Source organism: Rhinoderma darwinii, chromosome 3 (genome assembly GCF_050947455.1).
Source record: "Rhinoderma darwinii isolate aRhiDar2 chromosome 3, aRhiDar2.hap1, whole genome shotgun sequence".
Taxonomy (NCBI): domain Eukaryota; kingdom Metazoa; phylum Chordata; class Amphibia; order Anura; family Rhinodermatidae; genus Rhinoderma; species Rhinoderma darwinii.
The window spans coordinates 140395465-140467553 of record NC_134689.1 but is presented as its reverse complement, the minus strand read 5'-3'; the positions used below and the strand labels follow the sequence as shown (position 1 = coordinate 140467553).

The following is a 72089-nucleotide window of genomic DNA, read 5'->3' as shown; positions in this document are numbered from 1 at the left end:
GGACATCATATCCAAGGGGAGGACTATCTCAGAAACAGTGGAAAAAAGTAAAATAAGGTAATTACTAAGTTTTATTAATTTACATAAGGAACTTATTGAAGTATGATCTTCAAGATGGGAATACCCCTTTAAGATTTAAAAATGATACTGTATCTGTGCACTAAACTTTTGTATTTTGGTGCTGTGGCAAAAAAGCCAGGAGATTTGCTGTGGTGCGCATGCCGCATAGCTCTCCACCATTCTCACAGTACACAGCCTAAGGCCTCATGCACACGACCGTAAAAACTCCCGTTATTACGGGTCGTAATCACGACCCGTAATAACGGGCTCATAGACTTCTATTGGCGACGGGTGCCTTCCCGTTTTCTCACGGGAAGGTGCCCGTGCCGTTGAAAAAGATAGAACATGTCCTATTTCAGGCCGTAATAACGGCACGGACAGTCCATAGAAGTCTATGGAGCTCTCGTAATGACGGGTGGCTACATGTGTGCACCCGTCATTACGGCAGCGTTGCTAAGCGACGTCAGTAAATAGTCACTGTCCAGGGAGCTGAAAGAGTTAACTGATCGGCAGTAACTCTTTCAGCACCCTGGACAGTGACTACCGATCAGTATAAACCTGTAAAAAAATAAAATAAAAGACGTTCATACTTACCGAGAACTTCCTGCTTCCTCCAGTCCGGTCTCCTGCCCTGCCCGACGTCCTGGATGACGGTTTCAGGCCATGTGACCGCTGCAGCCAATCACAGGTCAATCACAGGCTGCAGCGGTCACATGGACTGCCGCGTCATCCAGGGATGTCGGGCTGGATGTGAAGAGAGGGACGCGTCACCAAGACAACGGCCGGGTAAGTATGAATTTCTTTAACTTTTATTACAGAAAGGGCTGTCCCTTCGATCTATCCTGCACTGATAGAGAGAAGGGGCTGCCGATTAGTGCAGTGCTATTTTGCCGCCAAAAACGGGCCCGTAAATACGGGTGGAATACGGGTGACACCGGACCCATATTTACGGGCACGGGTTCGTAAATACTGGTGCAAAACGGGTCGAATACGTGTGACACCGGACCCGTATTTACGCCAGTATTTACGGGTGGGAAAAAATACGGTCGTGTGCATGAGGCCTAACTAAGTATAGGTTTATATGTAATGGGTCAGTTTAATATAATAACTTAGGGTAGTGGAGGTAGGTGTGTGTCAAGACACGGGGTGTGGACCCACTGGGCCGTACCGCGTAGCGGGATAGCAGCTGGCCAAATAGGTATAGGCAATGTCTATAGATCTGGAAAGGGTACCTGAGGCAACGTAGACAGTAGCAGTGGTTTCAGGCTGAGACAGGTGCCAGAACGAGCTTGATCTCTGAGGAGAGAGGAGTGTTTTGGGTGTGGTGCACTGTGCTTGGAGCAACTACCGTCCCGGGGACTCTGCCTTTTTCACCTGCCCAGGTTTATTACACCTGCCTGGGATAGCAGAGTGCCCCGAGGGGGGGCTCCATCTGGAGATAGAGTCCCGGTCCTCCACCCTCCGGAGAAGGCCGGTGGGGGGTGGAGGGACATCCCAGCCGGCTGGGAAAGTGGAGCCAGCCCTGGGGGAGAGAAGGACATCTCGAGGCAGTAACAGCGTGGCCTTGTTTTCTCCCAGGGTTGGGGCATCGCAACATGCCGTGAGGAGAGGAGGAGAAGGACAACTGGGAATGGATCAACAAGGCTGCAGGGACCCATCCGAGTGGGGGTCACTGAGGCCAGGAGAAGACGCCACCACGTTTGGCTCCCGCCTGGTGGCCCACATGGAGGAGTACAAAGATCTGGGGAGGTCCCTGCAGCGAATCCGCCGCGACCTGACCGTGGCCCGGCAGAGGGCAGCCAAGTCATCAGGCAGCAGGTGGGCGAAGTTCACTGCACAGGTCCGTGCCCTGTTAAGGGAAGTGAAGGAGGTGGAGAAGCGGAGGGGAACGATAATGGCCGGAGGGGGAGTCTTCGCCGAAAAGCTAAAAAATTAAGACAGATTCCAGGCGATGGCTGACGCAAGCCAGAGAGGGGGGAAGCAGCAGGAAGAGGCAGCTGAGACCAGCATGGAGACCAGCATGGAGGTCACCGTGGGAGAAACCCCTGACACGCCGGTGCCGGTCCCTGACAGTGAGTCGGACTCTGAGGCACCGCGCAAGTCAGGGGAGCTCACGGTAAGGGAGGAGATCTCTCCCAATATGGCACGCCTGCCAGAGTCCAGTTCCGGGTCGGAGGGAGAGCATCCCCCTGGGATACTAACACAGATCCGGGATCAGGAGTCCCCCGTGTCTCTGGAGAACTTCAGCTTCAGCTTCGGCCTGGATCAGCCCCCGGAGGAGGAAGCACGAAGTGCGGCAGCAGAGAAGCGGAGAAGGAAGTAGCTGAGACAGAAGCAGAGGGAGGAGAGACGGCTAAAACAAGAGGTGAGGCTCGTATATGTTCATGGGTCTCCCCTGCACTCCGGGTCAGAAGAGATTCTGGCCCAGAGTGCAGGTCCCGCAAGCCACCCAGCCCCGGCTTCTGCAGTGGAGTTGGGGCGGGAAAGCGGGAAGATTAAAGCGAGGACGGGCAAAATGGCGCCGGACGCTACTCACAGTGAAGTGCAGCAGGGGGCGTGGTCCCAGACCCGGCTGATGGCGAGCCCCGGAGACCGGTGGGCGGTGTGAGCCGTGCATCGGAGGAGGGGACGGACCAGAAGTCGACTGCAACGCGGTCCCGTGGGTCGGGTGCCTGTAACGTGGCCGGTCCTGTCACACAGGGACCGGCCGGCGTGATAGGTCTGCAGGCACCCGATGCCTCGTCAGAGCCTCTGCAAGGGGCGGAGCCAGCCACTCCGGAGCGGAGGAGGGGAGTGGCCTGGCAAGAATAAGTACAGAACGGCCGCTGCAAAGCAGCCCTGCAAAAGAAAAAGCAAATGAAGTCACTGAAGGCAATAAAGTTAATAAAGAAAGTAAAAATATAGATAAGAATAAAAATATTTCTGCAAGTAAAGAAATGTATTTTCCTGCCCTGGCAAGCGATATGGACACCGATGATGCAGAGGGTCGCATGGAGGTGCCACTTATGTCATCTGGCGGCCCCTCCATAGCTGCACCTGATGATGCAGAGGTGGGGGTTGGGGTCAGGGCAGGGAAAGCAACGGAAAAGCAAAAGCAAAACTAAGCAGGACTTATGCTGGTGTACTGGGGGGGGGGGGACCACCGGCCCACCCATCCTCGTCCTCTGGCCCTTTGGAAGGTCACTTGCAACAGCGCCTCCTGCAGGCCTTAAGAGAGGGGAAGCAGTCCCTAAATGTAGGGGGTGTGCAGAGGGACCTATCTTTCTGGATAGATAGGTACGGGTTGGAGGCCTTCCGAGAGAAAAGAGGGGATCAGTGGTCACTCCCGACAACCGGGCAGGCTGTGGTCAGGAGGAATGTGGTCCATCTCCGGTGGCGTGGCAATGAGATCTATCCCCCCAGAAAAACGGTGGTGGGGTTGCTGCTGGGGATGGGCTTCAGGGCACGTGACATCTTTGCCCTGATACACCCTCATGGCTCAGCTGAGTTTGACATCAGCTTTGTTCAACTAGGAGGCCTGGAGGTCTTCTGGGGGAATTATGAGCTGTGAAGGACGAGCCCGGCTGGCGGGATTTTGCTGTACAAGCGATATCCCACCAGAATGGTCTCAAGAAGGTGACCGTTCTCACCCGTAACGAGTCACTTTCTTGTGTTGACATCATGACCTGGTTAAGTCGGTTTGGAGAGGTAGCGGAGATGCCCAGGAAAAATCTGAATGACTTTGGCATCTGGTCGGGGGCCTGGACGTTTATGGTGAAACGTAAGCGTTTGGGGCAAACTGTGTCCCACATGCCATCCTCTGCTTTCCTTGGGAGGGATCGCATCCTGGTCTTCTACCAGGGACAGCCGAGGCTGTGTCACCGGTGTGGCGACCCCTCACACTTAAGTGCGGCCTGCACGGTGCAGAAATGCGCTCACTGTGGGGGGGTAGGTCATCTAGCTGCATCGTGTGACCAGAATAGGTATCACCTGTGTGGTGACTTAGGTCACCCATTCAGTAGGTGTCCTCGCTCCGTGGTCAATGCTGTCGCCAAGCCTGCAGGAGAAGAGAGTTGGGTGGCTCCTGTGGGTGAGGAGGCATGCAGAGATGGCGGGGCAAAAGGGCAAGTGAAGACATCAAGGAAAGGGCTCCAGCCTTCCTACCATCGAAGGCTGGAGAAGAGGCAAAAGGAGAGGGAGCTGAGGGAAGCCCAGGTAACTGGGGGGACCTCTGGCCTGAACCCAGAGCCTGCCCTGGAGACGGATGCCCTTGGGGACGCTGAACTGGATGAGGAGGTCAGGAGGATCCAGAGGGAGCAAGTGGCTGAGGACTCTCAATCCTCCCAATATGAAAGTGTTGGTGAGGAAGAGAGGGTACAGCCTAAAAAAAACATCTGGCACACAGGATAAGATCTTGAGGGGGCCAAAGTCATCTGGCCATGCCCCAGCCACGGAAGGTAAAATCTGCACCCCTCTGGTGCTCTCCCCCAACCACTACCAAGCCCTCATGGATCTTCCAGCTCCTCAGCAAAGTGAGGAGGAGGGTGAGGTAGGGGTCTCAGGGGGTGCTGGGCCCCTTCCCCCGAGAGGTACAAAGGCCTCTGGGGCAGGAGTCAACCTAGGACAAGGGGACGAGGATGGGAGTGTGAGTGAGGGGGGGGAGGTCTGCCAGGAGGAGATGGACTCCACTACCTCCAAAAAAAGAACTAAAGAGAAAGGGTCTGGAGGGTCCTCTTCAGATCATGACAGGGGAGGGAAGAAGAAAGCCGTCTAATTTTATCATCCAGGATGGCGGTACCCGCACCGTTGACGCTGGCTTCCATTAATGTCGCCAGCATTAAGTCAGATATGGCTAAATTTGCAGCCTTTGATTTTCTCAGCCGAGTTGAAGCTGACGTTTTGATTTTGCAAGAGACCAGACTGTCACTTTTGGCAGATGTCGTAAAAGCCATGAGGGATTGGCGACGTGGACCCTCCTACTGGTCTCTTGCGGCTGAGCCATATAGCGGTGTGGCGGTTCTTTTCACCGCACCTGTAAAATGCCAACGGATGATAGAATTAGAAATGGGGAGGTGCCTGATTTTAGATGTTCTCATGAAGGGGTAAGAATTAAGGCTAATTAACATCTATGGTCCCCAAACAAAGTGGGACCGAAAAAGTATCTTTATGAGGATTAAGCCTTTCCTTTTTTCTAGTCGACAGGTCATCTTTGGAGGGGATTTTAACACTGTCGTTAGACCCCGTGATAGAGGAACTTCCAAAGATAGACTGGGCTATGATAGCGTGGCCTTAAATAGCATAGCTAGTGAGGCTTGCCTGGTGGATATCCACATTAGGCATACCCCAGGTCACCCCGGGTTCACCTATCAAAGAGGTAGTTGTAGGTCTAGGATAGACAGGTTTTTTTTGAAGGAGGAAGCCATCTCTTCACAAGTGTCCGTTGTTGAGGTGGAATTCTAAGACCACTGTATGATTTTGTTTTCTCTGGACATTGCAGAATCCCTCCGGATGGGACGAGGTATATGGAGGCTGAATTCCACTCTCCTGGAAGAAGCAGAGATAAGACAGGCCTTTGAGGATTTTCTTCAGGACCAGGTACCTTTGTCGGATCTAGGTGGCACTAAGTCAGAGTGGTGGGAGTTGTTCAAATATCGCGTGGCAGGATTTTTCCACCGGCTTTCAGGCCTCAGGTCCATGAGCAGGTACCGCCTGTATCAGGAACTGAGGAGGAAACTCGAACGTCTGGTCTCGGCCGGAGGTAGCCAGGTGGAGATCTCCGGGGTGAAAGCGTTGCTCAAGAGGTGTCAGTATGATAGGCACGCATCTTTGGTTCTTGAGAGGGATTTCGGGAGGTACCGCTCGCCTGACCCCTACAGGAACTGTAAGATGTCAGTGAGTCATAAAATAGTGACTGGACTAATAGACAGTACAGGGTCCCTGAGGAGATCCAAGTCAGGGATTCTGGAGATCGTTAGATCCTTCTACTCTCACCTTTTGGGTAAGCAGGATCCAGACCGAGAGGAGATGTCGGCTTTCCTGGCTGAAACTGTTCACGAGCCAGGAGAGGATTCCTCTCTTAATGTTTTGATAGATCCAATCAAATAAGAGGAAGTAATGCTGGCGATTGACGGGCTAGGTCTGAAAAAAATCGGCAGGATGGCTTAACATCCGAATTCTATAAGACCTTTAAAGGAACCCTAGTTCCCCTCTTGACATCGGTGTTTAATGAGTGTCTATCCTCGGGCACTCTGCCGAGGTCAATGAGGAGGTCAGCTTTGATTGTTCTATCAAAGGGTAAGGATTCGACTCGTATTGAGAATTGGCGTCCCATAGCGCTCCTCAATATGGACAGAAAGGTTCTCGCCAAGGTGCTGTTTAATCGGTTGGTGAAATTTGCACCCCGGCTCCTTTCACCTGTCCAGCATTGTTCCGTTCCAGGCCGCAGCACATTTAGTGCTGTCCTCAGTGTCAGAGAGGCAGTGGAGCGGGGAAATTCTGGCCAGTGGAAGGGGTACGTCCTGTCCTTGGACCAGGCCAAAGCATTTGACCGGGTGACTCATGAGTATCTATGGTCGGTCCTTCTGAGGTATGGCCTGCCGGGTGGGTTTGTAAATTGGCTCCAGACCTTATACGCTGGGGCAGAGACTTTTGCACTGGTTAACGGTTGAGTTGGAACCCCCTTTGAGGTTGGGTCTGGTGTCCGCAAGGGCTGTCCTCTGAGTCCCTTGCTATATGTGTTCGCGATTGACCCTTTTCTTAGAAGGGTTGACCGTGGACCGGTGGCGGGGATCGGGATCGGCTTGGAAGGGCCAGAAGCCACTCAGAGGGTGGTTGCATACGCGGATGACGTCTCCATCTTCGTCTCCTCGCAAGGGGAGGCGGAGTGGGTGATGTCAGAAGTGGAATGTTACTCGCGGGCATCTGGGTCCAAGATTAACCGTGACAAGTGTGAGAGTCTCTGGCTGGGAGGAGGAGATCCTAGTTTTGGTCTCCTGGACACCCTTCCTGAGCCTCAGGGGTCTGCAAAGATCTTAGGAGTGGAATTTGGCCCGGGTGATTATCCCAAGAAAAACTGGGATGGCAGGCTAAACTTAGTTGCCCAGAAGGTCGGCCAATGGAAGAGTTGGTCCTTAACCCTTAGAGAAAGGGTTAATTTGGCCAAAGCTTACCTTATGCCCATGTTGCTCTACCTTGGCAGTGTGTGCATCTTGCCAGAACCTCTCTGGGCTCGGGTCTATAGCCTGTTCTTCCAACTGTTGTGGGGGAGCAGGCTTAACCTAATTAAGAGAGAAGTCACGTATCTACCAAGGAGACTAGGAGGGTTAGGTATGGTTAACCCAGTGGTGTTCCTAGTGAACACTTTTATTAAGATTAATCTAGCAAACCTCGGACAAGAGAGGGCTCCTTGGTGGATTCTCTCCTGCAGGGAGTGGTTTCAGCCCTTCTTCCAGGAATGGGAGAGAGGAGGCCAAGTGAAAGACCTGTGTACACCCCACGGGCATCTCCCGGCTTATGCCGCCCTGGTTTTGAAGATGGTGCACCGGTGGGGTCTGGAGGTGTGGGAGATCGGGACCATGCCGAGAAAATTTCTCGACAGAAGGGTTCTGATGACCCATTTCCAGAAGCCCCTGGCACTCAAAGACTGCCCAAGTAGTGACCTCGGGGAGGGAGTAAAACTTTTAAATTCAGTGAGAATTCCCCAGAAGTTTTGGGATCTGGCTTGGTGCTGCTTCCACGGGAGACTGTACGTAAGGGGCAATTTGAAGTACAGAAACACTGATGACAGAGGATGTCCTCGGGAGAAGTGTAGCAATACACTGGAGAGTATGGAGCATTTCCTGCTTCATTGCCCCTTTAATGCAGAGGTATATAAAAGGGTGGGTCCCTCCATCGGCTGGCCCGGCTTAGCCAACCTCTCCTATGCCGGGTGGGCTTATGGGATGTTCAGAGACCTAGGTGGTAGAGACCGTAACACTTCCTTTTTAGTTAGCATAGTGGTTAGGCACTTTACTTGGAATGCACGGTGTTTAGTATCTACGCAGAGCAAAATCCTCCGGGTTGATGAGGTCGTAGGGAATATCATCGGTGACCTGGTGAAGGTGCGTTCTTTGGAGGTCGATAGACTGGTAGCACCCCAAGCCTCTCGCTTATGAAGGGGCTTTTCATTTAGGGTGCCTTAGGGTATCGGCCTTCAGGGGGGGGCGGGGGCTCATCCGGCTCGTCTGGGGGGTGTTTGCGCTCGTTTCGGCACATAAAATGAAGCGATAGGGAGAATAATAGGGAAAGGAGGGTAAGTTTAGGGCTAGATTAAACATAGGGTAAGAGAAGGGACAGCAATAGGGGGAAGCGATAGGGAAAGTGTCGGCGTGGGGGGACCCTGGCCTTGGGGGGGTCGGGTGGGTCTATTTACTCCTTCCTTCTGGTGGTAGGCTGGATTAGTGCACTTCAGGTTTTTGTTTTTTGATACGTAAAGGCAGTATAAAGGCTTACAGGAACCGAACTTGGTGCTTTCGGGTTGTGGTGTTGTTGTTTCGTTGCTATGAATATATGAGGGGTAGTGAAAGGGGTTTAGATAGGTTGGGTGGGGGAATTGGGGGGAGTGGGGAGGGGTGTGGTTAAAGTTTATTTTCCTGCTCAGGCCCGGACTATGCAGAACATGAGAGGATATGGGGCGAGGGTCTGAGTGGGAGGTTTAGGGTGAGGTGGTGGAGGCCAACGCCAGGACTAAGCGGACATGAGAGGACATGGGGCGGGGTGTTGGCCTGGTGTGGTGATGCCAGGGGGTTTGACACATTTCCGGCTGATTGTTTCGAATGAGTAAATGGATGAGGAAATTGGCCAAGACCAGGGATGGGAAAAAAATACAGTAATGTATTTTGTGTATATATTGTATATATTGTTGTGATTTATGTTATGTATTAGTTATGTTGTTATGTTTTTCTATTTTTCTAATTAAACAAAGAGTTTCAGGCTGAGATCAGGTTCTGGCAGTAGGCAGGCACCAGGCGGGGTGCAACATAGCAGATGCAGCAGAGAGCACAACACAACTCCAAAACTTTAAGGCACAGGGGCACGGTAGCACGGGATACGGGATACGGGGTACTGGAAGCAGGAACGGAACACTGGGAACTGGGAAACATTAAGGGACCATTTGCAAAGACAGACTAGGGTAACACAACAATGCTCAGGCAATGAATGGAAGGGCATAACCCTTTTAATAGTCCAGAGGCATTCTGGGCTAATTTACAGATATTCTGCATGTGCGCGTACTGGCCCTTTAAGCACCCTGCGAGAGCTAGTACTTTGATGTGGAAGTGAGTGCCGGCGTCTCTTAGGAGGGAGATGCCGCCCGGCACTCACTCGTCCATGGCCGCGGCCATCAGGGGGTAAGTCAGGACGACGGTCTGCGGCCATAGATGTTACAGTATGCTTATGTAATTCTATACATAGTGTGGCAATCTAGTTAAACATTGTGGACAGGGAGCCAAAGAAGTTTGGAAAGTTTCTATGATTTTAATATGTTATTTCGATTTGACATTAATAATATATAGTATTCGAAATTGTATAATTTTTTTTACTGGTTATTAGAGAAGGAAAAATTTTCTATGGTGCTCTGCACCATGCCATCGTGACTCCCCCCGCATATATATCTTTGTCAGCCTAGTAGGGAACCTGTTGTTGAAAATTTAAATCCCCCCCTACTCAGAAGGTGTTCTGTGTTAACTGGCACAAGGACGTTAACAGTAGGTATTTTAGGTACTGTAAGTTGTAAGGTGTGGTACCTCCAGGAATCGGCCTTTAGACGTTTGATCAGATTAAGATCTGGGGAATTTAGAGGCCAAGCCAAGACTCAAATCAATCCTGCACAACTGTTGCAGTGTAGCAGGGCGCATTATCCTACTGAATGTTTATGTAGATGGTATGTGTCAAAGTACCATCCACATGAATTCCAGGACCCAAGGTTTGCCAGGAAAACATTGCCCAGAAACTCACACTACCTCCGCCGACGTACAAACCTCCAATAGTGCATCCTGGTGCCATCACTTCCCTAGATACGTAACATATATACACCTAGCTGTCCAAATGATGTTGAATAAAACATGATTCATAAGACCAGACGACCTTATTCCATTGCATCATGGTCCAGTTCTGATGCTCATGTGCCCATTGTAGGTGCTTTTGACAGTGGGCAGGAGCAGAGGCATGATTTTAAAGAAGCACTCCACTTTATATTTTTCATTGAAACACCAATGTACAAATGGAGGGTGCAATAAAAATATAGTAGGGGATGCTTATTAACCCCTTAGTGACCACTAATACGCCTTTTTACGTGATTCACTAATGGGCTTTAGGCTAGGCTGACGCCTTTTCACGTCAGCCTAGTCTAAGTCCTGCACGGGTCTCCCGTGCAGGCAGGAGCCGGGGCTCTGTTGTCTGATGACAGCTGAGCTCCTGCTCCAACGCCTGCGATCGAAGTTTACTTAGATCGCGGGCATTTAACCCGTTAAATGCCGCCGTCAATAGCGACCGCGGCATTTAACTTTGTTTACAGAGGGAGTGCGCTCCCTCTGTCACCCATCGGCGGCCCGCGAATGCAATCGCGGGTCTCCGATGGGGTGTCATGGCAGCCGGGGGACTGATAAAAGCCCCCAGGTCTGCCCTGGACATATGCCTGTTAGGACGCGCCGGAGGCACGTCCTAACAGATTGCCTGTCAGATTTACACTGACAGGCAATAATGCTCTGGTATACGAAGTATACCAGAGCATTATAGCAGCGATCGGATGATCGCACAGTAAAGTCCCCTAGTGGGACTAATAAAATCAGTCATCAAAGTGAAATAAAGATCATTAATAAAAAGTACAGTAAAAAAATAAATAAAACCATTTTTTTCCATAAAAAGTGGTTTTATTTAGTAAAAGTGTAAAAAAAAAAAAAAAGTACACATATGTGGTATTGCCGCGACCGTAATGACTCCATTAATAAAGTTAATATGTAATTTAAACCGCAAAGTGAACACCGTAAAAAAAAAAACCAAAAAACTATGGCGAAATTGCAATTTTTTTCCATTGCCCCCCAAAAAAGTCATAATAAAAATGAATCAATAAGTCCCATGTACCCCAAAACAGTACCATTCAAAACTACGTCTTGTCCCGCAGAAAACAAGCCCAAAAAATCACTACATTGATGGAAAAATAAAAAAATTACGGCTCTTGGAAAGCGACGATGCAAAAACAAATAATTTTAGTTCAAAAGTGTTTTTATTGTGCAAAAGTCGTAAAACATAAAAAAACCTCCACATATGTGGTATTGCCGTAATCGTACCGACCCATAGAATAAAGGAAACATGTTATTTACGCCGCGCAGTGAACGGCGTCAATTTAAAAACGCATAGAACAATGGCGGAATTTCAGTTTTTTTTTATAATCCCCCCCAAAAAGGTTAATAAAAGTTAATATAAAAATTATATGTACCCAAAAATGGTGCTATTAAAAAGCACAACTAATCCCGCAAAAAACAAGTCCTCATACAGCTATGTAGACGAAAAAATAAAAACGTTATAGCTCTTTGAATGCGACTATAGAAAAACGAATAAAATAGCTTGGTCATTAAGGCCTAAAATGGGCTGGTCACTAAGGGGTTAAAGCATATGGCCTCCAATGTAAAATTTTTGACAGGGCCACTCAACTATATATCACATGTCACTCATCCTACGGGTCTCTTAATATAGGGCAGAAGGACCTTTTGGGCACCCTCAGGCTCCAGGGCCTGGGTGTGACCACAACCTCTGCCGCCCTGTTGTTACTCCCCTGGACAGGAGTTGGCATGCTCAAGCTGTAATGCACTGTGTGTTCTGACTCCTTTCTATCATATTTACAATGGAGAAATGGCACTCGCACTGATGGTGCTCGGATAGGGTTCAACTCCGTATTCAATGAATAAACAAAAACCCGGCACTCAAATTTGCAATATGAGAATTTTATGATTCGCTTACTCTGTATTGACAATCCACAAATATAACGTTTCGGTCAATACATTACCTTTTTCAAACATTCAGATTGTGTATCTTAAGTCAGGAAAATCTTGCACTATTTGCCTGAGATGCCTGTTGCTAGTTAGAGGGAGTGCCACCAGCTATCAAAGCCATCATTAGACCATCTAGCTTTCGCTCCCTACGTGCTTCAATGAGACTTGTGCACCCATGACCCTTAGCCGATTCATGGTCATCCTTCCTCGGACCTCTTTTGGTAGGTACTAACCATTGCATATAGGGAGCACCCGACAAAACCTGCCATTTTGAGATGATTTGACCCAGTCGTCTAGCAATCAGAATATGTTCTGCTGGGAAACATTGGGTCCTGCCATTCAGGTGGATGTTACTTTGACATTTACCACCTATCTAAACATTGTTGCAGAACGAGAACACCCTTCATGGCAGCAATATTTTCTAATAGCAGTGATCTCTTTCAGCAGGATAATGCACCCTGCAAGACGGCAAAAATTGTTCAGGAATGGTTTGAGGAACATGACAAAGAGTTCAAGGTGCTGGCTTGGTCTCAGGATTGTGAGGGTCCCAAAGGTCGGACCTTCACCGATCATCAAGTTATGGCATATCCTAGTGATATGCCATCACTTTATAAGAAGAGAAAACCCCTTTATTAAGTGATGCTCCTAGTTCATATATATCCTCCTGGGTCTTCAGCTATGAGCTATTATGAGTTTACTGAAGCAAGAATCTTCATGTGGTCACATAACATCAACTGTGATTCTTATTAATAGTCCTCAAATAATCTTTGTATCAGTGACAGCAACTTCATTTACTTAAAGAGGCTCTGTCACCAGATTTTCAACCCCTATCTGCTATTGCAGCAGATCGGCGCTGCAATGTAGATCACAGTAACGTTTTTATTTTTAAAAAACGAGCATTTTTGGCCAAGTTATGACCATTTTCGTATTTATGCAAATGAGGCTTGCAAAAGTACAACTGGGCGTGTTGAAAAGTAAAAGTACAACTGGGCGTGTATTATGTGCGTACATCGGGGCGTGTTTACTACTTTTACTAGCTGGGCGTTGTGTATAGAAGTATCATCCACTTCTCTTCACAACACCCAGCTTCTGGCAGTGCAGATCTGTGACGTCACTCACAGGTCCTGCATCGTGTCGGCACCAGAGGCTACAGATGATTCTGCAGCAGCATCGGCGTTTGCAGGTAAGTCGATGTAGCTACTTACCTGCAAACGCTGATGCTGCTGCAGAATCAACTGTAGCCTCTGGTGCCGACACGATGCAGGACCTGTGAGTGACGTCACAGATCTGCACTGCCAGAAGCTGGGCGTTCTGAAGAGAAGTGGATGATACTTCTCATCAGAATGCCCAGCTAGTAAAAGTAGTAAACACGCCCCGATGTACGCACATAATACACGCCCCGATGTACGCACATAATACACGCCCAGTTGTACTTTTACTTTTCAACACGCCCAGTTGTACTTTTGCAAGCCTCATTTGCATAAATATGAAAATGGTCATAACTTGGCCAAAAATGCTCGTTTTTTAAAAATAAAAACGTTACTGTAATCTACATTGCAGCGCCTATCTGCTGCAATAGCAGATAGGGGTTGCAAAATCTGGTGACAGAGCCTCTTTAAGCATGACAAGCACTTTATATTCTATGATCAGCAGGAGCTCCTACAGTGCATTCGGAAAGTCTTTAGACACTTTCACTTTTTTCACATTTTGTTATGTTGAGGCCTTATGCTAAAATAAAAATCAAGTTTTTTCCACATCATTCTCCATGATGACAAAGTGAAAATAGAATTTTAGAAATTTTTGCGAATTTATTAAAAATTAAAAACTCAAATTTTGCAAGGATATAAGTATTTATACCCTTTGCTATGACACTTGAAATTTAGATCTGGGGGGCCTCCCATTTCTCTAGATCATCTTTGAAATGTTTCTATTCCTTGATTGGAGTCCACCTGTGGTAAATTCATTTGATTGGACATGATTTAGAAAGACACACCTCTGTCTTTAAAGGGAATGTGTCGCTAGAAATTTGTATTTTTTATTTTTTTAGTTAAGCAGTTAGTATATAAATGATTACACATTGTTATAATTTTTTTAATTTTTTCACAAGTCAGGAAATATTATAAATTAGACTCTAATTTATAACATTTCCATGTGCTGGTCACTAGAGGGAGTAATTCCCAAAATTGCAGCATTGGCATGTGGTAAAGCAACCTCATTGCTTTATGCTGCAAAATTGGAGAAGACACACTCGCTCTAGTGTGCTCAAACAATGCCCCCTCCCAGGGGCGTAACTAGGAAAGACTGGACCCCATAGCAAACTTTTGACTGGGGCCCCCCTCCCCTGGGTGTCACACAACCCCCCCCCCTTGTAGATAGTGCCTTTTTTACAGCCCCCCCTGTAGATAACGGCATACAGCCCCCTCTGTAGATATCTACAAAGGGGGCTGTATGGCGTTATCTACAGGGGGGGCTGTATGGCGTTATCTACAGGGGGGCTGTATGGCGCTATCTACAGAGGGGGCTGTATGGCGCTACCTACAGAGGGGGCTGTATGGCGCTATCTACAGAGGGGGCTGTATGGCGCTATCTACAGAGGGGGCTGTATGGCGCTATCTACAGAGGGGGCTGTATGGCGCTATCTACAGAGGGGGCTGTATGGCGCTATCTACAGAGGGGGCTGTATGGCGCTATCTACAGGGGGCTGTATGGCGTTATCTACAGAGGGGGCTGTATGGCGCCATCTACAGGGGGGCTGTATGGCGTTATCTACAGGGGGGCTGTATGGCGCTATCCACAGGGAGGACTGTATGGCGTTATCTACAGGGGGGACTGTATGGCGTTACCTACAGGGGGGACTGTATGGCGTTATCTACAGGGGGACTGTATGGCGTTATCTATAAGGGGGACTGTATGGTGTTATCTACAGGGGGACTGTATGGCTTTATCTACAGGGGGTCTGTATGGCTTTATCTACAGGGGGTCTGTATGGCTTTCCCTACAGGGGGGTCTGTAGGGAACGCCATACAGCCCCCCTGTAGGGAACGCCATACAGCCCCCCCTGTAGGGAACGCCTTACAGCCCCCCTGTAGGGAATGCCATACAGTCCCCCTGTAAGGAACGCCATACAGCCCCCCCATAGGGAACGCCATACAGCGCCCCCTGTAGGGAACGCTATACAGCCCCCCCTGTAGGGAACGCCATACAGCGTCCCCAACCCCCCAAAAAAATGCGACCTACAGTGTGAAAAGACAAAAGACATGTATCCCCTATCCACAGGATAAGGGATACATGTGTGATCGCTGGCAGCGATAGGGAGAACGGGGGACTGAAAGTCCCCCAAGTTCTCCATGACTAACCTCGGACTTCCGGCGTCTGCGCAGCTCAATAAAAATGAAAGGAGCGCTGGTCACGCATACGCACAAGCGCGACCGGCGCTCCATTCATTTCTACGGAGATGCCGACACAGACCCCGGAAGTCCGAGGTTTGTGATGGAGAACTTCAGGGGTCTTTCAGTCCCCCGTTCTCCCTATCAATGCCAGCGATCACACATGTACAGTGGCGTAGCTATAGGGGTCGCAGCGGACGCAATTGCGACCGGGCCCCTAAGCCAGTGGGGCCCTCAGACCCCCCTCGCCACGCTCAGACTGACCGTATAATTATTTTTTACATTACACCTTCCTTACACAGCGCATGTGCAGCAGCGTGTGCATCGAGAATCCTCCCGTCTCCTCCCCTCTTGTGCTCTGAGGCACTGGATTGGAGGAGACACTCGCTGACGCAGGCCGAGTAAGCAAGGAGCTGGTTCTGCATTATCACAGATTATTTCCACCAACACCTACGTGAGTACAGGACAGGCCTCTCATGCACTGACATTGTTTGTTTTTTTTTCACTTTCTTTACATAACGTTTGCTGTTTCTCTCTTTGCATTCTATCCTACAATTATCTCCTGGTTCTGTCACTCGTATATAAGGGACAGAACAGGAGTATTCAGCTGTAAAAGCAGCGCAGACAGGACACTGATAACAGGTTACTGAGTGTCGTAATTCACCACAGGACAGCTCCAGCCAAGTTACGGAGAAAACACTGATAAGGGGGCTAGAGGTTACTGTGGGTCATGATTTCACATTACTGGAGGTCTGGAGCTGTGCTGTAATGTGAAGCCCTGCTATGCCAGTGTCCATTGGAAACTATAGATTATAAAGAGGCTGCACCTAAAGGTTTATTAGACAATATATAGTAACAGGCATTTTCTTAAAGGTTTTTTTGCTTTCCAGTTTCCTAAATTATCAGCTATTCTTAGAATAGATAATAATTTTCTGATCGCTGGGACTCCCACCGATCATGAGAACAGGGTTGTCCCGAACCCCCCATTCCTCCTCACTGTGAGCAGCACATTGAGTGGAGCGGCGGTGGAGCATGCCGCTCCATTCAGCGTCTATGGGAAAGACAGATACAGCTGAGTACAGCGCTTGTCTGCTTCCATCGTGGTCATAGACAGTGAATAGAGGCGCATGCTCAACCGCTGCTCCATTCAAGCTCCTCCACACTGCAGGGGTGCAGTGAGGAGGATCTAGGGGTTCGGGACCCCTGTTCTCACGATCGGTGTGGCCCCCAGCGATCAGAAAATTATCACCTATCCTGTGGAAAGGATAATTCCTGTGAAGTGATCATTTATTATTCTGGGAAAACTTGTGGTGGGGGCAATATTACTTTGTATGACACAAAAGGGGCACTAGTACTGTCTGAGAAACAAAGGGGGCACTATTACTGTGTGGGGAACAAATACAGTCACTATTACTGTATAGGGGCACTAAGAGTGCAATTGGGGGTAGCAGCATAAGGCTGGATTCACACGAGCATGTGCTTTTTGCGCATGCAAAAAACGCGCCGTTTTGCCTGCGCAAAAGGCACTTAGCAGCTCCATGTGTCAGCCCCGTATGATGCGCGGCTGCGTGGTTTTCGCATTTGGATGTTTGTAAACAGAAATGCACGTGGTGCTTTTCTGTTTTCATTCATCCTTTTCACAGCTGTTGCGCGAATCACACTTGTCCCACGGAAGTGCTTCCGTGGGGCATGCGTGGTTTTCACACACCCATTGACTTCAATGGGTGCGTGATGCGCGAAAAACGCTCAAAGAACGGACATGCCGTGACTTTTACGCAGCGGACTAACGCTGCGTAAAAATCACGCACATGTCTGCACTGCCCCATAGACTAATATAGGTCCCTGCGACGCTCGTGAAAATCACGCGCGTTGCACGGACGTATATCCCGTTCGTCTGAATAAGCCCTAATGTGCAGTTTGTGTGCAGAGACAAGTCGTAGCAGGAAGAAGTCATCATGGGGGTCTGGATCTGAATAGAGAAGAAAAGGGAAAGCGGACAACTACAATAGGAGCAGACGTCACCTGTGAGTCACTGGATATAACTGTTATAGTGTTTTAACTTTTCACTGTGTAGAATGGGTATATGCCCATTATTTGGTGAATACATTATTTAGGTATACTATCATACATTGAGCTGCAAAGCTCTATCGTAGCCTGCCTTGTTATAAAAGTATACTTTTGTATATTTTTGTTTTGAGGGGGGAAAAACATATGAGTTGGAACTTGCGCCAAGACTCTAACAACATCTTTGGCTGCTAGTGCTGCATCGATTGGTTACTTTAGAGATACAGCAATGCAGCTGAAAGTTAAAAATGGGTTGCAATCGGCATCTGTAAAGAGAATATGCGTGCGGGGGGGGGGGCCCAAGCTGAACTTTTGCACCTGGGCCCATGAGCCTTTAGCTACGCCCCTGCACATGTATCCCCTATCCTGTGGATATCTGATACATGTCTTTTGTTTAATGGCAGAGCGGGGAGATACCTCCCTGCTCTGCCGTACTGTTCAGTGGCGTCCCGCTGTAGCAGCCATAGCGGCTGCTAGCGGAGCCTCCGGCCATGGTTGTGCCGTATTCCATCTCTGTATGTGTCGTTAATCGACACATACAGAGATGAAAAATAAATGTCAGCCCCCACACAGAAGTAAAAGTCAGAAAAATGAAAATAAAATGTATTTTAATAACATACTAAAATCAAAAATATATAAAAAAAATATTTTTCGTGACACCTTCCCTTTAAAAGGTTTTACAGCTGACAATGCATATCAGAGCAAAAACCAAGCCATGAGGAGGAAAGAACTGCCTGTAGAGCTCAGAGACAGGATTGTGTGGAGGCACGGATCTGCAGAAGGGTATAAAAAAAAGTTTGTTTTTCAGCAGCTTTGACAGGGAGGCCAGTCAGGGTTGAGGCAACGATGAATGGAGCAAAGTACAGAGATATTCTTAAAGTGTACCTAAATGTTCGACAAACTTCTGAAATGTCATAGTGACATGTCAGAAGTTTGGATTGGTGGGGGTCCGAGCACGGAGACCCCCACCAATCGCTAGAAGGAAGCAGCTGAAGTGCTCGTGCGAGCGCTCAGCTGCTTCGTTTCTGTTTGGCTTTTTCCAGAAAGCCGATGTATCGGAGTATGGGCTCATAGACTTTGTATTGAGTACGTACACGGAAACATTTATTTCCGGAAAAGTCTGAACAGACACGAAGCAGCTGAGCCCTCACACGAGCACATCAGCTGCTTCGTTCTAGCGATTGGTGGGGGTCTCAGTGCTCGGACCCCCACCAATCCAAACTTTTGACATGTCACTATGAGATGTCAGAAGTTTATCGAACGGTTAGCTACACTTTAATGAAAACCTGATCTAGAGTGCTCTGGAACTCAAACTAGGCTGAAGGTTCAACTTCCAACAAGACAACACAGCCAAGACAATACAGGAGTGGCTTAGGGATAAACTCTGTGAATCTCCTTGAGTGACCCAGCCAGAGCGATGACTTTAACCCAATCGAACATCTCTGGAGAGACCTGAAAATGTCTGTCCACCGACGGTCCCCATCCAACCTGTCAGAGCTTGAGAGAATCTGCAGAGAAGAATGGCAGAAAATTCCCAAATCCAGGTGTGCAAACCTTGTGGCATCATAACCAAGAAGACTGGAGGCTGTTATCACTGCCAAAGGTGCTTCAACTAAGTACTGAGTAAAGGGTCTGAATACTTATGTCACTGCAATATTTTAGTTTTTCCTCTTCAATAAATTAGCAAAGATTACTAACATTCGAATTTCCCTTTGTCATTATGGGGTGTTGAGTGCAGAATAATGGGGACATTTTTATTTTGTTTTAGCACAAGGCCTTAACATAACAAAATGTGAAAAAATGGAAAGGGTCTGAAGACTTTCTGAATAAATTGTATGTGCATAATTTCTGGTGCATTTACTCCAGAGACTAATGGCCATGGCAAAGCAAACAAACTCAGATATCTGCATACATTTAATGTTATTATTATTTTGAATTACATTACTGCTATATACGTACTATACTTATAAATGTGAGGTTCTTAGTGCACATACGGATATAATTATAGATAGGTTCCTACCTTTTGTCACTAAAACCACTGATCACGCTGTTAGGCCCCATGCACACAAACGTAAAAAAGCTCTTAATTACGGGCCGTAATTACGGGCCGTACCTCCCCGTATGCTTCTGGTGCAGATCCCTTCTGTAGCCATAATAAGGACTGTGTCTCCCCCAAAGCCATAAACTGTATAATCTGGGGAAAGTACTGTGTCAGCATCACCCCTCACAAGCATATCCCTGCAAGTCAGCTAACAAGGGTTCCTCCTCACATGGACTCTCCACTATACTTGTAATGAGAGACTGCATTGCTGTGAATTATTGCTGCACTTTATGGAAGTTCTCCTCAGTAAAGAGACTTTTGGTTAGCAGAGGACTGTGTCTGATTTTGCTTTCCATTTTTGACAATTGACTTGCTGCGTGTCCTAAGAGAGGTGCCCAGGGTAGGACCCCACTGCCGTGACCGTGACATCACTAATAAACCAGCCATTATGGGGACTACTACCCCCATCAGGTCATCTCATAACATCTGCATCCTCTGGGATACCACATAAAGACTGAGGGAAAACTCATGACTCAAGACCACACCCTCTACACCCTCCGATACAGGGGAAACTTATAAGGACTTAACATTCAATGAATTAATAAGAAAATATTGCAATGCTAAGAAAATATTGTGAATGTAATTTGTTTTGTGCAAACTCAAGAGAAAATATTATAGCTGATGTAGTAAAAGCCCAGTCTAAAAGCTGTATATAAACTCACTCATAATGTATGGAAAGGGCAGTCTGCCATCACTTGCGGAGTGACATAATTATGACACTTCTGTGAAACCTCCTCTTGAGAAAATAAATATGAATGAATCTGGAGCAAATGTTTGACTTTGAATTATCCACAACACCTGTATACTGCCTCAAGCCATCTGGTACTGGTAGTACTACTTCAGCATGTTCATGTGTTCAGCTTCCAGCCCGTGCACAATGAAATATTCTGTAAAAAAAAAAATACCATACTCACCTCCCCTGGTCTCCCATATCGACACGTTCCTGCCAGCCCCTGGAGATGATGTCACTTTGTTCTGTGTGATCGCTCTCTAGGAAATTCGGACCGAATTTGATTAGTTTAGAATAGATTCGCTCATCTCTATTTGTGTTGTTTACTACACCCTGTCAAAGCTCATATTACTCCAAGACACTTTTAGTTTACAATAATAACACTTACATTTGCCCGGAGCAGATCTAGCAGATCAGAAATTTCCCAAAACTTGTGAAAAAAGTGGCAACCACATTTTAAAGTCACTGAGCTCTTCATTATGACACATACAACTACCAATGTTCGTCTATGGTAATTACATGGCTGTGTGCTAGATTTTATGCATCTGTTTGCATGGGTGGGGCTAAAACACCTGAACTAAGTAATTAGGAAGGGTTTCCACATACTTTTGCCCATGTAATATATGTAGGCTGACGTGCCTTTGGACACAGGCTATCATGAAAAACCATGACAGCCTGTTTCTGCTGATGGGAGGAGGGGTAAGCCGCAGGGAATTTATATTACAAGCTCTGTTATTCTAAGGATTTTCTTATGAAGGCAAAAATTGCAATAATGATAGTATATTTGACAATTGTTGTTTATGCAACTCCGCAAGAAATAAGTGCTAAACACAAGGCACGAACAGGTGAAGTTGCGATGACGTCAAAAGATTCCATCTGTCACAAGGGGCGTGGGAAAACTGTAGAGACAAGATCTGTGTCCTCCCTAGATTCCTCTACAATTTTGGTCAATACTATTGTCATCCCTGAATTTTAAGTGCACCATGTATAATATCTCCTGAAATAAAGTGTTTATTAAAACAGCTTGAATCTGCATAAAACATCAGACGAAGGCTGGGTTCACACTGTGCATTTTTGTTGCATTTTTAACATGCCTTTTATTTGTTTTAGTTGATAAACTCCCATTAATAAACATGGGAGTTTATCTTTGGAAAAAAACAAAAAACGCAAGTTAATAATGTAACAAAAATGCATAGTGTGAACCCAGCCTAACAAGTGATTAATTAAACATCAGACATCAGACTCACATGTCCCTCCCTACCTTGTCTATGCTTTTCCCTTTTTAACTCAAAGCTGATATATGGCAATCGGTTGATTATCGTGGGTCTGGCTTTTCTAACTTTCATTAATCAACTTTTATCAATGGGAGAAGCTACATCTATCAAAACATTCCCCCTGCTGCGGCCACTGCCAGAGAAATTTAGCATTGCATGACAGTCAAATGAATGGCTGTCCATGTAATGCATGGAAGAGCCGGGTCTGCCAGAGCAGAATGAACAGGGGTTGTCTTTAAGAGAAATAGACATTTATCCCTCATCATTTGTCAGATCTTTTTTTGTATGTACATTTTTAGATAATGTATTTAATAACTTCACCCTCCCTTCATTCTCAGTGACCAGCTTCACTTGAGCAGGATCCCGCTCGTTTAACCCCTTAGATGCCACGGTCCATAGTGACCGCTGCATCTAACTGATAGAAACAGGGGGGCAGCCCCTCTGACGTCCCATCTTCCACTTGCGACACAATTGCGGGGTGCCAATGGTTGTCATGGCAGCCTGGGGACCTAATGCAGGCTCCCAGGTCTGCCATCTTTGTGCTCCTATTAAGTCCTGCCAGAGGCAAAGCTTAGAAGGAGCCTGTAAAAATCACGATATACTGCAATACATTAGTACATATTTATAAATTAGTTAAAGTAAATAAAATTCCTTCCAAAAGCAATGTAAAAAATAAAATAAAAATTAACATAACTGGTATCGCTGCATCCAAGTCTGAACTATTACAATGTAACATATAACATTATTTAACCCACACCGTGAACGCAGCAGAAAAAACAACTATTGAAAGCCATAATTGCTGTTTTTTGGTTAACTTATCCCTCACAAAAAATGGAATAAAAACGAATCAAAAAGTCTTATGTACCCCAAAATGGTAAAAAAAAAAAATCCCCCACACTGCTCAATTGATGAGAAAATAAAAAAGTTATGATTCTCAGTATATGGCAACACAAAACTAATTTTATTTTTAACAATTAGTTTACTTGTAAAAGCAGTAAAACGTAAAAAATATATAAATCTGGTATTGCCGTAATTGTATTAACGCGCAGAATAAAATAATTTTTATAACACAGTGAACGTCAGAAAAACCAAATACAATAAAACAATGGCAAACCACTATTTTTTTCACCTTCTACCCCACAAAGAATTTTTTTCACAGTTTCTTAGTACATTATATATATAATAAATGGTACTGTTAAAACTATAACTTGTCTCACAAAAAAACATGCTTTTATACGGCTATATGGAAAAATATAAAAGTTATTGCTTTTGGAAGGTGGGTAAGAAAAAACGAAAATAAAAAAAAAAAAAAAAATGGCTGTGAATGGAAGGGGTTAAAGGAGTTGTCCGGAATTAGAAAAACATGGCTGCCTTCTTTTAAAATCAGTTCCACACCTGTCCATGGGTTTTGTCTGGTAATGCAGCTCAGCTTCATTGAGTTGAATGATGCTGAGTTGTAATACTACACACAACATGTGTTTTTCTAATCTGTTTATTTATTTATTTTAAATCCTGGATCGCTTTAAAAAAATGTCAAGGATTTGTCCCCATATCTTTTCAACGTACTCTTCCTGTTCTTTAGTCAACTTTATTATACTTTTACTATTCAAGTTACTAAGTAAATAAATCAGAACTTCATAAATTATTTATAATTTTCAAAGTCTGAAGATGACTTCCCCCTTGTTTATATGTTTAAATGCCTTTTTCTTGACGTTTATTAGCTTTTTAACAATATAAGTAAGCCATATGGCTTTTCAATTTTTATCTTTTATACACTATATGGACAAAAGTAGTGGTACACTCCTCTTAATCATTAAATTCAGGTGTTTCATTCGGTCATATTGACACAGGTGTATACAATCAAGCACCTAGCCATGCAGTCTGCATTTACAAACATTTGTGAAAGAATGGTTCGATCTAAGGAGCTCACTGAATTAGGCCTCATACACGAACGTATTTTTGTCCTCCCGTAAATACTGGCGTAAATACACGTATTCGACCCGTATTGCACCAGTATTTACGGACCCGTGCCCATAAATACCAGTATTCCACCCGTATTTACGGGCACGTTTTCGCTGCAAAATTGCACTGCACTAATCGGCAGCCCTTCTCTCTATCAGTGCAGGATAGAGAGAAGGGGCAGCCCTTTCCGAGGTAAAAGTAAAATAAATTGATACTTACCCGGCCGTTGTCTTGGTGACGCGTCCCTCTCTTGACGTCCAGCCCAACCTCCCTGGATGACGCGGCAGTCCATGTGACCGCTGCAGCCTGTGAGTGGCCCGTGATTTGCTGCAGCGGTCACATGGGCAGAAACGTCATCCCAGGAGGCCAGACTGGAGGAAGAAGCAGGGAGTTCTGGGTACGTATGAACGTCTTTTTTTTTTACAGGTTGATCTATATTCTGATCGGTAGTTTCTGTCCAGGGTGCTGAAACAGTTACTGCCGATCGTTTAACTCTTTCAGCACCCTGGACAGTGACTATCCCTTGACTATCCCTTGACGTCGCCTAGCAACGCTCCCGTAATTACGGGTGCACACACGTAGTCACCCGTAATTACGGGAGCCCCATAGACTTCTATGGGCCTGCCCGTGCCATAATTACGGCCTGAAATAGGACATGTTCTATATTTTTCAACGGCACGGGCACCTTCCCGTAAGCATACGGGGAGGTACCCGTGGCCAATAGAAGTCTATGGACCCGTAAAAACGTGCCGTAATTACGGCCCGTAATTACGGGCGTTTTTACGTTCGTGTGCATGGGGCCTTAGAGAGTGGTACTGTAATAGGATGACACCATTGCAACAAGTCAGTTGGTGAAATTTCTTCTCTTTTACATATTGTATGATTAACTCTGAGTGGTATTGTTGCAAAGTTAAAGTGTTTAGGAACCACAGCAACTCAGCCACGAAGTAGCAGACCACGTAAAGTTAGAGTGGGCTCGCCAAGTGCTGAGGCGCATAGTGCACAAAAGTTGCCAACTATATGCTGACTCAATAACTAAAGAATTCTAAACCTCCTCTGGCATTAAAATTTAGGAGCATCATGGCATGGTTTTCCATGACCGAGCAGCTGCATGAAAGCCTTACATCACCAAGCACAATGCCAAGTGTTAGATGGAGTGGTATAAAGCATGAAGCCACTGGACTATGGAGCAGCGGAAATGTGTTCTGTGGAGTGATGAATCACTCTTCTCTATCTGGCAGTCTGATAGATGAGTCTGGTTTTGACAAATGCCAGGAGAACGTTACCTGCCTGACTGCATTATGCCAAGTGTAAAGTTTGGTGGAGGAGGGATAATGCTATGTGGTTGGTTTTCAGGGGTTTGTCGAGGCCCCTTAGTTCCAATGATTGGAAATCTAAGTGCTTTAATATACCAAGACACTTAGTGGGAACAATTTGGAGAAGGCCCTTTTCTGTTCCAGTATGACTCTGCCCCAGTGCACAAAGCAAGGTCCACAAATAGTTGGGTGATTTTGGTGGGGAAGAACTTGACTGGTCCTGATCTCAATCCCATTGAACATCTTTGGGATGAACTAGAATAGAGATTGTGAGCCAGGCCCTCTCCTCCAACATCAGTGTCTGACCTCATAAATGCTCTTCTGGATAATTGGGCAAAAATTCCCAGAGACACATTCCAAAACCATGTAGAAAGTCTTCCCAGAAAAGTGAAAGCTGTTTTATATTCAAAGGGAGGACCAACTCCATATTAATGCCGATAGATTTAGAATGGGATATCATAAAAGCTCCTGTTGGTGTAATGTGTGGGTGTGTTAATACTTATGTCCATATAGTGTATTTATTGCCTTTTGTAAATGGGAATAATCTACAATATCAAACACAACCCATGCATATGAGTAGCTCTGTTTCTCAAGCAAAAAAGACACATTTTTTTCTCAACTCTTAACACTCTGCATGCATTTTTCATGGTAGGTACTCTTTAACTTTTGAGTCTATTACTGTTTTTAATCAATCTTTTGTATATGGGAAAAATACACAATAAAAATAAAATAACAGTAAGCAGCAAAAAATAAAAACGTTTTAATATATTCCTATACCTTTATTATCATTCTAGGTGAGTAACATGTTTGCAATTGTTTTTAAAACAGTAAAACACAATTCTTTTTAGATTCACTTACAAGGACCAAATCTGACAGATATTTATTTATAGTGCTGATAATTAATAGCGGACTATTACTTCTGGTATTTCTTATAGGCATTTTCCTTAGAATATATAGTCCAATATTGTGACCATTTAGAGCAAATATTGCTTCTGTTTCATTTTATGGATTAACACGATACAGATAAATGGCATTTATTTTCAAAATGTAAAAGTCAAAATAATTTTATGTATATAAAAATCACATTTAACAAACAACATGAATAAAAACAGATTTACTATATATTAATGACATCATTTTCCAATTTATTTATGGCACAAATAGAATTTTAATTGTAAGTAAAATAACCATAAATCACATTTACTTATAAATTAAATACATCTTAGTGAATCTTATTGAATTTGTTAGTAATAAGAGCCCCTCTTCAGTATGTAGGGTCTTCTGGCTTTGCTTACAATGGCCTGTCTTTTAAAAATATAAGGGGTTTTCCTCTTTACAATGTCTTCATTTTCAGTGTTCGAACTGCTGGGTTCAAGGTAATCCCGTTGAAGCAGCTGAAACAAACAAACAAACAAAAAAAGTTGCACAGTTCTAATAACAGACAAATAATAAGAAAATCTAGCTTGTCTGTTGTATTACATTGCTAGTGATGTAAATGTCACAAAGTATAATGTCTCGTTCAAAGAATCTTATAAATGGTGAGGTAGTGAGTTCTTTTATCCTATATTTAGATAGCACTATGTCTTTATTGACAGTAGTATTTTTTTATCCCATAAAATGGAAATTACAAATTGCAGACAATTTCTTCCTTTTGAAGGATAACTAGTTGCATATGAGATAGTCCAATGAAGCTTCACCCATGACATATCACATAGCTGAGCAAATGCATGTCCTGTGCGGATGAAGTTCAAAAGATCGAAACAGATCTGGCCACCAGTTGGTCTATTATCTTTGCAAATATCCGTTTATTGAATAAGTTGCATGCTATAGGACAGGATAAAAATGTAATGTCATAATGTTGATCTCTATGTTTAGCTGTTATGATCCCATTGAATTTGCACAATCATTGTATATGTGTATATAGTAGTGCTTCTCAAACTGTGAGGTCTGCCTTACTGATGAGGAACCTTTCAATAGTTTCCAATTTCCAATTACATGTTTTAAAAAAAAAAAAAATGCTCCCTCCGTCCTAATTGCACCCACTAACCTAAATGCCCTGCATGTTAGGCTGGGTTCACACGACCTATTTTCAGACGTAAACGAGGCGTATTATGCCTCGTTTTACGTCTGAAAATAGCGCTCCAATACGTCGGCAAACATCTGCCCATTCATTTGAATGGGTTTGCCGACGTATTGTGCAGACGACCTGTAATTTACGCATCGTCGTTTGACAGCTGTCAAACGACGACGCGTAAATGGACTGCCTCGGCAAAGAAGTGCAGGACACTTCTTTGCCACGTAATTTGAGCTGTTCTTCATTGAACTCAATGAAGCACAGCTCAAGATTTACGAGCGTCTCAGACGGCTCGCAAAATGCGAGGAGGAGCATTTACGTGTGAAACGAGGCAGCTGTTTTCTCCTGAAAACAGTCTGCCTTTTCACACGTAAATGACAGCTAGCGTGTGCACATACCCTAAACATTGCAGGGGCAGGTCTGTACATTGCATCCTTCCCTCACTGTCTGTGCAATGTACGGGATATCTGAACATTTAACAGAGTGTCTCTGCTGCTGCCATGTCACATACTGACAGTTTATTTATATGCAGCTATGCTCAGGTCAGTATGCTCCATCGGGAGGGAGGAACATCATTTTCTAAAACATGTAATTGGAAAGCCTAAAAAAATAAAAAAAAAGCCTGAAAACTTTCTTAACTCTGACCACTGGTGATGCCCAGGTGTCACCATGAAAAAGATTCAGAAACCCAGGTATATAGTGTATCTTTGTGTGATATTTATTGCTGTATCATTAAAGGGGTTTTTCAATCTTGGACATTTATGGCATTTTCATATTTAGGCCTAGTTCACACGGAGGAATTTGCATGCAGAAAAAACCCTTTAGGAATTTTGAGGCAGATTTTGACCTGCCTGCACTTTCTTGCTGCGGTAGTCGCAGCGTCTTCTGCCTGCGGCCAGTGAGCGCCACAGGCAAAAAACACAGTGTAAAACACTTATTCATTTCAATGGGAGATCAGAGGCGGAACCGCGAGAAAAAACATAATGCTTTTTTTCCTGCGAGCGGCTAAAATTAATTGGAGGCGGTTTCGGCAGTTTTTTTGCACTGATTCCAACGCGGTTTCCGCGTCAAAATTAGCACCAGAAAACTCTGTGTGAACTGGCCCCTATGGTTATTCCTCTGTAACGCGCATCTATGTCTAGAGCGGGCCCGTCCTACCTTCTCTTGCTCTTGCTGCTTTCTGGCCACTAACTAACAAGGTGGTCGGGAGTATGGAAATAGCCAAGCTCGCTGTGCTACACTGTTTTCCGTAACTCCCACTCACTTCTATGGGAGTTACGGAAACAGCGTAGCTTAGGAAGCTCGGGTGTTTCCTTCTTTCTGACCACCTCACCAAACGGTGCCCGGAAAGCAGCAAGAGAAAGTAAAGCATCAGGGTGTCTGTTTTAGAGATAGGTGCAGGTCCCAAATGTAGGACCTAGATGTATGATCAAGGATCATAATAATAGATAATAGTATTTACAGTGGTATTGTTGGTGCTTATCACTGATATAAATGGGTTGTGCACTGTACAAAAAGCACTTGCTCTGTCCATTTTTTTATATTGTGTTCTTCTATTCAGTACAGACAGGAACACAATATAGCCAAATACGTATATGATAGTATTGTGGGATGATTAGGTAGGTGAGAGGGATTGGTCATATTTTTAGAGTCGGAGAGATCCATCAAACTATATTTTTAAATAGTCAATTTCACCTGCAATACTACAGTACCATAAAATGTAGATACTGCATATAGTATAGCATATAGAAACAAGGAGAAACCTCCAGCTCACCGGTCTGCGTCTTCAGGTAGCGTCAGTCGGATCCCCGTGACGGCCCACGGTATGGTAGTAGAGAAGAGAAGAGATTGATCCAGCGCTGATATTGATTTAAAAGGGAAAAGCACGTCCCATGTTTATTGTAGAAAAAATTAAAATTGGAAAGGAGACGTAGTCCCAAGGCAAAGGTAGGAGATATGTGGGTAGATACCCAAAGCCTACGCGTTTCGAACGCGGTCTGCGTTCTTAGTCATGGCAGGAACTAAGAACGCAGACCGCGTTCGAAACGCGTAGGCTTTGGGTATCTACCCACATATCTCCTACCTTTGCCTTGGGACTGCGTCTCCTTTCCAATTTTAATTTTTTCTACAATAAACATGGGACGTGCTTTTCCCTTTTAAATCAATATCAGCGCTGGATCAATCTCTTCTCTTCTCATATAGTATAGCACTCTCCTACAAAGTTGTAGTGAAGCCACTTACCATGCTTTCACTATTCATCTTAAAACTTTCTCCTTTCCTAGCTTTCATATCTTCTGCTTATTAAATCACTTTTTTACAATGCTGTCTGCCATTTTAAACTGAGTGCCTTCCACTCTCTGAAAGCTCAAGATGCATAAAAAGAACAGTAATTATTTACTTTAAAATAGAAAACAAATACTGAACAATGAAATAGGTACTCATTAGAATCTCTTACAGCTGTCCTTAAGGATCCTCACAAAAAATATTGTTATTTCTTCTGACATTTTAATGCTAATACCATGGAAATAGGATGTTTCTGTTTTTTAAATTAGGAAGACGAGGGTATCTTGACAACCTTAGTAACTGCAGGTCATGATAACCAAGTAGACAAGCAGTTCTTTGGCATAATTATTGTTTTCCTGCTTTTCTCCCTCAGGCAAAAATGTTTTCTGGGGAAGCCAAACCAAGTAAACCCTAAAAGACGTAGAAGTAAAACTAGCAAATAGCTAAGTCAGTGTCTATCCAGTGTTTTGTGAATTAGTTAAAGCACTCATGTCAACCTAACCAATAATTAATCTTTCTTCATGAAAATTTAAACCCCTGGCCAGAGTTCTATTATCAGAACCAATAGCTGGTGTAAGGTTCTTTATACAAACGACTCAAAATGCAGACATTGAATTATTATATTGCATCATACCTCCGAATGTTGAAAGACCATGCTTTGGCAAATTTTCTGAAGTTGAATTGCTGTCAACATTGCTTCCAAATTAAACCCATCCACTGATGTTGGGTATTGCTTTCGGACCATGGGGTCTTCTTCACCATTTTCGCCTACTTCTTCTGTTTGGGTATTGAAGTTGTTTACAAGTTTGCATACATTGAGAAGAGTCATTTTCCAGTATGGAAGCCTTGCTTTATTCACCTAAAGTGAAATATTCGCTAATTATTATAAGCAGAAACTGACAAATATAATTTCTTAACATGGCATGACTGAAATCAAGTTTCTATTTTTAAGACATGTTTGCACAATTTTCTTTATATGACATATATTTGCACTAAAACAAATTAACAAGTAAAGGTTCGTTGAACTTTTCAGTCATGTATTCCGGTAATGATTACAGGACAATTGCGTCTTTTAACTGCATCCATGTAAAACTTGAATTTCTGTTAGCTAAACCAAATTTGTATTCTTCCACACTGTCTCACGGACTCAAAGGTTTTCTTGTATTTCATAAATTTTGTATTAGGATCGATAGAACTAAAAAATTTTACCAAAGTAGAATACACAGCACTTTGAGAATTTGATGTTGAAAAAAAAGAAAAATATTAAATGTGTTACTTATTTTCTTATTTTCATAATATACAGATTGATATGCTTTCTTTACTCATTCAGACCATAATTGAGCTCCTATATGGTTGGATAAATAGCATTTTGTGCACTTGTGTTTTTATACTGTTTTAATATAAATTGCAGAATGTAAATGAGCTAATTTAGCTTTTTTTTTTCATCTGAAAATTCCGGACATAGTACTCTGTACATTTAAAAGCCACACACATTCAGGTACAGTGATGTAGCATATCAATTTATACTTGAACATTATAAATGGTGTACAGTGGATAAGTACTCTTGCCTTGCAGCCCTGGATTCCTGGGTTTAGATCTGACTAAGGTCAATATCTGTATGGAGTTTGTTTGTTATTCTCATGTTTGTGTGGGTTTCCTCCCGGAATTCAAAAAACATACTGAAAGTTTATCTTGGAATTTAGTTTCTTAGCCCCAATGGGGAGAAAGACCGATGTGAGTGTACAGTGCTGTAAAATATGTTGGTGCTTTATAAATAAAAAAATAAAATGTACTGTCTCTAGTTTTGAAGGATTATCAAAAAATCATGTACGGCAACAATTTTCATATGTCGAATTAGCACTTTAGTTGTAAGGGTGTGAAATCACTATTAAAGAGGTAACTAAGTCTTCTATCCTGTGAATAGGTCATCAGTGTGAAAAACCGCCCCATACCTGGACAACTCTTTTAAATTAGGGCATCTTTTGAATGTCAGAAGGTGCCAAGAAGTATCACATGGTTGCTTTAATGGAAGCTTTCTTGCTAATGTGCCATGGATGCAAAGGATCCTACATAAGGAGATGGGCGCTATAATGTAGGTAACAGTAATGCTTTTTATTTAAAAAAACAATCTATTTTTACCACTTTATTAGCGATTTTAGATTTATGCTAATGAGTTGCTTAATGCCCAAGTGGGCGTATTTTTACTTTAGACCAAGTGGGCGTTGTACATGGGAGTGTAGGACGCTGACCAATCAGCGTCCTGCACTCCCCTCCATTCATTTACTCAGCGCATAGGGATCCTGCTAGATCCTTATGTGCTGTCTTATACTTACACATTAACAATACTGAAGTGTTTAGACAGTGAATAGACATTCCACGGAATGTCTATTCACAAACTCTGCACTTTGTTACTCTGTCTGTGGTAGTTACAGCAGAAGAAGCGTGATATTGCGAGATCTCACTGTAAATGACAGGTTACAACGAGATCACGCTTCCTCTGCTGTAACTACCACAGACAGAGTAACGAAGTGCAGAGATTATGAATAGACATTCCGTGGAATGTCTATTCACTGTCTAAACACTTCAGTATTGTTAATGTGTTAGTATAAGACAGCACATAAGGATCTAGCAGGATCCCTATGTGCTGAGTAAATGAATTGAGAGGAGTGCAGGACACTGATTGGTCAGCGTCATACACTCTCCTGTACAACGCCCACTTGGTCTAAAGTAAAAATACGCCCACTTGAGCATTAAGCAACTCATTAGCATAAATCTAAAATAGCTAATAAAGTGGTGAAAATAGATCGTTTTATTAAATAAAAAGCAGTGCTGTCATCTACATTATAGCGCCCATCTCCTTATGCACTTATAATGTGGTGACAGAGCCTCTTTAAAGAGGCTCTGTCACCAGATTTTGCAACCCCTATCTGCTATTGCAGCAGATAGGCGCTGCAATGTAGATTACAGTAACGTTTTTATTTTTAAAAAACGAGCATTTTTGGCCAAGTTATGACCATTTTTGTAGTTATGCAAATGGGGCTTGCAAAAGTCCAAGTGGGTGTGTTTAAAAGTAAAAGTCCAAGTGGGCGTGTATTATGTGCGTACATCGGGGCGTTTTTAATACTTTTACTAGCTGGGCGCTCTGAAGAGAAGTATCATCCACTTCTCTTCAGAACGCCCAGCTTCTGGCAGTGCAGATCTGTGACGTCACTCACAGGTCCTGCATCGTGTCGGCCACATCGGCACCAGAGGCTACAGTTGATTCTGCAGCAGCATCAGCGTTTGCAGGTAAGTAGCTACATCGACTTACCTGCTAACGCCGATGCTGCTGCAGAATCAACTGAAGCCTCTGGTGCCGATGTGGCCGACACGATGCAGGACCTGTGAGTGACGTCACAGATCTGCACTGCCAGAAGCTGGGCGTTCTGAAGAGAAGTGGATGATACTTCTCTTCAGAGCGCCCAGCTAGTAAAAGTATTAAAAACGCCCCGATGTACGCACATAATACACGCCCACTTGGACTTTTACTTTAAACACGCCCACTTGGACTTTTGCAAGCCTCATTTGCATAAATACAAAAATGGTCATAACTTGGCCAAAAATGCTCGTTTTTTAAAAATAAAAACGTTACTGTAATCTACATTGCAGCGCCTATCTGCTGCAATAGCAGATAGGGGTTGCAAAATCTGGTGACAGAGCCTCTTTAAATAGGAGTTCAGGCGGTGTTCAGAATGTGCAGTCACAACTGGCTTGTTTCAAATATGGCTTCTAATAAATGCGGTCTATCACCATGGCAGTTCCTCTTTAATCTGTAAACATAGTGCATATATAGTATATGTTTGTAATATGCATGATGTATATGTACAGTATATATTTGAGCTATCTTGCTAAAATGGTATTTTTGAAAAGGAAAGTGGCAATGTTCTGTTATTGTACCATCATATTGCCCAGTTATCGCCCAGTTATCACTCAAGTAGGTTATGTGCTAGCAGAAAGATCTGAAATCACACCACAGGCCCATATTACCTGTGAGATAAACAGTTAAACAAAACAGGCAACATGTAATTTGTTTAATCTGACATTCTCCTAGGTATAAATGCCCCCACAGACATACAGAAGTAGCCGGCTTTATCTTGACTTTTAACGCATTAAATAAACAATGGCTAGATCTCTTATCTTGGCTTTTTCAATGACTTTTCAATGGCTTTTGTTGTGTGATATCACACTGAAGCAAGTTATCAGAAACAAGTTAAAGTTCAAGTTCAAGTTTAAATTCTTCACCGCAGCCTAAATCCCGCACTGTTATTTTCTGCAGCGTCTGAACTAAGTTACCTAAAATGGTATAGAAACCAATGGAAAAAATGTCTGCTGCGGATTTCCTCTGCAGACTGTCCGCAGCGCAATTCCGCAGCAATTCCGCCAAGTCTGAACATGTCCTAAAAGAGCTCAATGTACGGTACTTCAAAAAAGCATTCCTTATAACATACTCATATCAGACAATTATTTTTCAGGATCAGAGAACATTTTAGATCCATTAGTCTTGGTTTAGGGTCACCACGCTTAATACAACACATTAGAGATGTTCATAGTGGTGATATGTCGGTATTGCGGTTTGCAGGGCTTAAAATAGTTAAAATGAACAGTGCAGGTGGAGACACATGCAGAGCTCCTTAGAAGAGAAGCAAGTTGGATTGTGCACTCAGGGGCTACGGGTGCTTTAGGTCTAAATGACCGGAATGAGTTAAATGTGTTTTTATAATATGTAACTTAAGTGTTTGCTAAAAGTTACCACTGTGTAATGATTGTGTGTGTTTTCACCATGGCAACGACGTAGTACATGCCTTGATTTATGGACAGGTCAATGTCATGTGATCAGGCCCGAGGAAGTGTTCTTACACTAAACAGGCTGTTGCCCGTTGGGATCATCCTCCCTCACCCCTTGTCTACGGACATTTCATGAGCAGAAAGAAATATAATTTTATACAGGATGGTGAGTTGCCGAGATGGTGGCTAGCCTTATAACATACTATTGCCTATCACACTTTGACACTTAATGGGGACTATTCCATATTCTCTCCAACCAATGTTTTTCCAGTCAGTTAGATTTCAGAATATGTAAGTAACAATTAATTGCTAAATATTGCTGATAATTGGTATAGGCTGATATTTGCCATGTGATAACCTATCTGTGACAATACTTTATTCTATGTTTTATCCCCACTGGCCAATTGTAGAATGAGTGGGCATTGCCCATGTTGACACTGAACATCTGTCTACTTTCAATGATCAATCTTAATAACGGGCATTTCACCACTTGGGTATTGATTAAAAACTTCAGCAGTATTAGTTTAGTTGTAATTTGCATGTATTGCTGTACAGAAACATAAAGGTATATAATACTGCCAACCCAGTGGACCCGGAATAGTGTCTTTAAGTGGTTGCAAATGTTTATCTGCAGTCACCGCAAGAAGGTGATATATAACTTTTCATCTGTACCTACAAAAGAAGGCACTGTAATTGGAGAGGCTGTTTCCAGGGAAAGAAATTCAGCCCGGACAGGAAGTGAGTGTGTGAAGTGTTTCCAGTCATTGCACGTGTGGGGAGAACTGTTACAGAGGTGTCCTTTGTGAGCTGTATGCAGAGAGGCTGTTAGCATAGAAGCTGAGTGCAGAGGAGCAGGCCAGTGAGTACCCTGGGTGTGTCCTATTCTGAGAGTTTACTTTAAAGGCATGGTGTCGCCCCAAAAACATGTTTTTTTTTTAAAATTTAAACATTTAGTGTGTGGGTGATAAAACATTGTTCAAATTTTTTTTATTTTTTTCGCGAGTCAGGAAATATTATAAATTTTTTCAAATTTATAATACTACCCATTTTTGGTCACTAGATGGAGCTGTTTGGAGCTAGTTCCCAAAATTGCAGCATTGCAACATTGGGTTAAAAGCCATCGCTCTAGTGAGCGCTCAGCATCCCCCCCTCCTTTATCCTGGCTAGTGCCGGGATAAACGAGGGGTTTGAAAGGTTTAACCTCCTACACTGTGTGTCGCCATTTTTTGAGGTAACCCACAGTGTAGTAGGTTTACATGCAGTAGTAAACACACACAAACACTAACATACATTGAAATCGCTTACCTGCTCCTGCCGCCGCGGCCCGTCCGCTCCCTTTGCTGCCGCTGTTCCATGTGCACTTGTCCGGAAGCCGCGACCGGAAGTAGTAATATTACTGTCCGGCCGCGACTTCCGGTCCACAGGAAAATGGCGCCGGACGGCGCCAATTTCGAATAGGACTGTGTGGGAGCGGCGCATGCGCAGTTCCCACACAGACGCCGTACACGGCAGTCAATGGGACGGGAGCCGTTCGCAGTCCCTATGGGACTGTGGCTGCCGTATTCCATGTCTGTGTGTGTCGTTAATCGACACACACAGAAATGGAACAAAAAATGGCAGCCCCCATAGGGAAAAAAAAGTGTGAAAAAAAGAAACAGTAAAACACAAACACACAAATGAAAATAAACGTTTATATTAAGGCACTAACATCTTTAACATATAAATAAAATATTTGTGATGACACTGTTCCTTTAAAGAAATTCTTCTGATAAAAGAGGGACTTTCAAAAGCATTGACGTTTCCTGGTTGTCACAGTTGCTAGTAGTAACGGACTGAATAGATATATATGTATTCAAGCTGTTGCTGCTGCAGTTTTAAAGTTTAACTGCTGTATTCACTTCAGTAAAGAAAGGGTTATTCACAACTGCTGAGTCATTTGTCACCCATCCACATGCACCTTACATAAATACATAAACTATGCTTCAGAATGTAAGCAATAATCTCCTTGCATGTGAACTACTTTAATCCTCATGGGAAAAATAAAAACACTTTACATTTTAACAGTTCATTGTGTTTTATGACGGCTTTATGTGCACAGATCTGTGCCTAAACATTGAACAAAGCTGCAACCATTGTCCATAGTATAGCAACAAGTGCGTGCAAAATGTGAAGCACCAATCAACAACTGAGCTATATACAGCCAATCAGCTACCTGAATACCCAGCCTTGTTTCTCTGTATAAATGAAGCTGGTTAATGCACTCAGACTCCTCCCACATACTGCAGATGCACTGACATCACCAATCACGGATCAGTACAGAAGGGAAGCTGCACAGTGAATGACAGGAGAGGAGCTTCACATTTACTTCTTAACAAAAGGTATGTACACTGCACAAAATCCGGAGTTTTCAACTAACTGGCCTGCTGGATCCAAACATAGTAATCAAATATGTGGCTGTGTCCACCTGCGCTAATATTAGGTTATAACTCTACATTTTAAATAACAAAAAAGGGTTGGCATAAATTAGTTTGTGGAGCCTAGGAGAAGAAAAAATAGTAACCTTCTAGCAGGAGAGAAGATAAGATACCTACATTTAAACTTCATTTTATACTGTTTATACTGATTTATAGGTTACATTGTCCTGATGATGAGAACTTCAGTTCTAAAATTTGTCGGATATTAGAAGTGCCTTTTCTTTTTATAAGTTGATAACAGGCTCAGAGAAAAAGCTACATTTATCAATTAATAAATAAAGATGTATTCAGAACTAAAAAAATCTTTGTCTCTTATCGTTCCTATATTATTTATCCATTGTACAGGAATATTGTGCTTTTGTTATAGGAAGAAACACGGACAATGAGCAGTTTACAGCTAGTCTGAAGTAAAAAAAAACAGTATGTTGTATCGGCTGTAAAGGTAAGATTAGTGAACAATGGACAATGCTGTAGTGGAGAGATTGATGGGGTACTGCTCATACAGTGCCATCTGAATACCTGCATGGATGCAGCGATAGGTGGTAAAAGCTATTTGCCTTGTAATGCCATCATCTGAAACTCTTTTGTTAATATCTTCTTTTATTTAATTGTAACAGAATTTCTCTGTATTTTTCCAGTCTAAATTCCAGTGTATAGAAATGCATTTTATGGCAATTTAGTTAAGATCCAAACAATTATGAGGATTCATCAAATAATTGCTTAGAATTGGAATTGTAACATGTAAATGGTTGTCCTCTGACTTGGTATCATATAATTGCATTACCACGATAGACAACCAAAATGCTGTGCAGAATATACAAATATGGCAAAGGGGTAAACATCTATCTTATGGTTCATACACCATATTACAGCTCTGTGCATAAGTTGTATATCAGAGCTGAGGCCTCATGCACACGAACGTAAAACCGCCCGTAATCAGGGGCCGTAATTACGGCCCGTAATTACGGGCCCATAGACTTCTATTGGCCACAGGTACCTCCCAGTATGCTTACGGGAAGGTGCCCGTGCTGTTGAAAAATATAGAATATGTCCTATTTCAGGCCGTAATTACGGCATGGGCAGGCCCATAGAAGTCTATAGGGCTCCCGTAATTACGAGTGACTACGTGTGTGCACCCGTAATTACGGATGCGTTGCTAGGCGATGTCAGGGGATAGTCACTGTCCAGGGTGCTGAAAGAGTTAAACGATCGGCAGTAACTCTTTCAGCACCCTGGACAGTGACTTCCGATCACAATATAGATCAACGTGTAAAAAAAAATAGAAGTTCATACTTACCCAGAACTCCCTGCTTCTTCCTCCAGTGTGGTCTCCCGGGATGACGTTTCAGCCCATGTGACCGCTGCAGCCAATCACAGGCTGCAGCGGTCACATGGACTGCCGCGTCATCCAGGGAAGTCGGGCTGGATGTCAAAGAGGGACGCGTCACCAAGACAACGGCTGGGTAAGTATGAATTTCTTTTACTTTTACTACGGAAAGGCCTGCCCCTTCTCTCTATCCTGCACTGATAGAGAGAAGGGGCTGCCGATTAGTGCAGTCTAATTATGCAACGAAAACATGCCCGTAAATACGGGTGGAATACTGGGGACACCGGACCCCTATTTATGGGCATGGGTCCGTAAATACTGGTGCAATACGGGTCGAATACTTGTGACCAAGGACCCGTATTTACGCCAGTATTTACGGACAGTAAAAAATATGTTCGTGTGCATGGGGCCTAAGAGTGGGATTGGAAACCCATCATGAAAAATAAGGAAAGCCTCTCCCAATGAAAGACTTCACCATTTGCATATGCCATTAGATTAAAAACAATTTAGGCAATGGTTATTTCTAAATGCCTGAATGAAGTCTAGTCTGAATGTCTAGTTACAGCCCTGCCAAAACCTTTATCTTCAATAACATTACCACATGACTACATTTCCCAGCGCTCCTTGATCTGCTTGTTTTTTCTATCAAACATATCTCTTTCCACCCAACAGGAAATAGAAGAGCCATGACAATGGAAGGGCACATACACTGACTGACAAAGACATGAGGGCAGATGAGAGGAGGGAAAGACCCCAGAAAACAAGCTGATGTAGGAGAAGGAGACCTGGAGACTAATATATCAAGCCTGTAGGCTAAGAAGGAGACCTGGAGACCACAGTTCCCATGATATATCAAGTTTGACACACACACACACACACACACACACACACACACACACAATACTACTAGTTTAATGAGTAGTCATCGACGAGTCTGGAAAGAAAAAAGCTAGACTTTGGAAGAAAATACTACCAACCTACTACACATATGGATTCTTAAATAATGTTCCATTTTCTTGTGGTATGACTTACCTTAGTTATCCCTAAGTGTTTGTATTTGCCTTATACCCTGAACCATTCATATATATATTTTTGTTAGTCTAGTCTTTGAAAAAAAAAAATTGTATAATCAATTGTCAGAATCAAGATTGACTGCAAATTAAAGGGATTTGAATTTGGGAGAATCAATCGAAAATAGAAGTGTTAAATATTTTCTGATCTCTACTCTTTGATTTTCCATTCCACTAGTTTCACAATGTTATGTAATGGACAAAACATGTGGTAACCAGATTTATTAAAGGAATACAGCAAGATCTTTTAGTTTTTCTGTACTCCCTCTTCTTCATTAACTTCCTGCACTGGCAGTCCTTTACTTTACATTGTATCTCAAATATTTTAACACCACTAAGTGCTATGAAAGAGTTTTTAATATTATTATTTTTCATATATTATCCCATATAGTTTTCTTATTATATTATGCCATTCTTTACCCTGACTTAATCAACCGACCACCCAAGTGCGGTGTCTATTATGGTGCAGATATAAAACTTTATAATACTCAATTGCTCCAATTATAAGGATTTAAGAGGTTCTCTACTTTAATTTCTTGTTAGAATAATCTTATTAATAGAGATGAACGAATTTCGCGAAATTCGTTTTGGGTCCGATTCGGTCGAATCGGCTCTCAGAATTTACTCAGTTCGAATAAACTAGTTGCTAATCGAAAGTGTCCTGATTGCCCTGAAATGTCGTGCATGACACTCTGAGGTCTTTTATGACTGCCCTTTTCAAGCTCTTTAATGCCAAGACATATTAAGTAATGTCAGAGCGACAGCAATATGGCTATATATGGCCCAATAGTGTTGTGCCCGCAATCGAGGACTGCCGACACATCCTACTTACCGGCAGCCGCGATCGCAGGACACTATCTTCATGCCGGCATCTCCCTCCCCAGAGACCCCATGCACATGCGGTTGCAGCCCCCCTCTGTGTTCTGTAGGGTCTGCGCGCGCTCACTCCCGGCCTTAAAGGGCGAGCGAGCGCACCTGTGCAAAGTTCCCCAGCCAATCCCTTTACACCCTGGACTTTAAAAAGCTCTCTGCCCTTTCTCTATTTGCTTGACCGTTGCTGTGTCTGCCTATGTTAGTCTTTGCAAATGGTCCCTTAGTTGTATCCTGTATCCAGTGTTCCCAGTTCCTGTATCCTATATTCAATAATTGTATTTGTTCAAGTGCGTTATCTAGTGTCGGAGTTGAGAGTGTTATCTCGCCAAGTGTCATCTGTGCCAAGTATCTGCTACGCTACGTGTTGCTACACCATGTGTCTGTTACGCCTAGTGTCTGCCACGCTGAGTGTTTGCCAAATCATCTATCCAGGTACTTTTGTCCTGTAGACTAATATTGACTTTTGTTTGGCCAGCTGCGACTGCTACGGCAGAACGGCCTAGTGGGTCCACATACCCCATAGCTGTGACGGTACGCTCATGCCATGGATCTCGATGGTCAACCCAAGACGGCAGGCCAGATGATGCATAAGAACATGCGTGACCTCCAGGCGTGCCAGGATCAGCTCCTACAAACAGTAAACTCAATAAGCTCCCATTTGGATCATCCTACTGCATCTCCTCTGGCTGCTTCCACTGTTCCACTACCTGTTACCCCTTCTGCCTACCCTAGGTCTACAATTTTACTGCCTCTTCCGCCTCGCTACGACGGGGATTCTAAGGCCTGAAGAGGCTTTATCATTGAATGTATGATTTTAAGTTACGTGTCCATCTCTTCCCCTCTGATGAGTCCAAGGTGGCGTTTATTATTTCTCTCCTCGCTGGCAAAGTCCTGGCATGTGCGAACCTCATCTTGGAACGAGAGTGCCCGGAATTCTCTGATCTACCACTGTTCCTAGAGACTTTCCGTACAGTGTTGAAGGAACTGGATAGAAAATCCTCCGCAGCTACCTTACTGCAGACCCTCATTCAAGGGGAATCAACTGTAGGGGAGTACGCCATCACCTTCCGTATACTGGCAGCAGAGCTGGCTTGGAATAATGAGGCCTTGGTGGTGACTTTCTGCCATATAAAGGATAAACTGGCAGCTCGAGAGCTTCCTGCTACCTTGTATGCCCTAATACTTCTGCCAACCGGGATCAATATGAGGTTCCAAGAATGCACTCTGGGAGTCCTTCCGGAGAGGAGATCTTGTCAACTGGCACCAAAATTTCAAAGGCAGCTACTGCCCTGTCCTGCTGCACCTCCGGAGGAGCCTATGCAGGTGGATAGACTGATTGTCCGACCAGGAATGGCAACGCAGACGATCGTCCTTATTATGTCTTTACTGTGGCCACAAGGAATATTTAGTGCGCCAATGCCTGCATAAGCAACTCTGGCACCATGGCTTGATTAGAGAGACAATGCTAGGTAAATCTCCCGCAACCACTAAATTCTCTCCCAAACTGTCTATTCCTGCGTCAATTGTCACCATTGAAAGTTTGCACAGTGTTTCTGCTTACTTGGATTCTGGAGCGGCTGTAAATTTTATCCAACAGGACTTGGTAGACCATCTTCACTTGGCCACTGTCCCTCTGGAGAAGCCTTTGGTGGTCGCTTCAGTTGATGGACAGCCTCTGCCGGACCCTATTCTGCCTATTAATAAGCCACTAAGACTACAGATAGGAGTTCTTCATTCGGCGCTAATTGCTATTAGCCTTCTCCTGCTGGGATTACCATGGCTCCGCAAGCATGTACCAGTCCTTGATTGGAATTCCGGAGAGGTCCTCCAGTGGGGACCCCAATGTCTGCATTGCTACCTGCCTCAGGTTTGTCCCGTCCTTTCTCCTCTACCTCAGTCACCCTCTGGATTGCCTCCACAGTATGCCAGCTATGCTGATTTCTTCAGCAAGAGGGAGGCAGAGGTCCTTCCTCCTCATCGTCCATATGACTGTTCTATAGAGTTGCTCCCTGGAGCCTCACTTCCTCGTAGATGGGTCTAGCCACTTTCTTTGCCTGAAACCCAGGCCATGTCGGAATATGTCAAAGAGAACCGGTTAGTTCATCAGGAAGTCTTCTTCACCAGGCGGAGCAGGATTCTTCTTCGTGGAGAAAAAGGATGGGTCACTCCGACAGTGCATTTATTATCGTGGATTAATCCAAGTCACGGTAAAAAATAAATACCCTCTTATCTCCGAGCTCCTCGACAGTATTCGTGGAGCCAAGGTTTTCTACTAAGCTGGATCTACGCGGGTCCTATAATCTGATTCGTATATGCAAGGGTGACGAACGGAAAAACACATTTAACACCTGAGACTGTCACTACAAGTGTCTTATCTTTCCCTTTGGGCTGTGTAACACTCCAGCAGTGTTCCAAGAATTTGTTAACGACATCTTCCGTGATCTTCTATATGTCTGTGTAGTGGTGTATCCGGACGAAATCTTGATCTACTCACCCTATCTGACAACACATCTGAAGCATGTACGCTAAGTCTTGTTGCGGCTAAAGGGGAAATAAATTATCCGCACAACTGGAGAATTGCGTTGGACTTTATCACTGACCATCCCCCTTCTGCTGGATGTACTACAATCTGGGTAGTAGTGGATTGTTTCTCCAAGATGGCACCTTTTGTTCCTTTAACGGGCCTTCCCTCAGCTCCTCGTCTGGCAGATCTGTTCATTCAACACATCTTTCGTCTACATGGACTACCTCTTCATATTGTTTCTGACCGGGGTGTACAGTTCACGTCTAAATTTTGAAGAGTCCTGTGTAATCTTTTGGATGTGAAGCTGGACTTCTCTTCTGCCTATCACCGACAGTCTAACGGTCAAGTGGAAAGAATCAACCAAATACTAGAGAATTATCTCAATCTTTATGTCTCTGTCCAACATGACAATTGGGTACAACTCCTGCCTTGGGTGGAATTCTCATACAATAACCATACAAATGAGTCTACTGCTTCCTCTCCTTTCTATATTGTATACATTCAGCACATTCGAGTTCCTCTTCTGGTGCCAACTATGTCTCAAGTGCCTGCAGCCAATTTTTCATTCATGAAAGCATATGCCGATAAGAAGAGAAGGGTTCCTCCTCAGTTTCTCCCCGGAGTCAAGGTCTAGCTCTCTTCAAGGAACATTCGTCTGAAGATCCCTCTCACTCCCTGGTTCCTCGGTCCCTTGAGGTGTTAAAACAAATAAACCCTTTGTTCTATAATCTAACCCTCCTACTCTCAAAATCGCCAACTCGTTCCATGTGTCCCTCTTAAAGCCTGTGGTCCTGAACTGCTACGGCAAATCTCCTGGTTCTACAGTTACTCCCAGAGGTTCTAATGACATCTTTGAGGTGAAGGAAATCATGGACTACAGGAGGGTAGGAGGAAAGACTTTCTATCAGTTAGGTTTGGTCCTGAGGAGAGGTGTCGGAAGCCAGAAGAGAACATCAATGCCCCAGCTCTCATCAAGCAGTTCCTCTTACGATCTGGACTTAAGAAGAGGGGGAATAAGGGGCGTACTATTGTGCATCCTACTTACCGGCAGCCAATGTCTCCCTCTCCATAGATGTTGGCACACGCTACTGCAGCTCCCCTCTGTATCCTGTAGGGTGTGTGTGCGTGCTCACTTCCAGCCTTAAAGGACCAGCGCATGCACCTGTGCAAAGTTCCCCAACCAATCTCTTTACAACCTGAACTTTAAAAAGAGCTCTGCCCTTCGTCTCCTTGACTGAGCGTTGCTGTGTCTGCCCATGTTCGTCTTTGCATATGGACCCTTAGTTGTATCCTGTATCCAGATTTCCCATTTCCTGTATCCCGTATCTAGTGTCGGAGTTGAGAGTGTCATATGTGCCAAGTGTCATCTGTGCCAAGTGTCATCTGTGCCAAGTGTCATCTCTGCCCCGTGTTGCTACAGCACGTGTCTGCTACGCCTAGTGTCTGCCACGCTGAGTGTTTGCCAAATCATCTATCCAGGTACTCTTGTCCTAGAGACTGTTATTGACTTTTGTTTGGCCAGCTGCTGCTACGGCGCTATGGCGGAGCGGCCTAGTGGGTCCACATACCCCATAACAGTGACAGATAGTCCTGGAAAGTGAAGAAGCAATGGCATTTTACCCTATTCATTAAAAAATGAAAAATTGTCACTTGGACGTTTACTGATATATAATGGTGCGGTATAACTGCTTGATGAAGAACAATGCACCAATATCTACAACAATGAGTTACATCAGTTTCATGATGCCTGTATCAGCAGGCAGTGGCACACAATCAGCACCAGGATTAAAATTATAATCAAAATATATTTGTTTTAAAAAAAAATTGTCACTTGGGCACAGATTAAGTATATGGCACTGTATAAAATCTGTACGCAGAATAATACGCCAATTTTTGGTGGTACTCTTAGATATATGCGAAACAATGAGTGATGTCACTTTCGTGATGTGTTTCAGAAGGCAGCGGCACGATATCAGCACTAGGAATAATATTATTGAAGAAGATTTGTGAATGATGTGATAAAGATTGGTGATTCACAAATCAAATCTATTTATCTATTCTCTTCTCCTCACTATAAAACACACTCACTGACACTAATCCACTATCTATCTGCAGCAGTATTTTCAGGTTGATCTGTTTATAGTGGCTATGAATCATATGACTGTCATCTACTGAGTCATCAGTGGCTCACATCAATACTCCTCATGACTGGTTGTGCTAGAGAGAGATCTGCCTGCAAGACATTATGGGGAAGCCCGCGGGCCACCGCCTGAGGTCATGTGATCTTTCTTCACTGTCTTTTTGTCTTATTGTGTTCTGTAAAATATTTGCCCCAAAGTTTCAGATTTGCTAATATCTGAAACTTTTGGGAAATTTATAACAAATTCGATTTCTGTAGAATTCATTCGCTCATCTCTTCTTATTAATTTGGCAATAGAACAGAGATAAAAATAAAACATAGTTTGAATACTGCTATGACTTTTTTTCCTTTTTTTGTCTGCAGCTCTGATCTTATTTTAACTGAACTTAAAGGGAATGTGTTGCCAGAAAAACATGTTTTTTTAAAAAAAATTAAACATGTAGTGTGTGGGTGATTAAACATTGTTCAAATTTTTTTTATTTTTTTCACTAGTCAGGAAATATTATAAATTAATTCTAATTTATAATATTACCCATTTCTGGTCACTAGATGGAGCTATTCCCAAAATTGCAGTATTGCAACATTGGGTGAAAAGCCCTCGCTCTAGTGAGCTCTCAGCATCCCCCCTCCTTTATCCTGGCTAGTGCCGGGATAAACGAGGGGTTTGAATGGTGTAACCTCCTACACTGTGTGTCGCCATTTTTTGAGCTAACACACAGTGTAGTAGGTTTACATACAGTAGTAAACACACACAAACACGGAACATACATTTAAATCTCTTACCTGCTCCTGCCGCCGCGGCTCCATCCGGCCCGTCCGCTCCGTCTGCTGCCGCTGGTGCAAGTGCACAAGTCCGGAAGCCGCGACCGGAAGTAGTAATATTACTGTCCGGCCGCGACTTCCGGTCCACAGGAAAATGGTGCCGGACGGCGCCAATTTCAAATTGGACTGTGTGGGAGCGGCGCATGCGCAGTTCCCACACAGACGCCGTACACAGAAGTGAATGGGACGGGAGCCGTTCGCAGTCCCTATGGGACTGTGGCTGCCGTATTCCATGTCTGTATGTGTCGTTAATCGACACATACAGAAATGGAACAAAAAATGGCAGCCCCCATAGGGAAGAAAAAGTGTAAAAATAAGAAAAAGTAAAACACAAACACACAAATAAATATAAACGTTTTTAATAAAGCACTAACATCTTTAACATATAAAAAAATAATTTGTGATGACACTGTTCCTTTAATACCAGATGTAATGATGGGGCTGGGGAAACAGACAAGTGAGCCCTAATCTACTCGCCACTCAGTCCCTGCCTACTTGCAACGTCCCGCCCTAAGCGACGGGGTACAACTGGGCGACGGTCCCTACGCTCAGTAAGTGAACGACAGACAAACAGACAAGGGTACACAAAACTAAGGGAAATGGGGAAGTTGCCCACGGCAACACCGTGAGCAACAAGAGTGGTGAACGAGCCGAGTCAAACCAGGAGTGTACGAGGTACCAAACGCAGAGCAGGAGAGTAGTGAACAAGCCGAGTCAAACCAGGAGTGTATAAGGTACCAAACGCAGAGCAGGAGAGTAGTCAGTAAGCCAGGGTCAGTATGAAGCAGGGTCAAATAGTTCAGAAGCTGCAGCAGGGCCAGGAAACCAAACGAGAAGAATCACAAGCAAGGAGGAACAGGAAAAGCAGGTATAAATAGACAGAGGGCGGGAGCTAGCTCCGTCTGGCCAGGCTGTGATAGGCTCTCCCACTCCTAAGCCTGCCATCCTGAGTGGTGGAAGATGGAGTCAGTCTCACAGACATAGAAGCAGGTGCAGACTGATTACCTATGGGCGTTGACACAGAAGCTGTCATCAAGGTACACTACAAGAAATACCCCCAGGTAATCTCTTAAAATCTCATTTATGAAATTCTGGAAGACCGCGGGAGCATTACACAACCCAAAGGGCATGACGAGGTATTCGAAATGACCTTCGGGCGTGTTAAACGCAGTCTTCCACTCATCCCCCTCTTTGATGCGGATAAGGTTATACGCCCCCCGTAGATCAAACTTAGAGAACCATTGGGCCCCCTGAACCTGATTAAAGAGATCAGGAATCAAAGGAAGGGGATACTGGTTCCTTACAGTGACCTTATTCAAGTTTCGGTAGTCAATGCATGGCCTAAGACCACCATCCTTCTTCCCTACGAAGAAGAAGCCAGCACCTACCGGAGAAGCAGAGGGGCGAATGTAACCCTTGGCCAGGCATTCCTGGATATACTCTCTCATGGCTTCACGTTCGGGACAAGAGAGATTAAATATCCTACCCTTAGGGAGCTTAGCTCCTGGTACCAAATCGATAGCGCAATCGTATTCTCTATGAGGAGGTAACACTTCGGAGGCCTCCTTAGAGAAAACATCAGCGAAGTCCTGAACAAACTCAGGTAGCGTGTTCACCTCCTCAGGGGGAGAAATAGAATTAACAGAAAAACATGACATCAAGCATTCATTACCCCATTTGGTAAACTCCCCAGTATTCCAGTAAAACGTGGGATTATGCAACTGCAGCCAGGGAAGGCCTAAAACCAAATCGGACGATAATCCCTGCATTAACAGTACAGAGCACTGCTCCAAATGCATGGAGCCAACAAGGAGTTAAAAAACAGGGGTATGCTGTGTAAAATAACCATTAGCAAGAGGAGTGGAGTCGATACCCACTACCGGGACAGGTTTAGGCAAATCAATCAAAGGCATAGCTAGAGACATAGCAAATTCCACAGACATGATATTAGCAGAAGACCCTGAATCCACGAAGGCACTGCTGGTAGCAGACCTACCACCAAAAGAGACCTGAAAGGGAAGCAAGATTTTATTACGTTTCATATTTACGGGAAATACCTGTGCGCCCAAGTGACCTCCCCGATGATCACTTAGGCGCGGAAGTTTTCCGGCTGCTTATTCTTACGCCTAGGACAGGTGTTCACTTGATTCTTGTCATCCCCACAATAGAAGCAGAGACCATTCTTTCTGCGGAACTCTCTACGTTGTCGGGGGGACACGGAGGCCCCGAGTTGCATAGGTACCTCCGAGTCTTCCGTGGAAGAGCGAAGCAACGGCAACACCGTGAGCAACAAGAGTGGTGAACAAGCCGAGTCAAACCAGGAGTGTACGAGGTACCAAACGCAGAGCAGGAGAGTAGTCAGTAAGCCAGGGTCAGTATGAAGCAGGGTCAAATAGTTCAGAAGCTGCAGCAGGGCCAGGAAACCACACGAGAAGAATCACAAGCAAAGGAGGAACAGGAAAGGCAGGTATAAATAGACAGAGGGCGGGAGCTAGCTCCGTCTGGCCAGGCTGTGATAGGCTCTCCCACTCCTAAGCCTGCCATCCTGAGTGGTGGAAGATGGAGTCAGTCTCACAGACATAGAAGCAGGTGCAGACTGATTACCTATGGACGTTGACACAGAAGCTGTGCCTGGCAGATCCTTTACACCAGAGTAATATAAGACAGACTAGATATTAGACGACCCCATTAAAAACTGGTTGTAGGTTTTAGGCAGTGTATCTCTGAAAAAACAGTCTATCAAATTAAATTGAGATTTGCCTCAAGTGCATTAAAAATTCTACCATATTCTCTTTATTAGCTGTATGTGAGCTGCTGTTTTATTAGTAGTAGTCGTCCTTCCTGACAATGAGGCAGTTAAACATATGTTACTAAGAAGCATCTGACAGGATTTCAAATACTATAAGACAATTCTGAGTGGTAAAAAAAAGTTTTTGCTTTAAAACTAGATTGGCACCATCCAGAATGCAGGTAGAGGAAAAGGCAGCAGTTATTTCTACATTCAGCATTTCTTGAGGTGGTATTCCAATGGTGAATTATTGTTAATATAATAGTATATTTGTATACAAAACACCTCTGGAATTAGGGGTGTACATAGAAGTGCCCTTCTGGTGCTGTTTTCATTCTCCTGAACATCTTAGACTGGAGAACTTGATGTTAGTTTGACCCCGTCTACCTTTCATGACCCTTGGGTTGATTCTCCACACTTTTGTTTGCTAACATTGTAGGGAGATCCCTGCAGTTTCTTACCACTCATTTAAATAAGGGATAAAACTAAACTTCGCCCACGCTCCCCCGGGACCCTATAGCAGCAGCATGGGATGCCTTTATGATAGGTACACCCTTTTCTGGAATTTTATAAAACTGGACAAAAGGCAGGTGTAAAAGAAACCCCATGATGCACATGAATATAAATTAAGACTGTTGTATTTCTAAAGTTGTATATTGTTCTTAGGTCTTTTTGATTAACATTGAGTAGTATAATGCAAATGAAATACATATTATGTAGTCAGTGGGTAAGGAAAGAATTCTGATTGAATGGACTGTGAGTGAAGAATAAGATACTAAGATAATAAACAGTTTCATTTAAGCACATTCAAGGTAAATGACCTTCCATTGGCCAGATAATTGCATTTTGGATGAATTTATGTGGTTTAGATTGATCTATTCATAAGCATCAGTGTTAATATATCACTTGTCATGAGTATATTATCCATTACTGTGTAGTGATTTAATATCCACACTCTTGTAAAAGAAACTATTATCATAAGTATCCTCATGTATCATCATTATACCCAATGAGAGTAAGAAGAGACAGAATTAACAGAAATCTACAGTACTGTACATTATTACTGCGTCAGCACTAAAACTGTTTAAAAACTGTCTAAATGTCAGAATGAGTACATAATACTGTCTTATAAACGGTCCTAGACTCTGAACTGTAACATCTTTTGTACTTTGATCCTTATCTATTCATTCACAAAATAGATGACAGTATAATGTCTAGTGCAAATCAGCAAGTTGGGTAGTTAGAATAAAATCCATTCTCCAGATCTCGAGCTTTGAATGTTGAAAACTATCTCACAGGTAGACCTTGGGTAATATATATGGGACAATGTACCCCCTAGTGTAAATTATAAGAATGGTAGAAGTCCCCGAGGGGTTCCATATAAATGAAGCTGCAGAGCATTTATGCAGGTAATCTAACTCCAAGGTGACTAATAATATTCTTTGCAATGTATAATAGAGGGTACATTTATTCCTTATAATAAACATCTCAGATGATGCAGAACCTCTTTTTGAAGAGTTTGGATAGCTTTCTGTCTACCACAGCACTGCAACATCTCAGTGTATTATATTGCTTTACAGCAGCAGGGTCACAATATTGTATAATATGAACTGCAGCTGCTGAAGAACCTCTTTTTAAAGAGAGAGAGAGAGAGAGAGGGAAGTACATCTCAGTCAATCAGTGGTTTACACAGGAAAAGGAACATCCTACAAAAGATGAACAGTGCCTATGTAGCACCATTCATCTCTGTATAATTGTCAGGTCCTTACATCAGAATGTGATGTTTATACAAATATTATTTACAGACACGTCCATGAAACATTTCTATTGACAAGCATTACACTTTTTTAATTCTATATAATCGGTTACAACTTTGGTCTATACTGTTTAAAACCAATCTGCTTGTTAAATTATGGCTTTTTCTATCAACAAAAATAAAGATGTAGCAGAACTAAGTTTGTACGATATAACAGCTGAGTTTGTCATTTGCCAAAAATAATTTAATCAAGATCACAAAAATTGTGGCAACTCTGCTATGTTACTCAGTGAGTTATCACAATGTACAAATGATGCAGCTTCGAAAGAGTGAAATGATAAATTTAGCTCTGCTACATTCATATCAATGGGTTTAATATTAGCTGAAATGAAATATAACTCCGAGTATGTTTTCAATGCACAATGTGGTCTCATATTGGGGATGATTGCCAGATCGGGCTGTTGTCGCTTATGGCAGAGAGCACATGGCTAGAAGTGCATTTTGTTAGATTAAAGGAATTCTTCTTCTCATGACTAATAGAGGAAATACAAGTGATAGCCTCTTATAGACCAAGCTTCCATTCTCCTAGAGTTGTGTGGTCCTGCAATTTCTTACAAACAATATATCTACGATTTGGAAAATACCATTCATTTGAACATGATCTTTTTAATAACGCAATACACACCTTTGATGAGTACATATTGCTGAGTACATCTGCTTCTAATGCTTTCATCTCCTCTTCAGAATCTATGTGAAAAGAAATAAATAAATTTAAATGTATCTCTAGATATTGAGCTGTATTATTTTAGGCTGTTTTGAGACCCTTCCTCCAATACGCATGTGACACCACCAAATCTCTATAAAGGTGCATTCACACACAGTGTTTTAGGAAAAACGCAATGATTTTTGTGGCCAAAAAAACAAACAAACAAAAATTGACAAAAAGCCACAAAAGCCATAGAAATTAATGTACCATAAAAAAATACAGTTTTTTTTTACATATGTTTTGTAAAACAAAAAAGCCACAATATAGTATATGTAAAACAAGCCTTAAAGAAAAAGCCATAGGAAGTAGTCTAGACTTCTGATTCCTGCCTTTGCCTGTAAATTTAGAAAAATTAAAATGTATGTTGTCTACTTATCCTGTATATTGCAATATCATACAATATAAACCTAAAGGGATATTATTCTGTGGATCATTAAAATGTACACAAATTTCATTTAAAATCTCAGTCTAAAAAGTAACTAGAAAACCAAAGTTTTTTTTTTTTTTTTTTAAATCTTGATGAATATCTCGGCTCCAAAAATAATTATTGTATGTATACTAGATATGAAATATGAATTGACATACTAACCATAGATCATATGTGAGGTATAAATCAGGTGTAATATAGTACACATGTAAACTTCTTTTATCACTGGAGAATAATGTCCATTAAATATCATTCAACAGTTCCACTTAATGGGTGACATGTTGCTTATCAATATAATACCCATGTAATGTCATGTTAGTGGAGGAGCATAGATCTAATAAAATGTTAATGTTTATCTAATTTCTGTGCCTGTCTAATTGAAATTTACACAAAGAAACTTGTCAAAAATCTCCTATCGGGAACACAGATATGAATAACAGCAACATGCTGTATATTAGGCTAAACTGTTTATTAGATATTGTTGCTAGTTGAATATTCTTTGAAACTTTTTGATAATGTTGGAGACTCAATTACAGTATATGTTTAAAATAGTTAATCCGTAATTATTTCTGAGAAGTCTATTTGATACACAACAGTCTTCACTCTAGAATATCATTATCAGTTCACATAGAAGAGCCCGATGGCTTCTCCTTTTCAGTACCTTATCAATAGGGCAATCCTATAGTATATGCCTTTTATTTCAGAAATCGCATCTAATAGGGAAGGTGAGCATATGTTCAGTACACATGAGCTCTTTTCTACTCTACAGAAGTCTCCTAGAAACCTAATTCACACTACACAACTTAATATAGATCTATCAAACAATGTGCCTAACTGATATCATAAATAGGCACAAAGCATTCTATTCAGGCTGAGCTGGAAATATTAACCATCTTCCTGCCAGAGGAGTAGAATTTGCAAGCTTGCTGGCAACAGTCATGTAAAAACACGCAATAAGTACTTGGCTAGCAATATGTGGCAATATATAAGATTGCACAGTGAAGCACAAGTGATGGTGTTTCAGCATGTCACAATCTTCATCATATCTCGGAAAAGAGGATGTTTTTAATCATTTATATTAACTTGTATGAATTCTACTTACTAGTATTCATAGAACGAGAACTACAAATATCTGTTCCTTTAAAATTCTCATTTCGATGACACTGATTATAATAGGGCATTGGGTATAGTTTTGTATGTTGAAAAGTAAAATTTAATTTGTTCTGTTTCTTAGGACAAGGTCACATGAGCAACAGGGAATATTGTTAGTAAATGACCAGCTCTGCTGTGATGGGAATGAGCATTCCTCATTTACTGTTCTGCTATGCTCTATGAGTATATCATTACCTCATAAAATTGCAATATCTTTGACATAAGACATTACACTTTCTATTTTGTAGACAAGTAAAAGATATGCAATCTTTCTGCACTGAATATATCACGTTTGGCGGCATGAATGCTGTATTTATTTGGCTGATCGATCCATTATTGAGAGATTGATGGATAATCATTACTTCTGTCTGTGCTGACCTATGAAAAGCTATTTCCGGTCAGAAAATGTATCGGACATCTCTATAATCCTAATCCTAAACAATAATTACCTGACAATTTCCCATTGAGGACAGTGTAAATCAGAATATTTTGTTCTGTAAGTAAATTGATTTTACCATGAAAAAATGTTTGAGATCAATGCAAAATGTCTTTGCGTGTCTGTGATTTTAACACCAAAGTTGTGATTGTGATGAGATAAGTTGTGTCTACAGCCGCCTCACGTTGTTAAGCAGTTGTAAATCATTAGCCTTTTCCATTTCAGACTGTAGGAAAAAAATGATAAGACAGAAACTTCTGTCTCTGCCGAAGATCTTTCCTGAGCTATGTGATCAAAAGTACAAACGAGGCAGCTAGAACAAAATCCATAACAGTAGAAATCTGTTACACTCACGTAGAATACACAATGTAAGTAGTAAACTGAGCATTAAAAGGAGAAAAAACAACAATGATCAATAGAAAAACAAAGTCCTATTTCCATTGTACAGTTAGTAGCCTTCAGGAACATTAGGATCATTGTGTGTTGCATGTGCATATAATCGTTCATGACAAATTATTGTTTAGAGACAAAGAATCAATGAGACAAAATGTAAAGAAATAAGAAAAACCGGGCAGGTTGGTGTATAAATATGTATAAGAACAGCATAAAAGATGTCATATCTCACATCAATATATTATCAAGCATGAGTAGCAAGGCAGTACATTACCTGTGCACATCCCACAGCAGCTGAAAGCAAGGAGCATCAAGCACACCATCTGAATTCTTAGTCCAGTCATCATTGAATAGTTGAGGAACTTAAGTCCATTCAATATCAGTAATGCAAGTGATACTTTGAAACCTTCTTGTGTGCTGACTAGACTGCTCTGCGTCTCTGTACCATAATGGGAATGCTGGACCCTCCCCAACTATATAAGCAGTGAGATGATGTCATGAGTCTACAGGAGAGCATTTGGAAGACATCCCCAACCCTCCTTTCAGCTCTTGCTGCTTCATATAACGTCCTCTATTTGCGAAAAACATGACGCACATTGGTAATAGTAGAGTTTTCTGGTTGTGGACGTAACTCAATGACGTTCTGGGATTTCTCATTGAGGGCACAGTTTATATTGTTTTACGTTTTGTTTATGAGGCACATTTTATGACACATTGATTTTACATTCAATTTAGTGAAATCATTCGCCACCTTATCAATCAGAAATAGAACTCATCAGATATATTCTATATAAAGAGTTATCTTTTGCTGCTGACTGTTCAGATGTACGCATTATAAAATGAAGTTGGTGACATTCGTTGAGGCTGCACTCTCTAACAATCTGCTAAAAGACAATCTTCACATAGCACCTGCTCTCAGCTCTGACTGATTTAAGACTGTATGAAAGGCAATGATAATTCAACTATTTGTATATTCAATAAGAAATCCTTCACTCAGTAACCCCACAGAGTTTCACTTAACCACAGCACCCGAAATATAAGATACAGTATATACTGTAAGTACGTAAGAGAAACCAGTTGAAAAATGGAATTTCACTATGGGATGTCACAGTTCTGAATATAGTTCATTATTCACATCCCCAAATGAATGTGGACCAGGTACGCTTCCATTCAGCACTCACTGAAGAATCAATATGGAAGAGATGTTTTTTAAGTTGTTCTTCTTTGTTAAATATATTCAAGAGGTTTTGTGCTTTTCAGTATTTCCATTCTATATGATATTAAAGGATGTGGACATAATAGAGGGGGGAGTCCCACGCTATGAGCCGGAGCAGCAAGGAGTGCCTCTCTCTTTTTTTGAGGACGTGGCTGTCCCATGCATTACACGGACACCCAATTATTTGAATCAAGCCATAAGGACTAGCCAATGCTTGGACCCCTCTGCAGTCAGCCCATTGGAGGAAACATCACACAGGAAAGGGTCGGACAAACATGACGACACCTTTTAAGTGCACCTCTTATTATATATAAAATAAATAGTGACCATAGTGCAGGACTGAAAAATCGTGGTCCATGGTGTGGGCTGCTAATAACTGCAGTAAGAGACTGCTTTGCATACTGGCCGTCAGTCTTCAGTATGGGTGCTAGCTCCATAGAATCACTTCCCATTCTACAATGCTAGCCCCCATACTGCAGACGGTAGACTAGGAGACAGAGCTGGAAGCTCTGCAGTTATTAGCCGCCCGCAGCATGGACCACCATGCACCATCACATAAGGGAAAGCATGAAGATCCAGCTGTTAGCACAGTTGCATTGCAGCACTGGTATCCTGGACCTGAATGTGACTAGGGCCACATCTGCTGTACATGGTTGTCATCCTTGTGCTTGTCTGGGCTTTCTCTACGTTTTTTACCACAATCCAAAAATGTAGGTTAATTTGCTTCCTATTAAATTGGCTCATGTGTGTGACAGAGGGAAATAGATTGTGAGCTCCATTGGCTCACAGGGACTGATACCAGTGATAACAGTTTCTTGCTGCTATATCAGCAACAAGAACATGAGCAGGAGACAAGTAAGAATAAAAATGAAATAATTAAAAAAATGAATATTATATGTTTTTGAATTAGGTTTGCAAATCTTTGTCTGCAGATTTCATCTAAAAACAAGTTAGGGCCCATTCATATCTGCGTTCGGGTTTCTGTTGCTTTGCTCCGTGAGAGGAGCAGAACATTGAAAATACCGATGCCCGACGAAACCCATTGACTTTAATGAGTTTTGTCGAGTTTCCGTCATGGTGTCTGTCGTTTTACTGCACTATAGTTTAAGGTGAACGGACCCTAATACTTTGTAGAATTTGGAATTCAGAATAGTATAATACCTATTAGATTAGACTGCAATGTATCCCTGTTTATAGAAAGTGTTTTTTTTTTCCTTTCTATTATTGGAAAAAACACAAGTAAATTTAACTTCTGCCTTATTTCCTTTCCATATTTTAAAAAAAGCAAAACATTGATCACATTAGTATACTCAAGAGCTTGAAGAATAAGGGACATCTGTTCCATCTGCATATTTGAATTTCATCTTGTTGGATGCTTTTGGAGCAAGACTGATTTAGTTGTTTATTTGATGTGTTTGTTTCCTTAAACTAGTTTCCAGTTTCCTCCCACAGCGTGTAATTACATGTGCAGTGCTATGGAATATGTTCACTAAAAATGGGTAATAAATATGTAAATAGATGCTAAGGGGAATTAAAATGATCTTCAGCTTGTTAAAAAATGTTATATTAAAGGTGACCACTAGATGGCAATAAGAAGATTACCAACTCATCAAATGGACCTGCACTAGTTCAGCACTTACTATTAACATGACACATGGCATAGAATTTAAGCAATGAGGCAATGTTTGCAAATTCTGGATTCTGTTGGGATTTAGGGTCGATACTGCACCTAAATCCAGACAGAAGCTGCTAACATTCTGCCGGCAATGCACATAAATGTTGTATTTTATGCCCAATTCATACGCTCAAGAAGTTATCCCTGCGTAGTAACGAATGCACTGCAGATTTTTAAAATACACAGCACGCTCATTATTGCCACAGTTTCCGCATGGAAAAGCTGTAAATTAGCTCCAATGAATTATAATGTGGCTCATCAGCATGCGTATCCAGTGGTCAATCCGTGGAAGAAATCTGTGGTTTCAGCAGAGGATTTGTGTGTGTGGATTTTCTGGAGAATCCACTGCAAATTTCACTACAGCAAATCTGTGCCGTGTGAACTTAGCCTGACTGTTAATGGAAACAATAGTAATAAGATCCTGCACTTCTGCTTACATCTATATATGTCTCTGTTGTAAGAAGTAAATTTAATAATCACATCAGTAAAACAAAGTAAATGAATTTTTTATCAGAGAACTTCACTGTTATAAAAGAAGCATAAAGTGGTATGAAATTATGACACAAAGATGGTAAGTGATATAACCAAATTACTTAAAGAGGCTCTGTCACCACATTATAAGTGCCCTATCTCCTAAATAAGGATATCGGCGCTATAATGTAGGTGACAGCAGTGCTTTTTATTTAATAAAACTATCTGTTTTCACCACTTTATTAGCGATTTTAGATTTATACTAATGAGTTGCTTAATGCCCAAGTGGGCGTGTTTTTACTTTAGACCAAGTGGGCGTTGACCAATCAGCGTCCTGCACTCCTCTCCATTCATTTACTCAGCGCATAGGGATCCTGCTAGATCCTTATGTGCTGTCTTATACTAACACAATAACTATACTGAAGTGTTTTGTAACCTGTCATTTACAGCGAGATCTCGCGAGATCATTCTTCCTCTGCTGTAACTACCACAGACAGAGTAACGAAGTGCACAGATTGTGAATAGACATCCCGTGGAATGTCTATTCACTGTCTAAACACTTCAGTATTGTTAATGTGTTAGTATAGGACAGCACATAAGGATCTAGCAGGATCCCTAAGTGCTGAGTAAATGAATGGAGAGGAGTGCATGACGCTGATTGGTCAGCGTCATACACTCCTCTGTACAACGGTCCACTTGGTCTAAAGTAAAAACACACCCACTTGGGCATTAAGCAACTCATTAGCATAAATCTAAAATCGCTAATAAAGTAGTGAAAACAGATCGTTTTTTTTTAAATGAAAAGCACTGCTGTCACCTACATTATAGCGCCCATCTCCTTATGTACGAGATAGGGCACTTATAATATGGTGACAGAGCCTCTTTAAGTAAAGTATGTTAAAACATATTCCAAGGTTTAACTTGACACAAATATTTGATAAAACTGATGAGTGGCGATGTATATTTAAATGAAATCAGTCAAGTTAAAAAAAGACAAGAAACACAGATAAACTGAATAAAAAATAATGCGAAAATTAATACCTGTTGAGTTACTGTACAATCGCCTATATATATATATATATATATATATATATATATATATATATATATAAAAACAGTGAAGGAAATAAGTATTTGATCCCTTGCTGATTTTGTAAGTTTGCCCACTGTCAAAGACATGAACAGTCTAGAATTTTTAGGCTAGGTTAATTTTACCAGTGAGAGATAGATTACATATATTTAAAAAAAAAAGAAAATCACATTGTCAAAATTATATATATTTATTTGCATTATGCACAGAGAAATAAGTATTTGATCCCTTTGGCAAACAAGACTTAATACTTGGTGGCAAAACCCTTGTTGGCAAGCACAGCAGTCAGACGTTTTTTGTAGTCGATGATGAGGTTTGCACACATGTTAGATGGAATTTTGGCCTACTCCTCTTTGCAGATCATCTGTAAATCATTAAGATTCGAGGCTGTTGCTTGGCAACTCGGATCTTCAGCTCCCTCCATAAGTTTTCGATGGGATTAAGGTCTGGAGACTGGCTAGGCCACTCCATGACCTTAATGTGCTTCTTTTTAAGCCACTCCTTTGTTGCCTTGGCTGTATGTTTCGGGTCATTGTCGTACTGGAAGACCCAGCCACGAGCCATTTTTAATGTCCTGGTGGAGGGAAGGAGGTTGTCACTCAGGATTTGACGGTACATGGCTCCATCCACTCTCCCATTAATGCTGTGAAGTAGTCCTGTGCCCTTAGCAGAGAAACGCCCCCAAAACATAATGTTTCCACCTCCATGCTTGACAGTGGGGATGGTGTTCTTTGGGTCATAGGCAGCATTTCTCTTCCTCCAAACACGGCGAGTTGAGTTAATGCCAAAGAGCTCAATTTTAGTCTCATCTGACCACAGCACCTTCTCCCAATCACTCTCAGAATCATCCAGATGTTCATTTGCAAACTTCAGACGGGCCTGTACATGTGCCTTCTTGAGCAGGGGGACCTTGCGGGCACTGCAGGATTTTAATCCATTACGGCGTAATGTGTTACCAATGGTTTTCTTGGTGACTGTGGTCCCAGCTGCCTTGAGATCATTAACAAGTTCCCCCCGTGTAGTTTTCGGCTGAGCTCTCACCTTCCTCAGGATCAAGGATACCCCACGAGGTGAGATTTTGCATGGAGCCCCAGATCTATGTCGATTGACAGTCATTTTGTATGTCTTCCATTTTCTTACTATTGCATCAACAGTTGTCTCCTTCTCACCCAGTGTCTTACTTATGGTTTTGTAGCCCATTCCAGCCTTGTGCAGGTCTATGATCTTGTCCCTGACATCCTTAGAAAGCTCTTTGGTCTTGCCCATGTTGTAGAGGTTAGAGTCAGACTGATTAATTGAGTCTGTGGACAGGAGTCTTTTATACAGGTGACCATGTAAGACAGCTGTCTTTAATGCAGGCACCAAGTTGATTTGGAGTGTGTAACTGGTCTGGAGGAGGCTGAACTCTTAATGGTTGGTAGGGGATCAAATACTTATTTCTCTGTGCACAATGCAAATAAATATATATAATTTTGACAATGTGATTTTCTTTTTTTTTTTTTTTTTATATATAATCTATCTCTCACTGGTAAAATTAACCTAGCCTAAAAATTCTAGACTGTTCATGTCTTTGACAGTGGGCAAACTTACAAAATCAGCAAGGGATCAAATACTTATTTCCTTCACTGTATATATCCACATATATATAATAGTATATATATATATATATATATATATATATGTATATATATATATATATATATATATATATATATAGGTCTATTGTACAGTAATAATAGTACAGTAATAATTGTACAGTAATAATAGTGTATATATATAGGTCTATTGTACAGTAACTCAACAGATATTAATTCTTGCATTATTTTTTATTCAGCAACACATATAGCAACATATTCCACTGCATTTTTCAAACAGGAGAAGCAGTTAAAAAACCATATGGCAACTAAAGTGGCAAATGAACATCTACTGACAATAGGACAGAGTGGACGCTGGCCATTAGAGAAATTAGGGAAATATAAAGGAAATGAGGGAAGTGACACAATAGTTACAAATTGCTGATTTCATTCAGTGGACCAGCCACTGATGTGTAGTATAATAATCCTGCATGAACCAGTCACCCAGACAATATCATTGCCTAAACATATATTACATACATCGTAATGCCAAAAGGGTAGCAAAGTTAAATACAGTAGAACTGAGCGAAGAGGTATAGGAGGGATTACCGGATCAGCTTGTACGTGGGCTGTTGTACTGTAGTTCAAATAAAGTTATGAGACATAAACACTCTTGAAAGAATTTGGATTTCAAGACATAGTTAAAACTTCACACTTACCGGCCTTCTTGTGGGACACTGCGCATGCTCGGGCCGCCTATGACGAGTCAGCGGCTCAGGTGTGCACAACAAACGTGGAGAGCGCCTGGCCGCATGCGCCGAGGGTCCAATGGTGCCTTCCTGCACACGTGAGCACTGAGTCCTTCAATGGACCCTGGGCTGTATGGGCATACAAGTTATGGGCTTTGATCGCGTCACAGGGATTTTCTGTGACGCGATCAAAGGGCAGTCCCCCCTCCTCTTATTTGCTTTGAATGCTGCGATCAGCTTTGATCGCGTCATTCAAGGGGTTAACGGCGGAGAGAAGATGTTTCTCTTCACTCCGCCGTTAGAGCGGGGCTGTGGCCGTGTATTACAGCCGTTGCCCCGATCTCGTTTGCGCGCGGACACTGGCTGTCACACAGGACGAGAATGCTCATCCTAATACGCAAAGTACCCGCCGATCACGACGAGCATCTCGTCCTGTGTCAGCAACCAGTTAAAGGCATTTTTCGCAATAGATCACATGTACTTATAATACTGTTTTCACTAATGCTTTGTGGCCTTAGATATAGTATACTTATTGGTAGAGTATAACTAATAAGTTTGATATCTTCCCTAGTGTCCCTTTCATGATGTATCCATGATATTTTTGTATTTAACACATGGTTTAGATGAATATGGTATGGACATGCCAATTTTTAGCCACTTGTTTTGTGTAACAATGTGATTTTTTACTGTAGTCCTATTTTCTAGTCTATGCTTTTAATAGTATATATTGTGAGTTTTATATGCGATTGAATAAAATTTGGCACTTTTTGAATTCATGATAGTTTTGGACTCTTCTTTCTCTTGTATTTTGCAATATACTTTTGGTGGAGTTTTTCTATCAGTTACATAGGGGGGTTCTATAGTACCCATGAGCACCCAGCCCTACCTACATAGAAGTTTTTCTTTGTGCATTAATAGGTAAAACGGTGATTGTTAAATGTTATTTTTTTGGTTTTGTGCCAAAGGATTTTAAAGTTTTGGTGCAGCACAGAAGATGTAACAGAAACAGAAGCAAAGCCCCTTGTATATCACATTCGAAAGATCCGCTCTTCTGTATGTCTTTTTCTGTCTGAAAGAAGTCAGAGATAAGCACATGGGAGAGAACAAACATTTCTTCATAATTCCTTATTAAATGCTTTCCCTCTCCATTGTGCCAATTCCAATCCTCCTTTTGATTAAAAAAAGAAGGTGTCAAAATGTTGTGATGAAATTGGATGATAACTGTAGTGACAGTAGCATCCATAAAAGAGATGGTGCTCATAGTAAAGTTCAAAATGGGCCACCCTAATATGGTTCCGGGACACTGGCAGCGGCACCAATTTCAACTGTCATGAGGAACCTAATACAGTTGAAAACTATGACCAGCAGTTTCCTACCCCACCATTCTCTGTAGTAGGTCACAGGCGTCTGGCCCCTGAGCAGGCGGCACAATGCAGTGACGGCATTGTGCTGCCTCGGGCCACTGAGAGCACAAGACGTCTTGTGCATTACGTCACCTGTGCCGGCCTGCTAACTCTACAGGCCAGAGGAGGCCCCACTGCCTAACCTTAACCATGTTTGTTTTCCCATATTGCATGAACTCTGCCAGCCTTGACTTCAGACTTGTATGAATTCTCTTCTGCCTATGGATTTTTTCTAACATGCTTTGGAAATCCCTATCCCCTAGCTGTCAGCAGTTACTATTGGAGAATACTCCAGGGAATGCGATCTGGAGATTACCTTTGGAAGAGTAAATAGAGTCTCACCCCACCGCTCCCTCTATAATTGTGCTGCTCTGCCTTGGGTATTTTGAATGCTGTAGAGAGAGGAATTATTTAGCGTGCCAATGATTCTTCAGCTGACATCCAGAGGAGAGTATAGGAGAGCTTGTGCGTTTATATCTTCAGTTCTTTTGAACATGCGCTGGACAGCAGTGTGCAGATTTCATACAGGCAACACTAGAGAGCATCAGGTGACTTCACTCATTAATGAGCATCTCTATGGACGATTCGGTCAAGTGATGACCTTTTTGATGCCTTTTTAATCATGTTTTATGGATGAAAAGTCCAATTCTGTTGTGCTGGTGCCTGTGGATCACAGTGGGCACAGGGACATGGTGGCTCTAAAAGGAGGTAGAATCGGTAACTATTTTCAATTAGACAATAAAGTTTTCCGAAATTTAAAATTCATGTAGCCATACATACTGTATGCAATAATGGCCAATCCCTTAGTTTGGGCCTTTAAGACAAAATCTTTTTTTATTTTTATTTTTTACAACTTTAGGGGACTTGAACATACGATCATTTGATACTGTAGCTCATATAATTGCTCACAAAATACATGGCACTACTCCCTCTGTAAAAACCTCTTCTGTGCCGCAGTTGCTATTAACTGGGGTATCTGTCAGGTTAAATGTCTTAGCTACGATCCCTGCCATTGCTGCAGGGTGTCAGATATATGTAACACCTGACATTCACTTAGAAAGATAAGAGAATTGAAACAAAATTAAAACGTTACTTTTAATAGCCACTAGGTTAAAATGTATGGTAAATTAAAATCATTATTATTATTATTATTATTCTTCCTTCTGTCTTTTATCTAACTTATAGACAGACATACAGGGGCGCATATCATACATAGGTGGAAGAGCAGCATTTAAACTCCCGTAGATGATAACTCACGGAGTATGAAATGAGGTTCTCAGTCTGTCCCTCAAAGTCACATTCTCCCTCCTATCTCTGTCTCAGACCAAACGTGTTTCCTCATTAAATAGTATCATCAGGGTTCGATACATTTATATAGGCTATTTGCTTTAATACGTGTACAACACGAGTGCACCAGTAATTTATATCAACTGCATGCACACAGCAAGGACCCGGACTTTTATAAATAAATACCCTATCTATGGGGTTGCCTCATTCTTATGCGCACATATTATTTTGTAAAAACTGGTTGTATGGCATTGTATCCTGACGATGTCTCATTACAAACAAATTAGAAAAATAAATACTACATGCTGCAATGGATTTTTTAGAGGTTTATATAAAACTTAGCATGGCTTCTATTACATACTAGTATATTCTGATGTTTTGTTTTTTTTAAATCTCAGTTGTGCCAAACAGATTTATTTATGTAGTTCCATTAACTTTCAACTTTCCTGTGCAATATTTATTTTTACATTAGTTTTATAAAATGTGGTATGCTTTGTTTCAATTTTTTCTGTTTATCCCTTTGTCCTTCTGTGGTGTCTATTGTTAACTACTCAACTGCATACATTTATATGTGAAGTCTACATCCTAATTCATTAATTCAGACTTGACTCAATAATTTATTAGGCCAGAAATCAAATATTTTCTCTAAAGTCAGACTGGAAGAAATGGTCAATATACCGTTATCCATTTGGGATCATATAATTTCATCAGTTCAGCACAACTCTGCTCATCAGAATTTCATTTGCTTTATTGAAGCTGAATGATACTCAAAGATTTGCTGTATGTGAATATTATTATTTTACTTGTATTTTATGCTGTATATAGTAGGTTCTCAAACTGCTGAAGATCACATCATATAGAACTGTGTTACATCTTAAAAACGAAAGCTTATTGTAATTTTTGTGACAGCATTCTGATATGTATCATATATTCACATCTACTGTATCTGTCTGTCTGTCTGTCTATCTATTATCAATATTTTTTTCTGTTCATGTTTACTGATTCTTAGGAATTCTTCAGGAAATTGTAATTTCCTGAGGTTGCTACGCTTTTCGATGTGACTTATAAAAGCTGTGATTGTTACAATAGGTATATATTAGAGAATTTATTTTTCTGCATCTTACTGAAATATTAGTGTAGGTTCACAAACACCTAAAAGAGATTCTCCACTTAAATTTACTTTTACAAAAAAATGGTATATGTCATTTAGAGTAAAGGTACTTTTATACGGCCCGACTTGGGCCGTGTAAACGAGCGCCGATCAACGAGACAGCTCATTGATCGGCACTCGTTTGCAACTTTCTCAAGGAGCTAGTATGGGGACGAGCGCTCATTACTCCGATTGCTTGTCCCCATACATTATTATTATGTTGGCAGCACATCTCCCTGGTGTGTACAGGGACAATATGTGCTCAATACGGCCACACTCCTAGGTAAAAACTCTGTTGTTATTAGAGAATCATTTGGCTCTAATAAATTCCCACACCGGCAATTTTTTTTTATACCATATAAGCATGTAAGATAGAGTTGCCTGCCACTGGTTTCCTATGAAGTCAACATATGATACAACTGTTGCTACTTTTTGACCATTAAAAGTAAATCAAGAAAAGGAATCGACAGGTGAGCCGTATTGTATGTGAAGACCATATAATCATTATTATCATTAATGTACAGTAAGAAACAAATTTTGGTATGGACATCATCGAGCCCTCCCAGAAGAGGAGTACGTCATCAATGTAATGCCCATACCAGCAGATGTCTCCAACAAATGGATTGTCAACACTATAAATAAAAATCTATTCTCTCCCCATCCCATGTAGATAATTGTCAGGGAGCGTGTGAAATAAGCCCACATGGGACAGCCCTGTAATTGTAAATAGAACTTCCCATTGAAAGTAAAGTAGTTATGCTTTAGGAGAAAATAAGTTAGAAACAAAATCAATTCTTTTAAATTATCAGAATAATTAGGATATTCAGGCATTTGATCAGTAGGAGCTATGATAGCAATGCCATGGGGAATGACAATATAAATTGCGGTATCATAACACATCACCCACATATGATCCTTTAGTTTCAAGTTGTCCATCACTTTTAAAACGTCTTTATTATCTTTGATGTAGCTGGGAATTCTACGTACTAGTGACTGTTTATATTTATGTAACCAAATACACAACTGCTCAGTCAGTGTTCCCAAGCCCAATATTATTAGTCTCATGGGAGGCGGAAATATTAGCTTGTGTCTTTTGGAGAGCATAAAAGATCACACAAACACGATATCCATTATTCATATAATTCACCTCATATAATCTTCTCATTAAAATACCCAGAACTGCTCAAAGGGCTTTGTTCAAAGGGTTCTAGGTTCAATCTAAGATAGGTATCATCATTTTCAAGATCTCACTTTCATAAAGGCCAGTATCTAAGACAACAATAGAGTCTGCCTTATCCGTGGCTCGTATAGTAATGAACTGATTGTTAGAGAGTTGTTTCAGTGCAGAACTATCACCCTTAGAAAGATTGAATTCCCTCCAGCGGCTTGCATCATATAAATTCTTCAACTGCTGTTCCGCTAGAAACTGAAAGTCATCAATGGCCCGAATTCAGCATATGAACCCAACAAACATCAGTAGATACCAGTACATCTCATATAGTCGATTCAGCCTGGAGGGACTAATAAAATTAAAAACAGAAATTGTTCCATAAGCTTGGGGTTTGTGAACTTCCCCATGTGTGTGGAGACTTTTGATGTTAATTCCTGAAGTGTTACAGCATCCATATTTTCGAGATTGAGAAAATGTGTTTTTTTACTGTTAATAAACTCATACATTTATTTATGTCCAATACGGTGTTGTATAAATCAAATCTATCAAATCTCCTTGTTGGAACATAATTAATGTTCCTGTCAACTTTGAATTAATCAGTTAATTATAAAGTTCCCGTATAATCCTAAACAATACTAATAGCTGTAAAGTAAGCCATTATAATGCATTGTAATCTACCAATACACTGCCAATCCCTCAAACACATTTTAAAGATAAGATCCATATTTTAAAGTCGAAATAATCAGTAAAATAGTAGTTCATCACCAATACTCCACCATCCCTTGATTAACACAGAAAGATATTGGTTCATAAAGGGGGCTAATGAACCTTGATTCATTTTGGAGGGTTATTCCCAACATGAACATTTATGGCATATCCACGCCATATGCCATAGATGTATGATAGATGAGGTTCCCAGCTCTGGAACCCACACCTATCTACAAAAGGAGGGGAGACTTGGCTTAACTGTTTCCATAACTCCCATAGAAATTAATAGAGCCAAATTCCATTTATTTTTCCACCGGATGCAGTGGCCGGCAGTTGTCAATAAGCAGGACTGGCGTTGTGTCACCGCCATTCTGTAGAGAGTTGCAACAGAGTTGAGACCCGCATCTCTCAGACAGTCATGGTATATCCTGTGCATATATAATAAATGTTTAAGTTGATGAATATCCCTTTTCAGTGATGACGAAATGGACGATTTTGGGAACCAGCTTAGGACTTCCAAGTTAGACATGGTTACTATGGGATTTTTTTTTCACTTTAAATTAAAATGAACCAGTAAAATTGCAGTTTACAACCAATGCCCTCACCAACCCTTTATTAACAAAGAAAGAAAAAAAAGTTTTCAATTTATCAGGAGCCAAAGGCATGGGCGTAACTATAGCCATAGCAGCCATAATAGCTGCTAAGTGAACCACAGCTCGAGAAGCCCAGTCAAGTGCAAAAATATAATTCCTTTTTTGTGGAGAAAAAGTAAGTGACCTTCTATTTTCTCTCTCATGTGGGTTCTTCTTCTCTAATATATAACACATCTATCTATCTATCTATCTATCTATCTATCTATCTATCTATCTATCTATCTATCTATCTTTCTTACTAGTAAAAACATGTAAAGTAGCAACCTTCCCCTCTTTCTGCATGTGGCACTGGGACGAAGATTTTTTGGGGTGACTGCAATTGATAAAGGTTACGTTTTTTCTCAGAGTCTGCCCTTAAATCCATGATGGGTGGGGAATAAAGTCTTGCTGGTACCCATCTTTTATAATTCTTCTGACCTAGGAGCTTGTTGAGACGCCTTCCAAAGCTTGAAAGAAAGATGCCCTCCCCACCTGTAGCCTGGCATCATTGCAGAATCACATTGGGGATGAAACAGTAAGGGTATGTGCACACGATGAGAGGCTTTTACGTCTGAAATGACAGACTGTTTTCAGGAGAAAGCAGCTGCCTCGTTTCAGCCGTAAAAGCTACTCCTCGCATTTTGCAAGGCTTCTCTGACAGCCGTAAATTTTGAGCTGTGCTTCATTGAGTTCAATGAAGAACGGCTCAAATTACGTCTGAAAGAAGTGTCCTGCACTTCTTTTGACGAGGCTGTATTTTTACGCGTCGTCGTTTGACAGCTGTCAAACGACGACGCGTAAATGACAGGTTGTCTGCACAGTACGTCGGCAAACCCATTCAAATGAATGGGCAGATGTTTGCCGACGTATTGTAGCCCTATTTTCAGGCGTAAAACGAGGCGTAATACGCCTCGTTTACGCCTGAAAATAGGTCGTGTGAACCCAGCCTAATCCTTAGCTTCTCTTGTTTTTCTCCATTTTTTATTTCTTTTGTACTCCCTATTTTCTCCCCTTCTTTTACATGGACGAAAATACCTCTTATGCTTAGAAAAGGTTGTGGAAAGAAACCATTTTTTTAATCAAAAGCCCTGTCCAGAATTTTTATTAGATGCAGGACAAACTAAAACACCTCAATTGCGAACGATGGCACAGACTTTAGCTCTAGATCCCGAATTCCAGTTTCAACATTTCAGTCTAGCGCTCTGCGTGCCAAATTGGATTTAGCAGCGCTCTAGTACAGTATCTGCAATAAAGTTCACTGCTCTGGACATAGCAGGAATAAAAATCCAAAAGTATTACCATGTAGCTCTCATACAGCTCTGTCGACAGAAGAATAAACGTATTATGGGTCATGGAAAGAGGCGACTTAAGAATAAATTATCAAGGTACCTTTTTTAGATATATAGTTCTAGTTAGTTAAGCCAAATATTAAGGAACCTGGCGACTGAGATTGCTACAATACTTACCTTAAAGGAAGACATTGACGCTTCCCAAGACTTTTATTTAAATAAGCTTTTAGTTCTTCTATCCATTGGGTCCTTTAAGAATCCCATATCCTCGAAATAAAGAGCACTAGAGGGTTTACTTTTGGGGCCCTATCCCAATTTACTATTTTTTCTTACTCAAAAGGATACTTCCTCTTAAACGACCTGGGGATATAAATTCTCTATCCAGTTTCTTCCATTCTTTCCTGATAAAACATTTTGGGGCAGATCGGTATTTATGTTGCCCTGTTTGAGGGCATTCAAATATCAATAACCAATAATTAGATAAACTACCAGAAGTCCTGTGTATTAAGCCAAGGTCTCCAAAATTTAATTCACATAATAGTATTGCATGGCACACACAAGCATTTCAATGCTTCAATTCTTTATATATAATAAGTGCAAGTATTATGATAAATATGCAATGATGCTCAAATCTACAGTATCAGTATGAATTACTTTTCTGTTCAATCAGTATGGTGTTTTACCAATAGTCCAAATGGTGCTTTACCAATAGTCCATATTGTTTTTCAGCAGAGTTCAGCGTGGAGACGTTTCAGTTTATGTGGAATGAGCATCAGCACACCTGTGTGACATTTTGGGGGACCCCCTATTCCTCAAGCATGTGCACTGTATCCCAAATGCAGGGGAAATAGCCAAAATCATGTGACCTTCTACAACCTATTGTGTAAAATATTTTATTAAAGGGGTTTTCTACAATCGGACAACTGATGACCTATCCACCTCATCAGTATATGATTGGTGCGGGGTCAACACCCGGACCCCGAACCGATCAGCTGCTCCAGCTGCCTACGGGTGCTGGTCGTTTTGGACAGTATGCAGTATTTGGAGCCGGAAGAAGATGGCTCTGACCACTGCACAGCGGCCGTTCGGCAGAACTGCAGCTAGGCTCCTATTCACTTGAATAGGAGCAGAGCTGCAGTACTGCAGCTTGGCCGCTATTCCGTGACCAGAGCCATCTTCTTCTGGCTCCAAATACTGCATACTATCCAAAACAGTTGTCAGAAAGTGGAAAATACCTTTGAATGCAAAATAGCCTTCCTTAATGGAACAATATTATAAACCAAAAACATACCTTAGGGATTAGCTGCTGTGTGTCATAAATATAAGAATAAGCATTAATATTTTAGTATAGGTATAAATAATTTATGAAAGATATTACTTATATGAACAATCGACCTACTGATCTATTATACAACTATAATATATATATATATATATATATATATATATACATACAATTTCATTATAAATCTGTTTGTTTGTTTGTTTTCTTATTTCGATATCTAAATAGTGGATTCTCTTTTGTGTGTTTTTCTAAGGAAAAACCCAACAAATCATATCTACTATTTAGGTAGCGATTAAATTAATTAAATTCCTCCTCTGAACCACACATAAGATGAAAATATCTTCCACATGCGGCATCCAACTTTTGGTATGTTTAAAAAAAACAAAAACCTTTCTTTAATGAATTGGGACTCAAAATCAGCAAATATCAAAATATTCGCATATCCTGGAGCTGCATAGGACACAAACAAAGTACCCCGCAGCTGCAAAAAATAAAATCAGATCCAAATCTGAAATAACTTTTTGTTGAGACGAGATCAAGTAATGTCATAAAAAAAACAACTATTTTATTATTTGAAAGTGTAGAATCCTCAGTTTCTGGGGCACAGCTGTCATGCCTTCTACATATGGTATGTTTGTATACAAGCAGTTGACATCAGAAGTACCCAAAAATGTCACATCTGTTAGACCGTGTGTGTGTTTGAAGAAAACCAAGTTCTTTATCAATAACAGATAACTGATCATTTGAAAGAGTTTCAGAAGAAATGTTAAGACTCAGCTACCCAAATATATTTTCGAATTGTTGTTTTTGACTTTTTGAGCTGTTTTTGGCTTCTACCGTGGTGTGGTACCGCAGCTTGAAAAGTTGGTCTCGTCTTAAGACCTATATATCTAATACAAAAACTCTTCTCTCCACTCACATCTACAATTCAGAAAAAACAACTGGAGCAGGTAAAAAAGTGGTAAAATCCTCAACACCACAAGGTAATTATAAATACTCTCATAAAGTTTTACCGCTTAGACGGTTGTAAACAAAACAGTGAGAAGTGTTCACGAAGGGTTCTATTATTCCCCAGCCTGTATGCAAAAGAGACCATGGTGTTTTTTTCTGTAGTTCTTGGTCTTGTAGTTCTACAAAGCAATATATCAGCGTGTTTAGCTATAGAAGTTCTTTCAATCGCTGGTCTATAACTCCAACAAGGGAGAATAAGACAGATAGTGCACCGCTGTTTGGAAAGTAAAAACTCCATGCTTTATTCCATACTTACAAGATAAACAGAATTTAAAAGGCATATATCATATATAATCTCATGCGGCACGCCAACTTCTGTAGCCCGACCCTGGGTTTCACCCATCCGGCTTCCTCTGGGGAGAAACACACTAGTGGGAGTTGGAATTGTATCTTTTGCATACAGGCTGGGGAATAATAGAACCCTTTGTGAACACTTCGGACTGTCTTGTTTACAACCATCTGAGCGGTAAAACGTTATGAACGTCTTAAGACCTTCAGTGGATCACTGCTTTGTCTTTTCGCAATAGAATGTCATGTCAACCAATTTTTAGACTAGGTTTTCATGTCTTTTGATAATATTTCAGTACTGGTATTCAGACGAACAGGTTCAATCTCCTCCGGGTTTTATTTAACTCCTCGGATGAAAGTGTAGACGCTGTTATGAAGATAGTCCCATATATCGTGTTCAAATTAATTTAGTTTGCTTTGCAAAATGGATAATCTCAGTTTTTCAATATTTGCCTTTATTCTTCATATATGCGATCATATTGTTCTATGGTCACCGACTTTTTGAAGTCATAGTCCAACTTATTCATGTTTTTTTGCACAATAGTCATAGCTGAATATAAATGTGGAACAGTCAGATACATTAAATCAAGTGAGTGTCCATTGCATCACTTTTGGTGATAGACGACGGTTGTTTGCAAAAAATAATATTGTTCATAAAGTATTTATACGTATACTAATATATTCAAGCTTGTTCTTAAATTTATGACATGCTGCAGCTAATTACGTAGGTATTCTAGTTTAGAATATGGTTTCATAAGGAACTTTGTTTTGCTTTTATGAAACACATTTTTTCCCTAGGTTGCAGAAGGTCATATGATTTTGGCTATTTCACCTGCACTTGTGATACAGTGCGCATGCTTGAGGTAGGGAGAGGTACCCCGTGAGGCTGCACAGGTGTGCTGATGCTCAGTCCACATAAACTGAAAATTCTACACACTGAACTCTGCTCAAAAATAATATGGACTATAGGTAAACTACTATATGGACTATTGGTAAAAGAGCAAACAATTTGAACAGAAAATTTATATATACTGATAAATTTGAGTATCATTGCATATGTATCATAATACTTGCACTTATTGTACAGTATATAAAGAACTGAAGCATTAAATAATTATCTATGCCGTGCATTACTACTACATGGCCCTGCCTGAGGGCATTATAAAGAAGTGACACACGTTGATTTCATCATGCTATCACTTATTAGGTAATGTTAAGTAGTTTAGAACTTATAGATGCGGTGCGTGGCATAATTCCAAGTACACCACGTTCCAAATTATTATGCAAATGTTATTTTTCGCTGATTTTCCTAAATAGTCGATGCAAATAACAGTCAGTATAATCTTCAAGCCATCAAGCTTTGGAGTATAATGCAAATTGTATTGAACAAATCTCCTAATGATAACAGATTTTTTTTTTTAGAAGTAAAAAACTCAAAATGCACTGTTTCAAATTATTATGCACAACAGAGATCAAAACATTTTAAAGGTTGTAAAGAGAACTAAAATGGTAATTTGTTGAATTTCCAGCATCAGGAGGTCATATTTACAGAAATCAAAAGCTCTTTCAATCAAAAAAAACTTAGCAGGCCAAGTTACATGTTAACATAGGACCCCTTCTTTGATATCACCTTCACAATTCTTGCATCCATTGAATTTGTGAGTATTTGGACAGTTTCTGCTTGAATATCTTTCCAGGATGTCAGAATAGCCTCCCAGAGCTTCTGTTTTGATGTGAACTGCCTCCCACCCTCATAGATATTTTGCTTGAGGATGCTCCAAAGGTTCTCAATAGGGTTGAGGTCAGGGGAACATGGGGGCCACACCATGAGTTTCTCTCCTTTTATTCCCATAGCAGCCAATGACACAGAGGTATACTTTGCAGCATGAGATGGTGCATTGTCATGCATGAAGATAATTCTGCTACAGTAGGCACGGTTCTTCTTTTTGTACCACGGAAGAAAATGGTCAGTCATAAACTCTACGTACTTTGCAGAGGTCATTTTCACACCATCAGGGACCCTAAAGGGGCCTGCCAGCTCTTTCCCCATGATTCCAGCCCAA

At 41.9% G+C, this 72089-nt stretch overlaps 1 protein-coding gene and 1 long non-coding RNA gene across 3 annotated transcripts; one reads left to right on the top strand and one right to left on the bottom strand.

The window, feature by feature from the left end:
* Positions 1-15815: 15815 nt before the first annotated feature.
* On the top strand, positions 15816-39056 carry LOC142751114 (uncharacterized). 2 transcript variants are annotated; one of them, XR_012882710.1, is made up of 3 exons: positions 15816-15905; positions 36921-36995; positions 38553-39056. It is a non-coding gene; the product is annotated as an uncharacterized LOC142751114 (long non-coding RNA). The 2 variants fall into 2 exon arrangements; XR_012882711.1 differs by lacking the exon at positions 15816-15905 and adding an exon at positions 36386-36457.
* Positions 25635-53532, bottom strand: NTS (neurotensin). Its single transcript, XM_075860089.1, has 4 exons — positions 53302-53532; positions 50539-50600; positions 29890-30114; positions 25635-26292 (listed from the first exon to the last, which is right to left on the bottom strand). Exons 1-4 carry the CDS (start codon positions 53372-53374, stop codon positions 26143-26145), a joined length of 510 nt encoding a protein of 169 aa, XP_075716204.1. The 5' UTR covers positions 53375-53532; the 3' UTR covers positions 25635-26142.
* Between the last annotated feature and the right edge of the window lie 18557 nt (positions 53533-72089).

Coding starts and splice junctions, on each gene's coding strand:
- NTS (XM_075860089.1), bottom strand. CDS start 53,374: ATGATGACTGGACTAAGAATTCAGATGGTGTGCTTGATGCTCCTTGCT. Junction 50,601..53,301: donor CTGCTGTGGGATGTGCACAG/GTAATGTACTGC, acceptor CTTTTCACATAG/ATTCTGAAGAGGAGATGAAA. Junction 30,115..50,538: donor GCAATATGTACTCATCAAAG/GTGTGTATTGCG, acceptor ATTTCACTTTAG/GTGAATAAAGCAAGGCTTCC.